The sequence below is a fragment of the Medicago truncatula genome, chromosome 2 (assembly GCF_003473485.1).
Source record: "Medicago truncatula cultivar Jemalong A17 chromosome 2, MtrunA17r5.0-ANR, whole genome shotgun sequence".
Lineage (NCBI taxonomy): Eukaryota > Viridiplantae > Streptophyta > Magnoliopsida > Fabales > Fabaceae > Medicago > Medicago truncatula.
This window is the reverse complement of record NC_053043.1, coordinates 31,858,263-31,929,785: the sequence shown is the minus strand read 5'-3', so window position 1 is coordinate 31,929,785 and position 71,523 is coordinate 31,858,263. Positions and strand designations below refer to the sequence as shown.

The following is a 71,523-nucleotide window of genomic DNA, read 5'->3' as shown; positions in this document are numbered from 1 at the left end:
CTTATTTTTTGTTCAGTCAACACATCATCGTAACTGAAGAATACAATCAATGTAGCCCAATGACTCCATTATGTAATGTCTTACACATTACATTATTATATGCTATTTTGTATTGTCCATATTAGTTCAAGCTTAATGAAAGGGACAAAAGGAGTAAACATAGAAAAATAAAATATAGAATAGGAATCTTCATTACCAAAAGTGGAAAATGAGAATTGAGGAAAAAAATAGTGACATACCTTTTCAAAGGATACTCAATTTAATAATGAGATACCGTGAGTGGATCACACAAAACCACTTATATATTTATAATAGGATAGAGCTGAGAATTGGGCAGTAACAACCATCACTTACAACTTTCTGCTTATTTTGCTAAAGTGTTAGAGCTTTCAAGTGGGGATTATAGAAATGGGCATGAATGTGGGGATTCTTTGTGTTTGTGTTGTGCTCTTCATAGCAATGGAAGCAATGGGGGTTCCTACAGCTGCACCAACTGATCAAATTTCAGGTACTTTTTTTCTATGCCATATTTTTTTAATCGACAAATATTATTTATTAAGGTTAACCTGCACAAGACGCGCAATCAGCTAACTAAAGAGACAACACAACGGCGGCGCCTAACGTGTAACACCTTATGTGCCATTGTTACCATATATTTATTTATTTGCTTAATGTTTTTCTTGGAGAAAGCCACAAAATAAATAGAAAAAATGGGTATATACCATTTGGGATGTTGGGTGAAAAAACCATACGTAACAATAGATTATAGTTGAACAAAATGGTGTATAGAACTTAATTGGTGATATGAATGATGCGTTAAGAAGTTAATTTACGTGTACTTGCACCATACATTTTGTTGCAGCTTCAATCTATTACGTGTAGATTCTCGCATGTTATTACGTACATATAGTTTTCTTTCTTTTCACAGGAACAAATTATTACATTGTTAAAACTTACACATCCAAATAATCTGGTTCCTTTCTCCTTTGTCAAGTGAAACTATGAAATTGTCATTTTTTGTTAGAAATTTAAGATTCGTTTCATGTTTAGGAATAAAAATAAAATTGACTTAATTAAAGTTTTGGTCTATAGTTTTAAAATTATGCAAATAAAAATAATATAATATATTGATATTTATAATGTACTACCTCCGTCCCTAATTATAAGACTCTTTTGAGAATTTTTTTTGTCCCTTTTTATTAAGACCCCTTTTTTATTTCTAACTTCGTTAATTATTTCTTTACATACATGTCCCTATTTATCATACATCTTTTTCTTCAATCAGCAATAAATAGAATGTTGAAAACAATAGTAATTACAAACATATTTAATACAAATATCAACTATCTTAATTCCCGTTATTTTTTCAAAAGGGCTTTATAATTAGGTACGGAGGCAGTAAAATATTTTGTATATACTAAATAAATATTCATTAATCCATTTTTTTATTTTTAATAAATATGTGTGTTGAATTAGTCAATATTTTTATTTAAATAATAAATTAAAAAATATGGTAATATACAAGTCAGAAAATGAGTTAACTAGGGGTCAAAGTCTCACAATTGAAAAACTATGGCGGTCAAAAGTGAGTTTATGTTTTTCTAATTTTAAGTTTTATATGCTACCCGTTTACTAAATTAATTCCTCATCCTTTTTTATTGGTGTGAACTTCTTTCTGCAGAAAAAGAAATGTTCGTTTTAACTAGAGATCGATTTTATGAAATATGGCGTGTTTTTTATGAAAAAATATTGTCCATACAAAATAACTTGATATTTATTTCCAAAAATAAATAAATGACTTGATATTTGTGCATGTTTTATTTTGCTACTATGTGCACTTGATAACGAGTACTTTTTTTTGCATTAGTTTTTCTCTTGTGTTGATAAAAATTTTAGCAAATCATCTCATTCTCATTGCATTAACACATTATGTAAATTGTCTTACATCATGTTTTCGTTTGCAGAGAATAAGAATGTCTTAAAGAAAAAGAGATCTGTATCCCGATCACGCTCTCGCCCCATTGACCACACATTCAAGCTTCCTATTGCACAAACTTCTTCAAGCGAAGGTATTGTTTATGTGATTTTAATTTTCTGTCCTCTTGTAGTACATGATAGTAAATGCAGGCTAACTGTAGCAAGTGTTGAATTGCAAAATACAGGTACCAGTTTCGCAAACACAGTCATTGATCTAGGTGAGCTGCATGTGATGCAAGCATCAACATTCAGCAAAGTTTGGGGCGCCTACGAAAGTGGACCGGATGATCAAGGCGCCTCGGTGTACGAACCAACAGGACTGAGGTACGGATATTCTATGTTAGGCAGCTACAGCCAACCCAACAACAAACCTCTTTTTGGATATGTTCTTGCAGCAAAGGATATTTCAGGAAGTACCACTAATGGCACTTTAAAGCCACCAGTTGATTACACATTAGTATCAAACACCGCATCCGTCATGGTTGATCAAGACTCCCCTTTGTATATTTGGTTACCGATAGCACCTGATGGCTACCATGCTGTAGGCCATGTTGTCACCACAACACAAGACAAACCTTCCCCCGACAAAGTCATGTGTGTCAGAGCAGACCTCACTGAGCAATGTGAGTCTTCTACATGGATTTGGGGATCAAACGACTTAAATTTCTACGACGTTAGACCAATTAATAGAGGAAGTAAAGCTCCCGGTGTTCGCGTTGGCACCTTCGTTGCTCAAAATGGTGGGAATACTAACCCTCCATCAATTTCGTGTTTGAAGAATCTCAATTCTATTTCACAAATCATGCCTAATCAAACACAAATTGAGACATTACTCCACTCTTACTCTCCATTCCTATACTTACATCCTGATGAAGAATACTTACCTTCCTCTGTCAATTGGTTTTTCTCCAATGGAGCGTTACTATACAAGAAAGGTGAAGAGTCAAATCCTGTTCCAATAGAACAAAATGGTACTAACCTTCCTCAGGATCCTAACAATGATGGTGCCTATTGGCTTGACCTACCTGTTGATGATGCAAACAAAGAAAGGGTCAAGCAAGGTAATCTACAAAGTGCAGAATCATATGTACATGTGAAACCAATGTATGGAGGAACATTCACTGATATTGCCATGTGGGTTTTTTACCCTTTCAATGGACCTGCAAAAGCTAAAATAAAGTTTATAAATGTTAAATTGGGAAAAGTAGGTGAACATGTTGGTGATTGGGAGCATGTGACATTAAGGGTAAGTAACTTGGATGGTCAGTTATGGCATGTCTATTTCTCTCAACATAATGGTGGTTCATGGGTTGATGCATCTCAACTTGAGTTTCAAATGGATAATAGCAGTTTTGATTTTCCGACACAAAGACCTGTGGTTTATGCTTCTCGGCATGGTCATGCATCATATCCACATGGTGGCCTTCATCTACTAGGGAAAAATGGAGTAGGTGCAAGAGATGATACTGATAAAGGTAGCAATGTTATGGATATGGGAAAATATGTATTGGTTTCTGCTGAGTATTTGGAGTCTGAAGTTAAAGAGCCAGCATGGTTGAATTTTTTTAGGGAATGGGGTCCACATGTGGACTATAGTCTAGATGATGAGTTGAAGAATGTTGAGAAGTTATTGCCTGGGAAGTTAAAAGATGTTTTTGAAAAAATTATTATGGGTTTACCAAAAGAATTGCTGGGAGAGGAAGGACCAACAGGTCCAAAGGAAAAGGGTAATTGGAATGGTGATGAAGTTTGAATTTTGTAGACTTTTTTAGTTAGATTGATTCTTACAAAGTTCAAAATTCATTAAGAATAATGTTATTGGTGCAATTGTATAAGAGGTTACATAGTTTTTAATCAATCAGTATAACATCAAAGCACTACCAAAATAAAAAAAAAAAAAAAAATCAGTATAACATCAAATCTGGAGTAAACATCAATTCACATAGCAATGCTTAGCCTCTGGCTCTCTTACAACCAAATTGGGATCTAGACCCTAACCTCCAATTCGAAGCTGTGTTTATCATATCAGTTGACTAATGGTTTTAATTTAACTTTTTAAACTTAGTTTAAAGTCCTTTGAATTTGACTTACACCACTGCATTATGCATCAAACAGAATTTCTCCATGCAGAAAATCTCATTCCTAGGCCCTATCATGCTCATGTCTTTGTGGGGCTTCATAACTTGTAATAATTACTACAATTGTATTAAGGACCAAATTCAAAATTTTATTTCCTTGTTTATCACAAGTCCAATATCACTTAAAGAAGTCAATTATGCAGAATTCAAGTCTAGATGAATTCCTTAAAATTTAAGTCCTATATTCATAGATATGGATTTAAAACTTAATGAAACTAAATTTAATAGAACAACTATACAAAAATGGGAGAACCACAAAAGGCTATATGTTTTTCAAACATCCTTCACACAAGTTAAGTGAGCTTCTAGCTGACGATATACTGCTCAAAATATGCAAATCATGTTAGATTCTGCCCAAATATTTTACCAAAGTTTATGTTTGTATGATGTACACCTTGTTGAAACTATAGTTGACACAAAAACTGTGTTAGAAATCGATCTTTTGCAGACTTCTCAATTGGCTCAGATAACGATCAAAATTTGAACTTTTGTCACTTTTCATGCTCTATATCTTTGGTCTATCAATGTCAAAACTTAAGAAACTAAATGCTACTTAAAAAGCTTTTCCTAATAGTATGTTTTACTAAAATTTATGTTCTCAATCTGAACAAAACAGATTTTTCTTTCAGCCGATACATTCAAAATACACTAGCTAACTTGTTAAGTAATCTATAAACTGTAAACTTGCACCAAATGATACGAAAGTCCCACGAATGTGATTTAGAGTCTTAAATATCAGTATTCAATTTTTAAAAACAAGTCGGTAATTATGCAGAAAATGACAGCTACCCTAGCATAACCTTGCAAATAAGATCCCAAAATAACTATATTTCAACTCTTAATTACTGTTTTCTAGTCTCAACTTTCTTCTATGATTTTGACTACCATTCCATGCTTTGAAACACACAGATCCAGTAGTAGTATAACCGATTGCCCAGAAAAATAATGGTGCAAATTTTCAGAAAAAACAGACTACGCATATTGTTAGATACATTGGGTGGATGTGTAAGTATATTAATACTTAAAACTCTAAAAATATCCATGGTTATTCAAATTTCTAAGAACTCAATTGCCATGAAAAGCTGAGATTGTGAAATGTGATTATTATTGAATGAATCAGATTCTGTTACAGGTAATGGCTTATATACAAGCTAGAAGTGACACCTAAGCATAACTAACTTGTAACAAACCTAATACAAGCTAAATGAAACACAAATGCACACTAAATTCACATTTACAAGATGTAGCTTGCACGCTAAGTAACCTCTGGCTTATTTTCTATATCAGCTTCCTTCTTGTCATTTTTGCCTTGCTCTAATAAAATTCAAAGAAAACAGATACGTCCCAAAGATTTACTTAAAAGTGACAAAATAATCAATCTGTTTACCTTAAAGGCAGATGACGACTTCAGTTTTCCTTTCCATTTGGATCTCCAATGAAAACGTGTTTGACATGAGAAAGCATGGGCCAGTACTCACCAAATTGAGGCTGACATTTTCGGCACAATTCAGGACAACCGTCTATTCCCAAGTATTTGAGGACAATGAGGTGATGCATGTCATTTGGAAGACTCAACAGTTGAGGACAGTCAACAATTTGAAGCCTCTTAAGACAAGTCAAGAATGATAGACACTCGGGGAGCGACTTAAGGTTTGGAAAATTTTTAATTACCAAGGAAAGTAATGTGTTTGAAGCACCTAAAATCCAATGAGGCAACGTCAAAAGACTTGGAAAATCCCCAAGATACAGATGTTTCATCAAGCTTAAGTTTGTGATTGGGCATTCATTACATAACCATGGATTTAACATCTCACAGTCCGAAATTAACAGAGTTTGTAATTTAGGAAAAATATAGAGGTAAGACCTCTAGGCTCCCACATGATTGAACAAACAATGTTTCAAGGGAAGCGAGTTGTTGTGCAGCGTAAAAGAAAAACTTCAAATTGTCACAATAATGAAAACCCAAAGTTTGAAGATGGTGCATGCTTGCAAATTCATCATGTGACAAAACAGATTGCTTTGTTGTTATAAACAATTGTCGAAGGTTGATTAGCTTCCCTAGTCCTTTAGGCAATGCTTCAAGCTCCATGCATCCTCTGACTGACAACTCTTGCAAATTTTGGAGTTCACATATAGAATGAGGAAGTCTTCTGATTTTGCTGTTGCGAGAAAGAATGAGAACTCGAAGAAGGTCCAATTTAGAAATCGAATTAGGCAGCTCCTCAAATGAAGAATCACTTAAATCTAAATAGCGCAAGTATTTGTATCTTGATATCCATGAATCCAAGAGAGTTTCACTATCGACACCTACTCCTTGGATGGGACACAAAATAGTTCTCACACTTTTCGACTTGGAAAACAAAGCATGACCAAGTGAGTCATTTTCAACAATTGATAAATGTCTTGCTTGCTCAGGTATATTTTGAGTATAGGAGTTTACCACCACAAATGCGTCTTTTGCTACATACATTGCAAGATCGTGCACCAAATCATGTACTTTGAAAACACATGTCTGGCCAAAGTCTTCAAAATCCTGAAGAAATGATCTTGAATGTAACTCATCTATATAATCTCTTGCAATGTTCTCTAGCTTTTGACTTCCATTTGGTGATTGAACTAATCCAAATACATCCCATAGATTACAAATTTCACCAAGAGTAAAAAGATAATCTTTGGGAAAAAGGGAAAAATAAGCAAAACAATGTCTCAAATAGGATGGCATTTGATCATAGCTTAACTTAAGCACAGGTAAAATATCATCTTTGTTTTGCCTTAAATTCCATATTTGGGAGTCCCTGACGAACTTCCACTTATCTAAATCAAATTTTGAGAAGAGTGAACTTCCTAACGTTTTCACTGCTAATGGAATCCCTCGGCATTTTTTCGCTATATCTTTTCCAATCTCCGATAGATGTGGATACTTTACTTCTTCTCCTTCCTTAAATGCCCATTTGACAAAGAGAGACAAACAATTATCCAAAGAAAGACCTTTTAAAGTATACATGGGAACCGTTCCCATCATCGAAGCAATCAAGTTACTACGTGTTGTCACTAAGATTTTGCTTTCTACTGCACCAACTTTTATCAGATCTTTCAACTCAATCCATTTTGAACGGTTATCATCCCATATATCATCTAAGACGAGTACAAACTTTTTACCTGAAAGCTTATGTCTAAGACGACTCACTAATTGCTCAATATCAAAGTGTTCAATGTTTTCTTGGTGAGAAAGAGCCAAAACTGGTCTTTGAGTTGAAGTTGAAGTTGAGTTAATCATTTTAATAATTATCTGCCTAATGTCAAAATCATATGACACACACACCCACATTTTCAATTCCCACTATAGGAATAACACAGAGACTTTTATTGCCCTCCTCACCTCGGTGAGTACAACAGGGTTGCATCAAGAGCTTGATAATTTCTTCCTTTTCACTATCCCTTCCAATAACATCTAAAGCACAACATGAGAATAAGTCATTTCTCTCTTTTCTACAACAAAATCCATTCTCTCAAGACCAAACTTATTCCCATCAGCTACTACCTTATCCAATCTATCTCTAACATCTTTAATTCGATGAGCAATCCTAAGACGAAAAAAAGGCAAAGAAAAGAAGTGTCCTACCTTCATCCTTTTGCTGCCAGAAGCTTGAACAAGTTGGTTTCGCGAGTTTTGACACTCGACATCATCGAACACATCTTCAGCATTGTAGCATATGTCTTGAATTTGCTTTAACCATTCACGCAGCCCATGGTTTCGCTCTTTCTTATCTTCAGCATCCAATAACACACATTTGACAATTGACAAAGTGTCTTTGATCCCTTGTAGATCTTCATGAGCATAAGAAGCAAGCTTTTCAAGGAGTGAATCAGCAATATCAAAGAGAAATGAATCTGCCATGTTAACAAACAAGGAAAAGTAGAGACTGAATTAGGTTGTATGATTATTTTGGGCTGTGGACTTGTGATTCTGAGTTTATGTCCACAATTGTTTGTTCCAAAGTCAACCAACAAACATAGTCAATCTATGATCTATCCATTTGAGGGTGTTTGGTGTAAAATGAATTCTCTTAAATGCTTATGAGAATTTTGTTCAATTTGGGTGTGATTTGATTTGTAGAATTATATCGAAGTAAACATTAAATTTCATAATTTTCTTTACGTTCAATTTAGTCTCAAATAAAAAGGAATGCACAAATTAATCATTGACATTTTTATACTAAAGACACATTAGTACATATCCTTGTCAGGTGCTCCGGCTCATTCTAACAAATGGAATAATTTGTCACAATATAAAAAGGTTAGAGACTAGTTTGAAAGAAATTGTCAAAAATTAAATTGGACCACGAGAAAATTGTGAATGATTAAGTTGAACTCTAACATAAGAGAGCAACTTGTTGGTGTTGACTCAACAGATAGTGATTTATCCTTGTGGGGGAAAAGAAAATAGTTTATAAGTTATTCGTAAAATACTAAAATTACATTCATCGTCTTTTAACTTAATTTTAGACAATGATTTTATCCTTTATTTTTTTTCATGTCATTTTTTAATATACAAATTGTACACAAACTTACCTTGTAACAACAACTTTATCGTTACGCCAAGGTTTTCCTTAAGCTTTTACAGTATTTTATGCTTTTACAATATACAAAATTTTATCAGAAAAAAGCCAAAATAGTCTATATATATATAATATATTATTGTGACATTATTCATTAATTTTATTAAAAACAATTATTATATAAACAAACGATTGTTATTTTATAAAGGCTAAATTAAATTTATTAATGATTTTTAAAGTTGTTTTTCCAGTTACTTGACCAACACTCTTATTAACTCTGGTGCATTTGTTCTGGTTCAAGGATATAATCTGGAGGAATTTCTATATATTCATATGCAGAAAGGTCATTTAGTTACATACATACTAGGCAACTTTATGTAATCATCAATAACTGAAGTAATGTTTATATTTGGGGTTATTACAATTTACATGTTTTATATTATATGTAGCATTTTTCAACATTCTAAATGTCTTGCACAAATGTTTTTGAACAGAATAAGTACCAACCAATTAAAGAAAAAGATGAAATATGCAATGTTGTGCAGTAAATGAATAATTACAAGCTCTCTTTTCACCAAATCAACCTTATCTTTGATTCAAAAATATACTTTCCTTTCTCAATCTATTAGTTATTTGTAATTTGATACAATTTGGTTAACGCCATCTACAGCATCTAGAATAGTCATGAAATTTCTAAAGGAAAAGAAGATTATTCTTATTGGAAGTATATCTCTAAGACCAAGCAAGGAAGGTGCTTGATTATCTATATATAAACTAGGGGATAATTAATATAGGACTTCACTTTTTCATATTTCAAGGATTATTCTTCTGTTATATTAATACTATTGTCATTTTACGAAACCTATGTTTGCAGCAAAGTTACAAGAAAAGAATATGCTTCATGCAAAGTGCACCTCTTTTAATTTTACGTAACAATAGTCATATATATATATATTGAATAACATTCAGTCTTCAGCCTTTCTAGACAATAACACTTAGCAATGTTGAGTTCTCATAGCAATTCCAAGAAAAAGAGAAGTCCACTCATTGAAACCTCATTTAAGCTTCCTTCTGATATACCAGTTTTGCCACCAGGTATGAATCACATGATTTATACATATTTAGCACCAAAACTTCAGATTGAATGTGTATTTTGTGTTTGACACCAACGCATGTGGTTATATTTAATTATTTTATTTTCTTAAACTATCACTGGTCTCGATGTGTCAGTGTCATGTCTGATATTGGTGTCAATGATTCCTAGATTTATACACCTATTCGCTTTATTCGATATATATTCTCTAATAATTGTAAGATAAGCAATGTAGTTAGCATTTTTTTTATTTTTATTTTGTGATGATTTTATTTTTGCTTATCATTTTATTTGAAGGTGATGGATTTGCAAGTGGCATCATTGACCTTGGTGGTGGTTTATTAGTGTCACAAATTTCAACATTCAACAAAGTTTGGACAACCAATGAAGGTGGACCAGATGATCTTGGAGTTACAATTTTTGAACCAACAGGTTTATCTGAAGGCTTCTTTGTTTTAGGATACTATTGCCAACCAAACAACAAACCTCTTCATGGTTGGGTTCTTGTAGGTAAAGATAACTCTTCAACCACAAATAGAGCTTTAAAAAAACCACTTAATTACAAATTGGTATGTAACATAAAGTCTCTTCAAAACAGACAAGATATACGAGGTTATATTTGGTTACCAATAGCACCTGATGGCTACAAAGTTGTTGGCCATGTTGTTACTACTTCCCAAGAGAAGCCTTCACTAGACAAAATCATGTGTGTTAGATCAGACCTCACTGATGAATGTGTCAAATACAAGTCAATAAAGCTTTGGAGAACAGAAAACAAGAGGTTCAATGTTTATGATGTTAGACCAATGAAGAGAGGTGTTGAAGCTAAAGGTGTTTATGTAGGAACCTTCCTTGCTCAATGTGGAAGGAAAAATTCTAAAACTTTGCCTATTGTTTGTTTGAAAAATACCAATGCTATTAAATTTTCTTCCATGCCTAATTTACACCAAATTGAGACATTAATCAAGGCTTACTCTCCATATATGTACTTGCATCCTATGGATAAGTACCTTCCTTCCTCCGTGGAATGGTTTTTCATAAACGGGACAATACTCTGCGAAAAAAGAGATGGTGTCATCAATGTGAGTCCAATCGAACCAACGGGATCGAACCTTCCTCAAGGATGTTCATCCATAGGTATGTCTAGCTATTGGTTGGACCTGCCTATGGATGAAGCTGCGAAAGAAAGAGTCAAAAAAGGAGATTTACAAAGTTCCAAAGCTTATGTTCATGTAAAACCAATGCTTGGAGGAACTTTCACTGATTTAGTCATGTGGGTTTTCTATCCATTTAATGGGGGTGCAAGAGCAAAAGTTGCATTCATGAACATTCCATTGAGGACTAAAGGTGAACATGTGGGAGACTGGGAGCATGTGACATTAAGGGTAAGCAACTTTAGTGGAGAATTATGGATGGTTTATTTATCACAACATAGCAAGGGTCAATGGGTTGATGCATGTGACCTTGAGTTTAAAAATGGTAATAGGCCTGTGCTTTATTCTTCATTGCATGGTCATGCATTGTTTCCTAGGCCAGGGTGTGTTATGCAAGGTGTTAGAGGGTTTGGTATAAGGAATGATGCATGTAAGAGTGATTTGGTGATGGATATGGTTAAAGGGTATGAAATAGTTGCTGCTGAATATTTGGGATCAGAAATTAGAGAGCCACCTTGGCTTAACTATGAGATGAATTGGGGTCCAAGGGAAGGGCCTAAAGGTCCAAAACAAAAGGATTTTTGGAAAGGAGACGAACGGTGAGTCGTTCTTATGATGTTTTTCACCCGTGATTGACCTTTTGTTTAATATTCAAGTCTGGCTTGGTTGTGTATTTTTTTTTCTTATTGTTTTTGTATACCCTATTATTTATACTTATGGTATTTTTTTTCTCTTTTTTCTTTTGGTAGAAATTTTATATCTCAATTAGGCTTTGTAATAATCATTTTTTGGTCAAACCTTCGAACTTAAATATTATATTAAAAATAATCATACAAACAACCTTGAGCCACCACATTCGATCATAAATCAGTCCCAGTCCCAGTCCCAGTTAACGACGGTAGCATACACTTGATTAGGAGGATTATTGACCGTGAACAAAATAACGTCACCAACTTTTAAGTCCTTTTCAAGAACAAAGTTGTACCATCCTCTCCCTATGTATTTCTGATGCATGTTTTTTGATGTAGTGTGAACATCGCAGTCATAAGATTTACCGTCTTCATCAAAAAGCAGAATTTTAGATTGATTGATATACAAACAATTCTCAGCAACACGTCGAGGAAAATGCTACAGTAGATTTGTAAAGAAAGCATACAAATTAAAATTAATCAACAACAGCTTAATAACATGAAAACAACAAAAAAAAAAACTTCGTAAATGCCACTAACCAAAACATTGTTTCCATCCAAAATAGAAGCAATAACCTTATGCTTCCAATAATGAACATCGACATTTTGAACATTCCATAATTCAGTACCATTGACTTCAACTCCAATCTCACTCATGTTTCCTTAAGTCCAAATGATATATAACATAAAAAAATAAATCATATTTTTCAGCCATTAAAAATAAAACAGAACCAAAGAAAGGTCCATCCATAAAAGGGTCAAACAAAAAAGTTATGCAAAAACTCATGGCATTTTTCCACTTATCTATACTTTTTAAGTTTTTTTTTTTTTTTTTATTCAAGGGACTATATATATTTTATGGTATAAAAAATTATACTTAATAAACATTTTTTAACTAAGTTTTATCAATATTGTAAACGGTGTTAACTACTATCTTAATTTCAGTTTATCTAACAATATAACATGTTGAATATTATGAACACAGAAAAATACGCGTATGCATGGGTATCGTTAATCTAAGGCCCCGTTTGGATTGGTTTATTTTGAGCTTATGTGGACTTATCTACTCCCATAAGTCTTTTTAAAGATGTTTGGATAAATAAATAAAAATAGCTTATCATAGTTTCATAAGCTGCTTATGCCATATTTTAATAAGCCTAAATTTTCAGCTTACCCTCCGGCTTAACAAGGAGCTTATGAATTTATGTAACCTCATTCGATTCTCTCTGGATCCACTTTTTCAAAACATATATTTTTATTTTATTTTTATTTTTTTAGAAAAAAAAAACATATATTTTAATTATAATGTTAGTTATCTTTGGTTGTGCATGAGTAACAAAATTGTTATATACTTATCTTACTAAAGTAACACACGTAACTAAGATTTTTTTTAAGGAAGATTTTTATTATTTTTTTTGTTACGTAACAAAATGAAACTGAATAAAAAAAACAAACTTAACTTATCTTTTTTTGGTAACAAACTGTACATTAATATACTTGTGTATGATGATGTTTAGACTATTTATTTACACCTCGAATGTTAATTTTGTCTTATATGAATATTGATATTTTTTTAAGGACGAATATTGATTATACTATATATGTAATTATAATTAATATATTATAATATTGTTTTTTACATCTTGATTAATTTTATCAAAAAAATCTTTATAATTGTGGTTCAATTCTTTGATTTTTTTGTTAAATTAAAAATATTTAAAATTTCGATAATTGCTTATGTAATGTCACATCCAAACACTTCAATTTATGTAAGTAGTTTTTAGTGTACATATCCAAACTTAAATAGCTTATCAAGTATAAGAGCTTATGATGTAAGCTATAATGTTATAAGCCCTAATCCTATAAGCATCTATATAAGCTGTTTATCCAAACGGGGCCTAAGACTTAAAGAAAAACTTTTAAAATTATATAGCTTTTTATTGTTCAAATTATAGAATGAAAAAAGTAATCATAAAAAAAAAAATGAAGAAAGTAAACCGAAACAATATATTGCTAGTTTGCTAAACAGACCAATTAATACATATAATTAAGTCAAACATCCCCCTTTTTTTAAAGCAAAAACATACTACCTCCGTCCCTAATTATAAGACCCTTTTGAGAATTTTTTTTGTCCCTTTTTATAAGACTCATTTTCTATTTCCAACTACATTAATTATTTCTTTACATACATGCACCTATTTATTATACATCTTTTTCTTCAATCAGCAATAAATAGAATGTTGAAAACATAAGCCAGCCCTCTTTCTTAAAGGATAAAATTGTAAAAACAATAGTAATTACAAACATATTTAATACAAATATTCACTATCTTAATTCCCGTTATTTTTTCAAAAGGGCCTTATAATTAAGGACGGAGGTAATACATAGTTCCTCTTGAAGTCTTGCACAAAGTACAACTATATATCATTAAATCAACAACCAACGCTAATAAAATTAATGTCCCACTAATTATAAAAAAAGAAATGATATTTGTACAACCATTTTGTGATAACTTTTTGACAATTTCCTCTATCATACTCACATGGTAATACATAGTTCCTGTTGAAGTCTTGCACAAAGTACAACTATATATCATTAAATCAACAACCAACGCTAATAAAATTAATGTCCCACTAATTATAAAAAAAGAAATGATATTTGTACAACCATTTTGTGATAACTTTTTGACAATTTCCTCTATCATACTCACATTATCATCTTATTCTCTCTCTTCCTTTTTCTCTCTCAATTGTTTTTAACCAATGAAAAGAGAGAAAAAAAAGTTATCACCAAAAGTTGTATGAAATGATTGTTCAAATATCACTACTCTTATAAAAACTATCTGAGGTATGAAATCTATGCATTAGAATTCTTAGAGTCGTGATTCAGTTAAATCAATATTATTTGTGACCCTTTTCCAAAATAATAAAATTAATTTGCTATCTTTGAAACTAACTTCTTCAAATGCTTGAGAAACTTATTTTAGCGACATGCATGATAGTAGAAAAACAAACCACTATCATAACATCATTCCCGTGATATAATTCCACCTTGTTTATGAATAAAAGTTGAAAATAATATCAAATAATATTTTTTGATGTGTCACATCATCACATTTCTAGTTCTTGGATAACTCAAACTTAGTTTACAAAGTTGTGGTTAGAGCACTTTCTATGGAAGAGATAAAATAAGTTACAAATATATACACATAAGCTTAGAAAAAAAAATAGCTATGCAAAATGTCAAAAATCAATATTGAGGAGTTAATATCAATAGATATAAAATTCATACAATGGAGGTTATATAACTTATTAATTTGAAAGAATTAAAATATAAAAGGTGACAGATTTTTCAAGAAGGGTGATGAGGTTTATAGAAATGTAACACAGGCATAATCCAAACTTGAGATTAACTAAAGTTAATACAAAGATAACTACCTTTTCATATAAGAAGTGCTCTTTCAACAAAAGCCTCTTCCCAAACCTGCAACTTCAAAGAAAGAATATTTATTAAAGAATAAAAAATATTAGAACAACATGAACGTGAATAGAGAAGGGAAATATGAAAACTATAAAAAAAAAAAAAATAAAAAAAAAAAAAAAAAATGAAACAGAAGGAATGGAAAAGATAATATAAGTTCCAAATATATACACATAAGCTTCGTATAAAGTTTGTCAAATAAACTTTGAATACAATAATCTATAGGTTAAAAGTGGATATAATAGGAATAGGAATAATTTTAAAGTGTAACCTATATTAATTTGACATGATAGAGTGTAACAGATGGAAAATGTAAAAAAAATGTAAAAAAATCAAGAATAGATAAAATATGGTGATTAATAATGGTTAAGCAACTAAAATGACACCAACAGAATTAGAATGAATGAGAAGTTTTTTTTTTTTTTAACTCAACTTAGGTTTTAAAAATGGTCTTTACAATGTACTACTCATCATCATATGCATGAACAATTTGTAACCGACAGAAAATGAGTGAATAAAGAATTAAGAAGTGACATTGTTTACATTTAATGAAGATAATATAGAGTAGAAAGTTATAAAAGAGTATGATAAATGTTTTTAAAGGTGCCACATAGACATAATAATAATCTTAGCTTAAGAATGAATCAAATTTAGTTGATGAGAAGTGTTTTTAGAGGTGCCACATAGGCACAATGCTTGTCTATAGATAACCCAAGTTTAGAATTGAGGGATATATATATAGAAGATAGATAGATAGATGGATGGATACATGAATAGATATAGATAGATAGATAGATTGTGATTTTATTTGACCAAAAAAAAAATAGTGTGATTTTATATAAGGGGATTCCAAATAACAAAAGCGATGATTATACTTATAAAAAACCATGTAAGTTTAAAGGACACACTTATCAGTTATATTTTTCAAAATTGTAGAATGTTACTCTATATTAGCATTACATAGATGATATATAATTCAATTTCCTAAATAATAAAATGATCTACGTCCCCTAAAAAAATGATCTACTTTTTTCCATCTCTATTAGCATCTACCACTAATTTTCAGGGAAAAATAAAAACAAATGTTCTAGTAGTTTACGTTATTTTTCATTTTCCATTGAACTTACATGCTCATGCTTGATTTCCAATTGTAACATTTTTTTCAGGAAAAAAAAGAGTAGAATTAGTATTTAGCTTTATAATGTTTGATTTTACAATTTCTAATGAAGCACTATTAATATGAGATTGCTTTTAGTACCAATAGATAAAATGGAATTAAAATGTGTTAATTTAAAGATTAGTTTTGAATGAATAATGATGTGATAGGAGGGATAATGAATACCTATGGAGTAAAATATACAGCTATATCATAGATTGTGAAAAGAAATAAAAGAAATAAGAGAATAACAAAAGAAAAAGAAAGATATAATTTCATTTGAAGTAATTCCAAATATAACAAAAAATTTGGTGATGAATATAACCTTCCCATACTACTAAATCATCAAAAATAGTTCAACATAAAAATCAAAAGATGATACAACGTCTAACAAAGATAATAATGAAAAACTTCAATTTTAATGTAAAGATAATCACCTTTTCACATAAGCAATGTTGTTTTAATAAAACTCAACTTTCTCCAAAACCCTAAAAAGAAAGGATATTTATTAGATAACCAAATATAAGAAGGAAATGCACATGAAGTTGGAAGAGAAAAATGAAAACTATAAAAAAATGAAATTGAAGTAATGGAAGAGACAAAATAACTTACAAATATATATACTTAAGCTTCATGAAGTTTTTGTCTAATAAACTATAAATATAGGCAAAAAATGGCTAGAGTAGGAATAATTTCGAAATGTAACCGATCATTTTAATTAAATGAACATATGATGCATATTGTTCTTGCAACTGATGGAAATGTCAAAAACCAAGAATAGAAAGTAGTTAAGAAAAGAAAATGTTTTTTTAATAGAATAAGAAAGGGTGGGAGTTTTAGTATATTATAGACAAACATTTGAGATGATAGGAAGTTTTTCTAAAGTGTCACATCATCATAAAGTTTGCATGAGAACAACTTAAGTTTCCTTTACAAAGATATATAGATAGATAGATTCTCAGATCCTATCAATATTCAAATAAAATAACAAGAATTTGTTTTTTCTTTTTAAAAAACCAAAATGGAATATATATTAAACAACTCTAGGCGCTAAAGTACAAGGAGTGCCAAAACGCCTAGGCACAAAAGAGCACAAAAAATTATGTACAAGCCAAGAAGGCGCACAAAAACAAAGAACTACAAGCTAGAAAATTGAGTTTAAGCAAGTTAAAGGACTCCGCTGCCATTTTTGATAGTCAAAATCAAAATTAACGTATTTCGATTTCAACCACCAAAAAGATTGAAGCTTTGCCCTTTCACCTAGCGCTAGCAAATTATCCTCCTTTCCTTTGAAGATTCTACTATTCCGATCTTTCTAAATTGTCCAAACTACCGACAACCAAATAATTTGCATGCTACTAACAAGAACTTGTTGTTAATTGTTTCAATATGTATATTATCCCATAATATTTTCGGTCAAGAGTTTCACACATCAAATGATCACCCAACCCCTTTCTTTTTGAGACATGGTTTTAAGTAGATTAAAAAAAAACCTACATGATCGCCTTATATTGGTTCTTAACATTTCACAAATCTTTCTATTTATTCGCAGGACCCCAAAGCCAAAGTAACACATGCTTGAGCTTTAGGCCTAAAAAATTGGCAAATAACTACCGCAAAAAAGTTCAATTTAGTTATAATACAATATGAAGAACTAATTATAGTTGTTTGCCCAACTTAGTTGGTTAAGATGGGGGATTATATTTTTTTTTTCATGTCTCTAAACATATTGAAACAACCCTATTTATAGCACATGTAAGTAATTCTCATTCATAAATATAACTTAGCCCATTTTATTTGTTTCACATATTCAAGTAGTTTACTTTATGATAATATAGTTCTTGAAAACTCTAGATGTGATACCCTAAATAAAGTATCAATTTTATTTTATTTTTCATTTTCAAATATTATTCCTAGGACGCAACATTCTACACTACACTTTCACATAACATTTTGGCAAAATTATTTAATTTAAAATCTCTTAGAATTAAAGTAATGAATGTTTATTAAAATAAACTTTTTTTAACAAGCAAAAATGAATTATATCAATACTGACTAGCAGTTTTCTCAGCATAAGACGTACTAAAAAGACTACTAAAATCTATAAAGTCAGAACCTGAATGCAGAAATAAATTAGCCAATGCCCAGGCAAAAAGTGGGCTCGACCACCACAAATGAATAGCAAAAACAAAATTAACTTTCTTAACTTTCACCTACTATAAAGAATATGACTTAACCTTTTCCAATAACTAAAGTATAGTGTTTTCTTTTCTGCTTAAATAACCACATAATATGATAGTCACTTAGTGAATGTTGTGATGTCGTTATACAAAATCAAACGTGCACATACAAACATTGAAGGATGAGTAGTCGAAAATCATGTAAGATAACTTATAAGTAAGAAGAGCTTCACAAATATTCTCATAGTTTGCATAATGGCATACATAGACATTCATCATGTTTCAATATATTGAGCATTACCACATTTATCATCTAGAGACATATTGACACTTAGACATTTAAGAACTATGGAAAATTAGGAACATTTAGAAATATATTATCATATAGAAACATATGAGGATTTAATCATGTGGCGACAATTATAAGCATATTAACACATAGAGGTGTGTAAATAATTAACATGTGAGATCAACTTGGAACATGTGAGAACAACCAAAGACATATCAACATGTAAGAATGAAATAACAATCAAGGACATATAAACATACGGATAGCACTTGGGTACAATAATGATATATAACCATGCTAGACATTTATCACATAATAGCATATCGGAAACATATGAATAGATAAACAATTAACACAAATTGATAATTAGAGGCACATTCATATCATCACAAGTCACGTAATAAGTCACATAGTTGATTTACCGTGAGGTTTTCAATAATGAAACTTACGATCTTTATGATGCATGATACGTTTTTTACGGTGATAAAATCACACATTTCACTTTCCCTTCACAATTCCCATAAAACGTAGACGCATTTAGGCAACTCAAAATGCAAAACACTGCATTTAATTTGAATGTATTTTTTATTTTTTTTTACTCAACTTTATTGTTTGGTTAGGTTTGTGGTTTTATTTTATCAAGCGAACTAAAACGGTACTGCACCAAACTGCAACATAAGAGAAATATTAATTAAACTTATGTCACTCAAACTAATATTCATATAAATTCAACGAGAACTTTTATAGAATGACATACTTTTTGTACTCTTGTTAAGTTTCTTGTTTGCACTTTTGCAGACTTGTTTATGTTAGATATATCTTAAATCATAGAAACTCAATGAGAACATTTAGAGAATGATAAAACCTTAGTTTTTTACATTTCTTATCGAGGTTACTTTTTTGTCTATGTTTTTAATTTGGTCTATGTTGTTACAATGTTATTGGAAGAAAATAAAATCGTAATGTTGTATGAAATTTGAAACATTTTTAGAAATAAGTTGTTTTTAACTTTGTAACATGATTTTGATTTTGAAAACAAAAAATTGTATTTTGTCATAAAAACCGCAACAACCGATCCAATCTAAACCGCATTGATTCTGTTTGATTTTTTTTATATGTTGATTAATTTAGTGTTGACTAAAATGACTTGAAAGTTGGTAATAAAAACAAATTTCTATTTTGGCAAAAATACACGTCATTCGTTACTATTCGTAGGATAATGGTTGGCACTAATAATCATTTTTCTTAATCATTTCCCTTATGTTTTAGCTAGGCTTTGTTTTTAGATTGTAATTGTGTTTTTGGTTGTGTACTAGCTGTTACTTTCTTTTGAATTGTATCCTTTCTTTACGTGCTTATATTTGCATGTCTTGTGCTACGTATTGCAGTATAATAAATTCTTGGTTTTTTTAAAAACAAACAAAATATTTCTTTGTCACCATATTATGGCTAGTATTGTAGTGGTTTTCGACTTTGACAAAACCATTATTGAATGTGACAGCGATAACTGGGTTGTTGATGAATTAGGTTTCAATGATTTGTTCAATCAACTCTTTCCCACCATGCCATTGAACTATCTCATGGTAAGCCTTTGATTTACTCGAACATTTGTGTTTTATGCTCTATTTTTTTTCAAATGATATATCTTTTTGCCCCCTCTAATCTATTCTAATATAATATAATATAATATAATCTACATTGTGTTTATATGACATAAATATTAACTAACCCTCTTTTGTTTTGTTGTTTTTGCTTTATAGGATAGGATGATGATGGAGCTTCATTCTAATGGAAAAACAATAGAAGACATTGTGCAAGTTTTGAAGATGATTCCTATACACCCTAGAACTATCCATGCTATCAAAGCAGCCAATGCTTTAGGGTATCTATAAACTCCATTTATTTTTGTTTTTGTTCTTTTCGGTTTTCTCTACAAAAATTATTATAGTATTAAAAAGAAGTGTTAAATAAGTTTTTATCCTATAAACAAACATTTGTTTGTTTAGTCTCAAAAATATTTCTTTAAAGAATAGTCCCCATTTCCGTAGTACGTTTGATCTTAGTTTTTTTTGGCAAAAGATTTATCTTAGTTGTTAAATGCTGAAAACATGTCATCGTATACAATAGATGCTAAAAATAAAATATGATATATTTATAAGGACTAAAAACTCATATTAAAATAAATTTTGTCTTATAAATATATTGTCTTTTATTTTTAGTCGCCATATATGATATTACATTTAATTTATTTTATCATGTGAAAATTTGTGCACCTAAAATGTTTGGGGACCATTGCTTTTTCAAAAAAAATTAGAGGGACAAAATTAAGAATGATCTATTTATATAAACAAAATCCGATCTTATTTAAACTTTAAAAGAATTCTATAGGGGAATTATATGGTTGCATTTTGTAAAAAAATTCAGGTGTGATTTGAGGATTGTAAGTGATGCAAACACATTTTTCATTGAGACAATTCTAAAGCACTTTGGAATTAGGGAATGTTTCTCGGAGATTAACACTAATCCAGGTTATGTTGATGAAGAAGGAAGATTGAGAATTTTGCCTTTCTATGATCTCAACAAGCCTCCTCACACATGTAATTTGTGCCCTCCAAACATGTGCAAGGTGTATATCTAATATCTATCTATATTTATACGTCCCTAAATAAAATCTATATACGTCGTAATTGTAAAAGTTTTTATTATTTTTTAGAGTCTTTTAAAAAATATTTATAATTTTTTAGTCATGTATATAATGTTTTATGCCAAGTTCTTATTCTACATCAAATCATTACAGGGACTAATCATAAAGAGAATCCAAGACTCTATATCAAGTGAGAAAAATAAAAGATTTATCTATCTTGGTGATGGTAGTGGAGATTATTGTCCAAGCTTAAGCCTTAAAGAAAAAGACTTTGTGATGCCAAGGAAGAATTTTCCTGTATGGGACTTGATATGCAAAGATCCTTCACTTGTTAAAGCTAAAATTTATGAATGGAGTGATGGAGAAGAGCAAGAAAGAGTTTTGCATCAATTAATCAACAAAATTTCAATGGAAGAAAGTGCTCAATTCATTTCAACTGAATTCAACATGCATACTCCATCGTTTTCTGCTCATGAGACTTTACCTAAAGCTTTACATGTTCTGTTATAATTAAATTATAAGCTAGCTTCACACATTTATAAATACCTCAAATTATTTATTTTATTATTTATTTATTTTTTCTTTCCTATAATTTGGAATTGGTCTGAGACAAATTTTACTTTACATTTAAATACAAATTTTAGTTGCTCTCAAAGTTCTGGAGATTAATTGATCCATTTATATATGTGTGTTGTGACTTTTGAGGCAATGGAAGATTGCTTTTATTAAAACCGAGAGCTAATCATGGTTTACGGTAGGCCGACTTATTCTGAAAACCATGATTAGCTCACTCTAAAGTCTACTAAAAACCGAGAATAACATAGCAAAAAGTCTTGATAGAAACCAAACAAACATTCATGATGGGAGTGATCATTTCACCTGACCATTTCTCATATCGCTGGACAAAATGGCTCATCTTGGACTTCGTTGCTTCTTAGCTTGTCTCTTCATTGCTTAATCTTTCAAACACTAAAAAATGTATTGAAAAAAGGTCGAAAGTACAAGAAATTCATAATTGACCTAGGTTTTTCATATGTACAAAAAGTTAAGGGTTTTCTCTAGGTTTCTTTCTAAATAAGTTGATTGATAAGTGCCCTAAAATATATATGTAAATTCACAAAATTTAGGCGCTTATCAGGTTGCAAGCTTTCTATACAGTAATTTCCACGCAAGCACCCTTAATTTAACAGTACATTGTTGCCCCAAATATTTATTACAGTTCGTGCCATCTCACTTTTGAATGATGGATTATTATTATCATGTTGCAAAACTATGTAAACGAACATGGCAGAGCATCCACTAGCTTCATCTAGATTCCACACCCATCTGTCATGCTCCCCCGACTTGGGGATATATCCTGTATCAGCAACACACTCACAATAGGATAATGATGACAAGTCATCTTACATTATTCTTAGCATGTTTTTTAATCAATTTCAGTAGGTTTTAGCAGCAAAAAGAATGAGTATTAGAACGATCGCCTATAATTTTGGAACTTTTGTAATGTTTTTTATATTTGAGTCTGTAATTCTAGTTTTCCTGAAATGTCAATCTCATGAAAATCACAAATGTAAAAAATCTAAGTAACAAAATTCAGTTTCACCAAGGTGCACTACTCGGTTTCTTAGAAAATAGTTGTTTATTTTCGATGCATACTAAGTGCAAGTATACTGCAATAAGTGATAAAGAGTAAGTAGAGTATCGATCGCATAAGGATTGAAGTTAATAAGTTCCAAGTATTTATAAATGCTAAGTTTAGTTATTTAAGATCCAAAATAACAAATAACAAAGATAAGATTTTAAGATTCTAAGACATTAAAGTAAAATGCACAAGTAAATAAAACATGTAAAAAAGATTTAGAGATTCAATTGAAAAGATGTGGTTAAAGAATTAACTTGCTAAAGATAGAGGTTTGCACGATTTAGAAAGCTATAACTTTTGAGTTATGGAAGTTATAGCTTCACACAGTTTCCTGACAATCTGGTGGCCTTAGAGTATCCACAATGGAGATACCCCTTTTTGGGTACTTAAACGGGTCACACGTGTACACATCACTCATTTATAATTTTTTAATAGTAGTACCTAATAAGCACTCAATTCCTCCAACTCAGATCTCACACAAATTTATTAAATAGAACCCACTAATCAACTACCAATAACTTTATGTCATTACATTTCTATTTTTTAATATTAGAAGAGTGTGGCCCGCTTAAGATTGGGGGTCTTAAGTAAGACTCAGGTTCTTATAAGACTCCGGAAAAGTTTCTCCCTAATGGGAGTACCTAATAGGTATCGGGTCTTAAATGTTTAAGACTCTCCCATTGGAGATGGTCTCAAGGGTCTTTCAACTCGGTCATCATGTTAAAGCATGGGAAGACACGTTGTTCGGGGTACGACCACAATACTTAACATGCAACATTATTAGGTTATAACATCCTTAGCTCTCAATCCAATGAGAGGTCGAGTCGTAGCCTATAACAAGAATCATAGATTGATCTTTATGCATATCTATGCTTTTTAAAGATCTTGTTTAAATTTAAGCAATCTTTCTTGTTATCATTTCATTTCAGTATTTAGGGACGTAACTCATACTAAACAAACAATTTCATTCTAATCCCCTTTCAATCTCAATGAATTTGGCAATAAAGATAAAAGTAGCCAAAATGTTTATCTACTGCTAGCCAAAATAACCTTCTAAACACAAACGCCTCTCTTCCAATCAGGGTCAAGCCAAAAGTAAGTATCATTTATGGTATCCATAAATTTAAATAACTTTTTGAGAAATTCAATTATTTGCAACCCCTCCAACTCTAACTTCATAAAAAATGAATATCCTTCCACCACCTCCCTTGTAGCACCTAATATATAGCAAAGGGTTGGAGCATGAGGTAGCTTTGGCTACCCCAATTTTTTGTTTTGTTTTAATAAGTATGTATTTTAAGCTATTTGAACCTCTTTTAACTTTCATGTTTTAACATATGTATTAAGCTACTCCAAATAAATTTATTTGTAATTTTTTTAATAGAAACATGAAAGTTAAAAGAGTATCACATAATTGGTAAATTTATTTCGTTTGGTAAATTTATTTCGTATTATTTTGACAATTCTAATATTTTCAATGACTATAAAGATGGTTTTATTAGTAATGAGTCTTTTTACAAATGACACTTCTAAATAAAATTGACTCTTTAAAGTATCGTTGAAATCAACATTTTCAAATAGTAACTGTAATTTTTTTTTTTTTTTGTGTTGTTTTGATTTACATTTGTATAAGTAAATTATTGTGCTGTTTTTTTCTTGAAAGTTAATTTAATATATTAATTTTTTTCAAAAAAAAATCTATATGTTTTGCCTCCGCGTGAATTAATTGTTAGCTTCGCCGCCACCTATAACCACCTCCACATCATATGTCTCATTTTGCATGAAAAAACCTTTTTTTTTAAGAAACCAAAATGTAATATAACTCAATAAGAGTGATTCATCTCGCACAAGGTGTGCAAAAGAGAATCACCTAAAAAGAATACAAAGTTATGTGTCTGTTGCCATAAAGCATAACGAAAATATGAACAAGAAGAAAACTACTCTTTAACAGCCATACATAATAAAGGGTGTCGTCATCGGTCATTACATTAAAAAAAACCTTAAACCATAGTTCATTCTTGTAAATTATGATAAACCTTAAACCCATGTCATTATCTTTTCAAATTTGTTCTATTTGTTATAATTACGTTACTCGATTACTGCACAAAACATGTGAAGATTGGAGAATGCATGTTCGTTTGATGTTTTGAAGATTTTTACCATGCGATTATTTGATTGACCTAGTGCCAAGTATTTATTTTCCATTGTGAGATGTTTATCCTCCCTCTAATTAGTGACATCGGGGAAACTTATTTGATTATGTTGTTTTCATAACTTTACTATTTTCCAAGCTTTGCTTATGTTAAACAATGCATAAGAATGTAAAAAGAAAAAAAATAAATATATTTTTTGTTTACAAAATAAAGATAATTCAAAGAAATCAAATATGTGTAATTTCACTATAAAATATGAAAATTGTCATTCAAATAATTTTGATTCATTCTCAAAAAATTTAGAATAAGATAAGAAGGCAACGCCCACAAATCTCGGCTCAACTGATAAAAATCCCAAAATTATTATACCAAACGTCGTGATCGAGGATTCCAACTCAAGTTAATGAGTTCACCAATTTACAAACTATTAGAAACATAATGCTCAAACCTTGGAACAAATTTGATTAAATTAAATTACTTTCTTTTTTCAATTTTACAAAAAAGAATGCTAAGTAGCTAGACTTATGCACCTTGTTTGTTTAAAGTTATAATTGTTGATTCCCGGGAATAAAATGATAGAAATGTATATGTCTATATGTTTGTTAGAAGTTTATTAAAATTTATTCCTTGGTATAAAATGTTCCTGGGAATAGAAAAAATTTCCCAAAGAAAAGGGTGGGAATAAAGTTCCCATGGAGATGGGAATAAATTCATAAATAGTTTACCTATTATAATCCCTATTTTTATGGTTCCTAAGAATATTATAAAGCTAACCAACCATATTTTTCCTAAATTTCTTGTAATAAAATTCCCATCTTTATATTCCAAGGAATGCTATTCCTAGGAATAAATTTGGTAAACTTGAAACAAACACATTGTAAGTGTGGAGAAATTGAGTTTATCCAAGGTTCAAACAAGATTCCTTACATTTTTTAATATTTTTTTAAAACGGAAAATAAGACCCTTACATATTAATGTCATTGCAGCTATCAAACGAGTTGTACAAGAAGGTCAACTGGACCCTTATATATTGAGTCAAAAGTAAGTAAATAATATTCCATAATTATTTGATTTCCATTAGCAATTAAGAAAGTATCTGCCATTTAAAACGTAATCATGTAGAGTTAAACGCTGGTACACTAAAATGTTACTATATGTATGTTGATCATATAGTAAAATCGTTCTTTTTTATTGATGGTATCAATCAATCTCATTGATTTGTTTTTGGAGAATTATTACCTTCCTTGTATATACTTCAACTACTAGTTTATAACTCCCTCTTTTTCTGATGAATATTGCACTATGATGTTGGGTGAGAAGGACAAAAGGGATAAGACAAAACTTGTTTGTTAGAGATCCAATTGCAATAGAATTACCTCAAAGCCATCCACACGATACAAAGGAGGATCTCGACATCATGAACAGGTCAATTTAATTATCAACCCTATGTTTTTTCTTTTTTGGACCATTATGTTTGCAATTTTTCTTTCAAGAATTATTTTTTTTTCCATTGGTTTGCATGATTATCCTTAAAAATGTACTTGCTGGCCAAGATGAGGCAATTTGAAAATTTTAAATGAGTTTGTTACATACTCATAGTTTATGTCTTGTCATCTTCATCATTTTTAAACTAGAAAAAATAAAGTCAAATTTGTTTTTTACTCGATAGTTTTCTCTTCATTTGGTTTGCATGTTTGGTGCATCTTTGTGTTAGCAGAATATAAGAATTTTGTGGGTTTTATATCTATTTCATTTCGTTTTATATCTCTAAATAATAGTTTCACCTATAACTTGGACAGTATCTATCTTGATTTTCATTTTTTAGATCTAAAGGTGGTGTTTTTTTATCAATATGCATTCTCAAATAAATTATATGTAAGTGCCAAGAGAACAAAATAGTTATAACTAATTAATCATTTATAATTTGAAACATACATCCATTTCCTTCAACATTTTTGTTTATACTTTTCGTTTACATATTATTTAATTATTTGACCTAGGAAAAATATATAGTAGTACTTTTTATTATCAAGTGGGACAAGAAAAAAAATACTAGTAGTATGTAAGATAATAATCGAGTAAAAAATGGTATGATTGCTGGAAAATCCGGCAAGCATTTAAGTATCTTAATCATTAATTATAATTGATTAAGACATTTAAGTGAGAAAATTAATATTGATATACCCGGATTTGGAAATACAAAATGAATGAAGGAAAAAATTTTGCTCTGATTGCATCTCTGATGTGAGAAGGAAGAGTTGGATGATTAAATCATGTAGTTGAACGCAAAAGCTTGTAAGGATGAAAATAGGTTATACCGACCTGACATTTTTTTAAGATAAAAGGTTGTTTATAGACCTTTTAAGCCTGTTAATGTGATCTATTTAAGAAAATATGAATACAAAATTGTACCGTTGTTATTATAGTTAATCTACTAGTTCGTCAATCTATTTACACATATATCAAATTATTCAGTTAAATATGTTGATGTGAAACATGTTTCTAAACATACTAATAGTTCATATTAGGTTATTTTTGAAGGCCGTATTCAGTTTTAAATAACAAGTCTATGACAAGTTACACGTCAGACTTATGCCTTAATTTCTTTGACGGACCAAACTTGGTTTTTTTAAAACATAGTTCGACCTAACTTATTTCTACTCTTAATGGTTAGGTTAATAAGGATAAGTTTGATGTTTGATTATTACAATTGATGAGGTTTTATTTACTGATATGTAATAGTTATGTCGCATGGGTATGGGTACGATACTATATATGATTCATGTACCGGTACAAGAGTACGCCAATTTAAAAAACAAATCAAGTTATTGGTACATCAATGAAATCATGAGTTGTTGTATATAACATGAGGATCTATATTCATTAATTTACATAAAAAACATCACGTTAAAAGTTTAAAACTAGAGTTGGTTACAACAATAAAAAAAAAAAAACTCGTATACACATATAATACTATATTATTATTTTTAGTATTAAGAGAACATCATAATTTTCACACCACAGTGGAATAATGAGCAAAAATGGAGTATCACGAGTATCGTACGTGTACTCATTACCCATAAGTACTTTGTGCTGGTACTTCACTTTTTTATAAGTTTTTTTTTCTTCAAGTAGTCTAGTGGCTAGATCTTACACATTTTAAACGTGAAGAAGTGAGATGTCCATGATTCGAATCCCCGTCCCTGCATATAATATGCAATATTCCTATCAACTAAGCTCATGGGAATTCACTTTTTTACAAGTACACATGCTTCATAGTGTAATAGAAAGAAAAAAAATCTGTGAACCAAAAAAATAGAATTTTAAGATTACCTAAGATCATTTAGATGCATGAGATGCTCAATGATATTTTTATCCCTCTTAACCAGAAATCCTGATTCAAATTCAGTTTTGTCATTTGTGAATGTGAGAGTGTCTTTGCAATGGCAAAAGATGCCTAGTTTTTTTTTTAAAGAATTTTAAGATTGTCTGGCCCTTTGTATGCATTATTTAACATTTTTTATAATATTGTGTGCCTTTTTTCGTTAATATTTTTTTTTTTTTGAGGGATTTTCGTTAATATTTATGTATAGCGACACTACTTTTTTTTTATAAGTGATAACTTTTTTTTTTGTGATGGGCAGTGATATTACTTCTTAGTATTTTAAGATTTTAAGAAATCCTATATATATTTGGGAAAGAGAAAAACAATATGCAATATTATTATTATTATTAGTTTCCCCTTAAAAAATATTATTATTATTAGTATTAGTATTATTACTTTGACTCAATATAAAATATTATTTGTTAGTTTGACTCAATATACAATATATTTGTCAAGGTCAACTTAAATAAAATGGAAAAATATAATTCTCAAACAAAACAATATTGTAGAAAAATATGAAAATACCAGTACTAAACATGTGTGACTATTATCATTATATGGTAAAAATATATATTATAAACTTAAAAAATAACACAAAGGGAATCTTCTAAAAGAAAAAACACAAAAAGAAGAAAACATAAATGAACTTTTTGGGAATAATAATATTGAGTCAAAAGCTGACCATTATACATTTAATTATACATTTGTTAAATCGCGAGAAATCAGATAATCCCTGAAATTTGTTCTACTCCTTAACCAAGTCTTTTATATTTATATATATAGCTGCAAACCAGGTCAATTTTTCAATCACATTTTTCTTTCTCTCTCTGCATTCTTTGCTAGAAAATAGGTAACTGTATTCTATTCTACTTACCAATCACTTTCTTACATTTCTCTTATCTCGATGATTCTCACTCTTTAATTTTATCTATGTAAAGTTCTTGTTATCTTGTGTTATGTAGCATTAGGCCTGCATTATATTTACCTTATATTATAATACTATATGATAAAGATATCAGTATTATACGTTGATATGTTTTGGTAACAGTTCTTTTACCAGCATGCCGGCAGAGAGACAAAGATCTCTTTTGGGTTTTTCCATGTTAGTTGTTTTTCTTAGTATTATTATATAATAATAATTTGAATCATAGTAGTAGATAGAATATATATAATTAACAAAAGTGCTTGTTTAAATTTTATCCTTGTGTTTCAAAAGAAGTGTCATTGTTTGGTTTTGGTGTCATTGTTGAGTTTGTGTTGGTGTTTATTACAGCAAAGATAACAACAAAACAAGTTCATCAAAAACAAGCATGGAAACAAAAGGTGGAGAAGTTAGAAGGCTTCACATAATCTACTTCCTTAGTCACATGGGTGGTCATGCAGAACATCCTCATCTCATTCGTGTTCTTCATCTTGCTCGAAACGGTGTTTATCTCAGAGGTAAAACTCGTTTATGTTCCATATTTTCATTCAATTTGTTCTGTACTGGCTCTGATTTTTAGTACATCTGTTTTTTTTTTTCTGCTGATCGTAATGTTTGTTCTTAAATGTGTATTCTGTCACACATAGTTCAAAACTGCGGTACACAATCATATTTGTAGCTGCATTTGTCAGCATTTTAGAACTATGCTGTCACAATTGCTTCTTTTGTCTGTTCTGGCTCTGACATTAGTACATCTTGTTTTTTCTGCTTCTCACAATGTTATCGAATAGAAGAGATAGTGTCGTAGAATTTTAACAAATTGTTATCGTTCGGCGATACACAATTTAGTACACAGTGTTGTCAAATAGCTGGCTATTAGCAGAAGTTGAACAAACTCCTACTGTCTATGATCTGCAATTGACAACATTGTTATTCATAAATGTTTCATCATTATTAATTATTAATTATTAATTTGTGACAATGATTTGTGACTCTAAAATGACACTTTCTTTTTTATTTCTTGAAAAGATATTAAAAGATGGCTTGGTGAAGTGAGAGGAAGAGACCTACCTGAATCCTTTGCTTGGTCCTACAAGAGGTTGTTGAATCATACCTTATTAATCATTATTTCCTTGCTTTAGTCCATTTTCTCAACCTCATTTTTTTTAACCTTTAACTATATATGTATATCCATAATCAATTTTTGTAACTAACAATTATTGAACTATAGGAGGTACAAGAGTGGATATGTCTGGCAGGATTTAATGGATGACGACCTAATAACCCCCATTTCTGATAATGAATACGTCCTCAAAGGATCACAAATCCACACTACCCCTTTTGGTATGTACTTTATCATAATCACTACTATCCCATTTTTATTTATTCATATTAATGTTGAGTATGGTTATCACTAATTGCTATCTATCTACACTATTACCTTATTATGTAACTTTTACTAAGAATGTTAAACAAGAATAATTAAGTTGTACATTTTTTTTCCTTTGTACTAATGCAGAAACTCAATCAATTAATTCAACAATCAATGAAAAGAAAACTGATACTGATGAAGCTGTACAAGTTGAAGAGGACAAACAAAAGCAGGAAAGAAAACCATCTTTATCAGAAGAAGAATCTGAAATTCAGAAAGAAACTGATTCAAAAAAGAATGATCTAAATCATGTGTCATCAGAAATAAGTCAGGATTCATTGGTTTTCAGCTCGGATAGGTCATCGGTGACTGACGATGATTCTTCTTTTAAAGTTGAAGAAGAGAAGCTTTTAGGGAATGGAAAAGAAGGTTGCTTGAGTGAGAAGAATCATGACAAGCTTGATAGTTTCTCATTTCCTTCTTTGTATCATAATTTGATGAGTAAGAAGGGTAAAAAAGATGGTCAAAATAACAAAACTGATACTACTACGCCTCCTGATTCAACTTTTTCTACTCCAACATCATCAACATCGGCTCAATCTCAATCCTCATTTACTAAGATTAGAAGCAATTCTGTTAGAGTGACTAGTGTGTTCAGAAATTGGATTGGTTGTGGAACTGTTGCAACAAATGATGCTGCTTTTGTCTCTATGAACCCTGCTAAGAAAATTGCCCCGAAGGAGCTTACTAATATGCCAGAAAAAAGGGCTGAGATTTGTAAAGGAGACAAACTAGGAGGATCAGCTAGGTGTTTTGGGACTCCTTGGAATTATCATGATCAAAATGAACATAATGGAGCCAGGTGAGAAATTTTATCGTAAATGAGCTTAGAATTATGGCTTTAAATTGCGTATGCAGCTGTGGTTACAGCGCAAACCAAAATGCAAGAAATGCAGTTGTATTCTATTGCAGAGAACTCAAAATGGTTTGTATTGCGCCCACAATCGCAGTTGCGCAACTTAAAACCATGCTTAGAATAGTCATAATCATGACCCTCTTAGACAATGTTTTGAATCCTGTTAAAAACCATTCTGAAAAAGGTGTTTGTGAATCCAATGCTACTATGATTGGGTTACATTTACATTAACCATACGTCACTATGATTATTTGCGAAATTAAATGTCATGACACATGACCAATTTAATTAAAACATTATTTGGTTGGTTCTTTAAATTATTATTTTTTAATGACATGTTTCTTTTTACAGAAAAAGCTGTGATGGAGATGAAATAATCAAGAGCAGGAAAAAGCTAAGCGAGTTAATGAGTCAAACTTCTTATAAACCATTTGGTGGACCAATTTGCTCGTAAGTAACTGAATATGTCACTTGAGTAAACTTCAATTGTTTGGTCTTATAGGTGGAAGATATTTTATGTAACACACAAGTTGAGTATCAATAGTGTTGACCTACCAAACATTGATAGACACGACACCGATACTTACACGTAGGCACCGTTATTAATTTGAAAAATGGAAGTGATCGAATGTAAACACAAGTGTCTGAGTTGCCAATATCAGACATCGGCACATATCGAACACCGACACAAACACTCTTTTAAACTAAAGTGTCAAAGCTACTTGGGTGTTAACTAGTTTGTAAGTTGGTCAATTAAAAACAAAACAAGAAATATACTGAAAAGCCAATAAGGTCAAGATTCTGCTGGTGTAATTATTATATTGTCAAAAATCAAAATAATGTTTTTTTCTTGTAAAAGAAATACGAAATATAAGTTGACATTGATTGCTAGATTATGATGTTTACCAACTCTTGTCTGCATGGGCTAGTTATACTTAATAGCTGAATTTCTTGCAACTTAATTTAATGCATCAAAGTTAGAATAGTATGAGCTACATACTTTATATGCCCATAATTCTAAATATCACATTGAATTTTGTGTATTTAATTGTGATTATGAAAGATGAGACCCTAAATAGTAGTTGATGATGCAGGCAATGTGGGAAGTCATTCAAGCCTGAGAAAATGCACAAACACATGAAGTCTTGTAAAGGAATGAAAGGAATGGGAACTTCAGCTACAACAATTGCTGAGGAAACACAGCTTCATAGATCAACTTCATCATCTAAAGATTACCTTTTGCAAAATTAAATGTGGATGAGTCCTTTGACTTGACACCAGAAGAAACATATGGTTTTTAACTTTTGATGTAGCTTCTCACTTTGTTTCCTGACCTTATAAATACAGTCACTTTATCACAGTTTTTTGCTTTCTTTACTCTATCATAGCTTTTGGCATGATTCCTCATTCTTTGTTATTAAGCCATGAACTTTGGGAGCTTAGATGGGTACTACAAATATCATTCACAGTAGCTAGGATACATTATCCACTTAATATATAAGAATAACTAATTATTCACAAAATTTTATGGGTGTTGATGGGGATAAGTAACTTAATGCTCAACCCACCTCATAGTCACAATAATATAATAGACTAAAGATCTATTTTAATCCTACAAAAAAAAATGCAAAATTTATAGCATCTCCAATGGTGCAACCTATCATGAACGGCTTAAGTGGCCTCGACAGTGACATATCATTTCGAAACAACTTATTCATTTCTCAACAGTCGTTTTTTACTCTAGAACATGGAACCGTCTGGTGAGAAGGACTGTTTGGGAAGCATTTTTGCTAAGGACTAACATGTTCCAAATTGAATAATTTTGAAGTATTATTTCTTACCTTTTTTATTTCTTAGGGGCTTAATTGGATTCTGCATTTTTCTTGTAGACTAAAGTAAGTTTTTACTCTTTGTATGAATAAAATTGTAATTACAATATTAATAAATAAATAAATAATCCAATTGTAATATTTTTTAAACTGGCCCCTAATGTAACATTAATCATAAAAAATAGTGAATTTGTTGCCAAAAAATTTGTTAATCAAATATAATGTTAGATTTTTTTTTTTTTTTTGAATAATGTTAGATGTTGATAACCTTGTCATATTTGTAATGTGTTATGAATAAATAAAAAAACGTTTATATAATTTAGTTACTATGGCTTTTGATCTAATAAATCTTTATAATTAATTGAAATGCAGCAAGTAGTAACGGATACAACTTCTTAGTACCCAATAGCTAAGGGTAAATGTATTAAATTTGCCACAAAAATATAGATCAGGCCTCTAATTGAGAACTGATTTGGTAGTTAACATACTATTCAACATTGAGAAGACCTGCTAAGGGTCACCAACATTTTTTACAGCCAGTGAAATGCAAAGAAAAGGAATTTGCTCTAATGGATGCCAGACATTGTTTACAAGCAAATGATCAGTGTTTGGAGTAAATAACAACATATACTAGTTGACAGAATACAGCTTAAAATTGCATAATCCGGTCAGAAATTCTTTCATTGACAGAATTAGATTAGAGTAAACAAAAGTTGAGATCATTACTCATAAGTGGTTATACCAAAAACCATTGCGGTCTATCGCTTGTGGTTCATGCGCAGTGTGTGTCAATGTTGTAAAGTCTGGAATACAGAGCTTGATTCCTACTCAGAAAAGAAAGTGGTTACGCCAAAACCAACGCTAGCGGTCTAAATATTGACTGTAATACTAATAATCTTATACCACTGTTAGCTATCCAAGGCAGAGTCGGTTAAAATAGTGTGCTCCATTTTGTCAATTCTGTTAGTTCTTGTAGGACTATGTATTTACTAACTAGAAGCAACTGCAGAATTAACATGCTCAAGTAGAAACCGGTATAAATTTTTCCTCAACTTCTCTACCCTATCATCAACTTTACCTCCATCAACCAAATTATCTAACCAATGATTCACCTCTCTTAGCTGTCCAAGAAGACATGCAGCTTCACTGCTCCCTTCATTTTTCAACCCAAATTCATTACCTATAGATTCCTCCAAGTACTTCAGAAACCACTCACGAGAAGCAGCTAGCAGTTTTTCAGACAAACTCACAGCCACTTTAAGCTCACTCTCTTTTGATTGATCACGCTTCTCTGTATCCTTATTCTTGGCTACCAAGAGATTCCGCTTTGAAGAGGAAATTCTTTTACCAGTTGAGTTTTGTAATGGATTTGCTTGAGCCACACGACTTTGCTTGTTTTGAAGCGTGGATTCCTCGGCATTCCTTTCCTCGTGAGAATTCCCGTTCTCAATGACAACAAAATGACTTTTCTCACCATTCAAAACCTTGCTTTTTTCTTGTGTTTTGTATAGGTTTAATTTAGAAAGATTGGTATATAAGGCAGCTTGTACCCAAAATGTAGCATTTTTGCGAGTCGGAACATTACATGCATCTTCCACAAGAGACTGTAGGGTAGTGTGGCCAGTTGGCTTTGTTTCAGGAGGTGTGGAAAGTAAGGAATCAAATACCACTGTTACTCTCTGCAGGCTCAGATGAAGCTCCAGAAACTGTTTCACAAGCAATCCAGCAGAAAGTGTCTGACGGGACTCACAGAGTTCGGCAAACATGCTGAAAGGAATGGAGGATATGTGTAAGTTATCTTGGTCGATGCAATTATAAACCACAGAAACAACTTCACATTGGCATGCAAGAAAATAAATGACAACATTAGTAGCAAACTGAGAATTTTCCTTCAAATTCTAGTTCCAATATCTACAAGTGACAATGGTGTGATGTGATTGAATAGCCCTTAGGTTTCCTCTTGACTTGATACACTACATCTATTATATTTGATGATGAGAATAAGATTGGTGACTTTGACTAGCTCGAAAGAAAACTCAAGGTGAACTCAGAGTTTTCAATTGTGGAAAATAGTGGTTTGTTCAAATTTTGCTATGCTACAAGGCTATTGCAGTTATTTGACAAAACATATTACAAATGACATATAATGGAACTATAGCAGTTTGTTAAAATTCCATTATCAAATAGCGCCACTATATCTGCTATTTGACAACACTGGTTGAAATAACACTCATAAGGGGCAACAGATGTAAAAACATATAATCCACAAGGCAAATATCCACCCCTCTAACTAAGAGAGGTGAATAGGTTACCAGATGAACAAGTCAAGTATGCAACACAATTGAACAGCACTGTATAGCAAAGAGGTTATCTAGGTTCATCTCCATAGATGGAACTTTCTAGTTACTTATAGCACACTTCGTACTTACCTAAAGCACACTAACAAACTAACCAAATATTTTGCAAAAGCAGTGAATGAGGGTAAGAGACCACAAGATAATGACTGAATCACAAAGAGCCAACTAGGACAAGATAATTGCATCATTGTTTAGGGAGAAATATGCTATAATCTAACCAAGCACGCATTAAATAAAAAAGCAACAAATTTAAGTACTCCAAAATAGGAATTAAAGGCAGAAATTAGATAAATAGCACAAAGTATTTGTGCAACAACATTCCAAAAGTATTTTATCCGTGCATCTCAGCTATCACTGGAAAACATGTCTGTCCTTTAGGAGAATAGAAATAAGAAGATAAATCACAATGGCGTTGTCAATCTCAAATATTGTAAATATTGTCAATCACAATGACTTTGTTCAAATTATGTTATGCTACATGGGCGGAGCCAAAGGGGGAAACTTGGGTGCCATGGTCTCCCTAAAATTTCAAGTATTATGTAAGGTAGTATGCAACATAAGGCGAACTCTAGCTCCAATTAAAATTGTAGTTTATGAAAATAATTAATCATAAGTCTTTGACTGAGGAGGTTCCCCCAATGTTGTAACTTTGGCTCCGCCATTTACTACAATGCTATAATGCACTGATATTGCTTCTTTTTGACAGCACTTTATTCAAATTTTGCTACCCTATAGCCGCTATTTGGCAACACTGATCATCAACACTACAACCAAGATTATCTATTGGTTCCACAATTTAGAGGTTATCATTGAGAAGCTAAGTGAAGTATAAGATATTCTTTTGGAGCGAAAAGCGAGTGTTTTCTAGTGAGAGACATGAAGCACTCCATAAGAAATCCTAATACAGTATTGGTGTATATAAGAAAGGAAGGCCAGAACATAAAAATTGAAGCAAAATGATTTAAATAAATACCACATGCATTGAAGCACAGTATCTGCAGCAGATGCTTCTTCAAGAGATCTCACAGCAGCCAAAAAAGCAACATTCCTATGAGTCACAACTTGCTGGAAAAAAGGAAAGAAAAAAAGTTTAAAAATTTAGAATAAGATAAATTAATCAAATTTCCAAAGCTAAAATGGAAAAGATGTACAGTTAGTAACATACACACACCTTTCCAAGATTACAAATGGGTGGTGGAAGATTATCCCAAGATCCAGACTTGTCATACCAAGTTTTGAATTTCAAGGGCACCTTCACAAGTTTGCTTGGAACAGAACCATTGCCAGCACACGGTGACTTAGGAATGGGAATAGTAGTAGCACTTTTCCTAGGAGGTGTGCCTGTTGTTTTGGGACACAAGTTCTCATTTTTGTTCTTCAATGGTGAAACAATTGAAGTTGATGGAGACTTCAATGGAGAATGAGAATCAATTTTCATAGAAACCTTTTTATCTATCACCTACACAAAGAAGTCTCATCATCAATGAACCACATTAAAGAATTACAACCAAAAAAAAAACCACTTTAAAGAAATCCATAAAGTTAACATTTTTACTGGCAAAAATATCATAAAGTTGTAATTTTTCCAAGTATTGCAGATTGTAAATTATGCAGAAGTACCCAATACTAACCAACCAAAGTCCCAAACCAAAATATTTACCATTTCAAAGGGTTTTATAAGCTTGAAAGAAAATAAAAGCACTGGTGAATGGGTCCAATTGAACAGAACAGATATAAAAGCATTATAAAAAGTGATAGGGCCCTCATTCAACATCATAAGCATATCATATATATCATTATCCAAAACAAGCTTTCATTTTTCATTTTATCAAATTAAAAAAAAAAAAAAAAAAAAAAAAAAAAAAACTTTCATTTTTAAACTACCCAAATGAAAGAACCCTCTTCCCTGATGAAAACCTCAACATAAAAAAAAAATGTAAAAGAGAGAGGAAAATACATTAGGTGAAGTAGAAGCAGATTTACTAAAGGTGAATCTAGAACTTGAATTTGAACTTGGAGAAGAAGAAGATTTAGTTTTAGAAACAAGAGAAGCATGATCCCAAACCCTTCTTGTAGAAGAATCCAAACTCAACCTCCTCATTTCAACATTAACAACCACATTGTTATCCTTATTCCCATTAATTTTTTTCTTCTTCTTAACATTACCATTCAGTTTCGCAGTTGCAAGTCTTAAAGAATCAGTAGAAACCAAATCAACAGGATTACCAACACAAGCTCTTCTTTTAGAAATAGTTTTCAAACCAGAAACTCTTGGAACGGAAGAGGAAGCATCGTTATCAAAGCGAGTGACGTAAACGAACTGACCGAGCTGGAGTTTATCAGAACGGATTAACTCGGCGTCGGAGTCGGAGACGGAGACATAAGCGGAGTGAAGAGAGTCGGAGAGTTTGAGAAAGTAGCCGGTGGCGGGTTGAAATGTGTCTTCTGAAAGACGAGGGATGATTTCAGTTACTTGAAGGAGTGGTTGACGGTGGGTGTTTGTTGAAGTGGAGTTTTGGAGAAGTTTTGAGAGGACTCCAGGGGTTAGAGACGCCATTGTTGTAAGGAATAGCTCTTTTTGAAATGGCTGCTTCCCCTGTTTTTTTTTTTTTTTGTTGATGTACTGTATGACAATGGAATGGAGACAGAAGATTGCTTGTTTGTATTCCTTAGTTTACACATCAATCGTTTCTATCTAAGGTTGTGTTTGGAATTTGGTTTACATTATTAATTTTAAAATTTATTTCAAATCTTGAAAGTTGTGTCTATTTAGTTTTTCCATTAATTAAGTAAATCCACAATGAAAACACTCATTTTTGGATTCTTAAATGGATCTTATACATACCAATCATAACAGTCGTACATAATAAGTATTCAATTCCTTCAACCCACATTTCACATAAAGTTCTTAAATGGGATCCGATAATCAACTATCAATAACTTTATATCACCACATTTCAATTTTTTAATATTAAATGTGTGTGGGCCCCGCTTAAAGTTGGAGGTGTTAAATAAGACTATGGATCTTACAATACCTTGAAAAAAAATTCACTCTAATGGGAGTACCTAATAGGTATCGGGTCTTAAATGTTTAAGATCCTTCCATTAAAGATGGTCTAAGGAAAATGATAATTAGTCATTGCGACACTAGTTAAGAAGATTAACAGTGATGAAAAAGTGAAATGTTCTATTTTCTTTAAGTCAAAAAGTTATTGTATTTAATTGAAAATTTTTATTTTTAACTTTCTTAATTAATGTTCCGGAGCACCAGTTAACATGACTCATTAAGCAAATGTTCTCTATAAATATCTATATTTTTCAATCTCTATAAAAGTAATAGTTTTTTTTGGGTAAATTTTTTAGTCAATATTTTTATTTTGGAAAAATTTCCATCAATATTTTTTGTCTATAAAAATGTTACATAAATAAATGTGTGAATTTTTTAGTGCTTAAAATATATTCTGGATATTTATAAAGATCATTTATTTAATTAACCATTTAGCCTTTTTAAAATTTAAAAGGTGAAATTTTATACATACACTTTTATTTTATTTTTGGCAAAATATTAGTAATTTTTTATCTTTCGCGTGCAACTGTGGAGACTAATCTCTCGAGCCTTGTGGGATTCAATTGGGCGGCAAACTCTCCTTAGGGGTTCATTGCATGGTCATATCCTATTCATATCATATGTTATATCTATACAGCTTCATATCCTTTCATGTCTTTATCATATATTGACCATCAAACAATTTCTAAGAGTTTACGTTGTAGCATGTCCAATATTGAATTCGAAGGTTAATCTATAAGAGACTCATGTCGTCTCATATAAACGATATTGGATAGTTGCTACCTTAATTTCACATTACTTTTGTTTAGTTTTATATATACTATTTATTTAATGGTGTGCCGATTAAGTAAATTGTACATATATGTATCTAAACTTTCGTTTTTAATCTCTACAATTCACACTTTTTAATCCCTTTAACATTCTCCTTTAATATTTTTAAGTATAAAAAATGCGGACGATAAATTTTATAAGGATTAAAAATGTTGATGAAAAATTTAAAAGATTAAATATGCAAAGAGAAAATTTTACAAAGACTAAAAAGTATATATTTTTCAAGTAGAGATCAAAATGGAAATTTCAAATATTTATATTGATCATTATTTAATTAACCCTTTAATGATTAAAAAAAAAAAAAAACTTTTGTTTAAAGACTTTTTTATTCTTTCTTGTATAACTAATTTTAAAGTGAGAATAAGGAAATGATATTATTATGATAAATAAAAGTACTAAAACTATTTCCTCAAAGAAAAAGGTGTATAAAAAATTTGGAATCTGAAAGTGGGAGAAAAAGGTGTAGTCGAATCTCAAAGTGACATGGGAGAAGCTGCAGCAGGTATGGCAGGAAGAACACAGATGGCAAACGGAGATGTCATTTTCATTTTTCAAAGATTGTTGAAGTACATACATATAAAATGTTAGTAGTTAGGTTAGGAATAGACTAATACTATAGTCTACTAGTACTATTGAGTGGTGTGTGGACCACCAGGAGCAGTGTCTTGAGAGAGGAGGGTTCAGGTTCCTAGGTTAATCCTCACAAAGCTAATAACGACAAGATCTACCCATGCAATGAAAAGGGTACAAAATTCATTAAAAAAGAGGGCCATTTTGAGTGAATTTGGAAAAATATTTAATGTTTTGTTATTTGTTGTGTGAACAAGAGAATTGAATGTGCACAAGGTTTTTGTTTTCTCTAATATTTACGGGTCCCCACAACTCAGCTTAACTTAACTCAACCACTGCTGTGATGTGTGGAATCACACGAGGAAACCACATTTTTTGTTTTGGTATTCACGTTTGGCGGGAGCCGGGGAGGGTTGTCCTAAAGCAGCCAAACGCTCCTAAAGTGATGTTTGCTTTTGCGGTTTGATTTAGATTTAAGGATAAAAGTCATTTAAATTGTGTGAGTTAAAATTATGTAATTTGGTTTGATTCCATACGATTTGCTTTTAAAAAATCATTTAAATCAAATTAATGCGGTTTGAATTGGTTTAGTTGATATAATTTATTGCGAAATAAAAATATTACAGTACTAATAACTTTAATATTATCAACTTGTTCGGTTGTTCCTTGTAGATCAATTTTTATTTTTATGTGACCAAATATGATGAAAAATATTACAATACATTTACCAATCTTAGCAAGTTAGCATTACATTTGATTCTAATACCAAGTACTTTTTAGCATGATATTACATAATGAAATCATTTTACATATCCAAAAGGCCAAATTCATCTTTTGATCTTTTAAGTTTGACAAAAGAGAAAGTCTAACATTGTCACAAACATAAATAAAAGTGACTTAGGCACACATATATAGAAAAGAAAAATTTAAAGATAAAAGTAAAAAATGATGTGTCTAATTTATTTTTCTTTTAATTCTCTCATTTTATGTATGTGTGTCCAAATATTTTTTTATTTGGGTTTCTGTCTAGGTAAGAATTGCTCTCGATAAAAATACTTGTTTTTACCATAACATTACATAACGTAGCCATTTTACATATCCAAAAGGCCAAGTTCATATTTTGGACTTTTAAGTTTGACAAAAATATTGTGATAATCCTGTAAGTTTTTTAAGTTTTAAATAGGTCTTTTGAGTTGTTAATTTAATATATTGTCACCCTTTTAAGCACCTATTTAAAACTATTAAACTTTAAAAAAAAAATTAAATAGATGATTGAATTAACAATTAAATGGCCTATTTGAAATTTAAAAAAATTTAAAGGATCTATTTGAAACTTAAAAAACATAAAGGATTAATTCAATATTTTTATCAAATTTAAAGGACAAAAAAATAGTGTTTGGCCTATCCAAAAAAGAACTTGAAGTTCCAAAATAGCATTACATTACGGCGCCAATAAAAGTTGTTTATCCAAAGTATCTATCAAAAAAAAAAATTGTTTATCCAAAATGACAGAACAAAAAAAACAACTTAAAGTTCCAAAGTAACACAATTCAACAAAAAAGAACACAACAATTTCAATAAAAACATGTCGTCTCCATCTCCATGTCTTCATCTACATATCATAATTGAACAGTTTGTTGATGGGATCAATTGATTTAAAAACATATTTAAAAAAATGAACAATTGAACATACAATTTCATTTTCAAGCACATCTACCACTAATCAAATTCAACATCAGAAAGCCACTCATTCAATTATGGGATCATATCAATTTCTAAGAATTAATGTATCAAATATAACAAAGGTCTATCAAACAATTGAAATTGAATAAAATAGAATCATGAACAAAAACAGAGTTTACAACATACATATACACCTTCTTCGAGTTTCTATAAATCTTCCAAGTGCTCATCAAAGCTTCAACAATGTGTGGTGTAAGAGAGCTCCTATAACAACTAAGAACTCTACTTCTGATGCTAAAAACAGACTCCGAAGCAATAGTAGATATTGGCATAGCCAAAATATCTCCGGCTGTTAGACAAAGAGTATGGTATTTGGTGAAATTTACCTTCCACCTAGTGGCGGAGCCAGAAAAAAATGTCTGGGTGGGCCACTAAAATTAACTATTGAAAAATTGTTTAAAGTCTCGCAAATTAGATCTATAATTGAATTATTTAAATTTTTCGGGTGGGCCACTACACCAATTTGCGGGAATTTGGATCAACCGAAACCTAAAACCGACATAAAATCGTATAAAATCTCGCAAAATAGACCTATAATTGAATTATTTAAATTTTCGGGTGGGCCACTACACCACTTTGCAGGAATTTGGATCAACCAAAACATAAAACCGACACAAAATTGCATAAAATCTCGCAAAATAGACCTATAATCGTTAATTTTTTAATTTTTCCGGGTGGGCCACGCCATGAAGGGCTCCGCCACTGCTTCCACCAGTTCAAGATGTCAAAATCATGATTTTTCTTCTACTTAGGCTCCATGATATACAAATCCACTTCATTTTTACTCATATTCGGATCTTGATCCATGCCCTTCTCAAATTTATCATCCATAAGATGTGTCCATAAGAATGTGCTTCCATCAAATTATTCTTTCCATCAGAATTTACTTTTCATCAACATCTGCAAGGCTTGATGCGATTTCTGATAAGAGTTTACTCAGTTGAAAAATATAAAACTAAAACTATGAGATTACATCTCAATAAGTTCTTTATCTAAACCATAAAATGTCACTAGCTTGGAGCTGGTAGGATTTTGATGACTATATTTAGCAAGTGCATCGAACTGTTTCAAGCAATAAAATGATAAGTAAAATCATCTCCACATGAATTGTCGTTTCAACTATGCAATTAGATAAACCTAGTTTATTAAACAATAAAATCAAAAGCAATTAAATGGGGGGAGTTTGCAAGTTTGTTTTGATTGTGCAAATCAATTGAGTTTGATTACAAAAAAGTAAACGAGTTTGATTGCAGAATTAGCGGTGCTTAGGATTCTTCGAATCCCCTATATTTCTTTGTTAGATTAAAGACAAACAATTATCACTTATGAGACAAAGGTTTTATTTACGTGATGAATTCATGGGAGTTTTACGTCCCTCCACCTGTCAAGTTGCACCTGCTGATCACAATAAGGTTATATGCACGATGATGCTATATAGGGTCGTCAATCCTACGCAGTTCATATGCTTTCGTAAGGTTATTAAAGTGGCGCCTTACTCTCTTCGAGGTAATTGAAAGGCTCCACATATGTCTGTGAATCTTGGAAGTACACCACATACCCTATATGGTTTTTGGGCCCAACTTCAGGTGGAAACTCTCCATATAAATACCGCATTTCTCATTCACAATTTCTCATTCAGAACGAAGTGGTTTTAGAGGAAGGTAAGCACTAAAAGCTTCCAGGGAGAAGTTTCTCTCTCCTATTTCCAAGTTTCTCTAGGGTATGTTTTATTTCTTTTGTAATTTGTCTTTAGTTACCATGAGTAACTAAATATTTTTAGGCCAGAGTTCTAAGATGAACCTTTATTTTGTTTGTTAGATAATTATTTAATTCAAATTCGTTTATTTAGTTATTTTATGTTCGTCATTTAGTTTTACTGTAGTGAGTAAGATTTGCCTCTTCTGAAGCATAACCCTGATTTAGGCATTTAGGTAGTGACATTACCTAATATTGATATTCTTATCTTGATATTTATATATGTCCAAGAAGTAATTAGTTAGTAACTAGCAAAACAAACCAAAAGCAAGCGTACCCTGATAGTAAGTACTTAGGGAGGTGACATACCTAATATTGATAAACATTTGCTGACATCATGTAGTAATTAGTTAGTAATTAAGGAAACAAGTGACTTCACGACTTAAATCAGCCCAATAACTCCATTCTCCTCACACTTTGGTAAGGTAGACGCTCATAGGGCTGTCAGTTTGTAAAACTACCGAGAAGGAGAGTGTGTTATGTACTTCTAAGATTCATAGATGAGAGAACCTTTAGGAACACTGACCACCATACCTTTGGAAATTTAGGAACTCTAATTTAAGTTTATGTTTTAATTACCCCTAAGGTAGTAAGACCCCACACGTAAGGATCACTATGTGACCAACATGTGCAACTCAACAGGCGGAGGGATAGACCAAAATCGATCGAGAGAGTAAGACCCTGCATGTAAGGATCACCGTGCAGCCAACAAGTGCGACTTGACAAACTGACTAAGTTATCGCGTCCCGACGAACTCATCACTTAGATAGTCTACTTAAAAAAATTGAACGTGACTTGACTGTTAATTAATTTCAATAAATTAATAGAGGGGATTCAAAAAATCTTAACCACCACTATCATTCTACAATTAGTGGGGGTTCAGCAACAAATAGTGGGTGTGTTGTTGGACATATTGTTCATTCTCATGTCTTTTCGTGATACATCCATGTCTTGTTCCAATCTTATCTTATTTAAAGTTCCACTACATGTTTTGCTGACGTTCCAAATTCAAATTCCGGCATAGTTCCTGCAAACATAATTAGTCAAAACCAAATTGAATTAACCCAACAAAAAAAATCAAGTTTCGTTAATTTCCCACGTAAAAGATTCACATACGTATCTTCTTAGGGACTTCAATATATTTGTAGAAGACATGAAGTGCTTTCAATGTGTTAGCGTTGTATCTCTAAAAAATTTAGAGAAATTATATTTGTACAACCATTTTTTAATAATTTTTGTGATAACCTTCTCTCTTATACTCACATTATATTTTCACCTTCTCTTTCTGTTACTTTGGTTTTTGTAACAACACATATTTTTCTTTGTAAAAATATGATTGTCAATGTAGTTATCAACCAAATTGATGTTCAAATAACATTGCTCTAAAATTTATATTATCATTAAACAAAAATAAAGGAAGATTACCCATAAATAAAATGACAAAGTATCATCGTAGTAAAATTTGTAACAAAATTGAAATCATAATTTTTTTTCTTTCAATAATGGTAAAAACCATGGTCGTTCCTATAAAATTGGAGGCTTGATACTCGTAGTAAAAATAGGTCCCTAATATAAAAAAACGCACAATTTTTACGCACAATTTTTTTAAAAGATTAATCTTCTATTTAAATTGAAAATAACACTCGTATAATGGTTATTAGCCATCGAAATTAAAATTAGCAATTATTTTTACTAAAGATGTTCTTGTTAATGGAAATAGATGATAAAAAATTCAAGAAATATAGTAGGTTTCTACATTCATAGATAACTCTGAAATGCATTTTAAATTGTAATGGCCTAGTAGTTGTGTATGTAACTGAGACTTTTATATTTGATTCAAATTCACACAAATGCTCGGGTTGAACCTCAAGACCGATGACTCAAGTGCATTCTATTTTATTACTAAACTATTCCAAGATATCTATTGATTTTTTATATTTTATTTTATATACCTAACACTTTTGAGTGCTATATTAATTTTCTTTTTTGAGGCTCCTAAGATTGCGAGGTCTAGCACCGTAGCTCACCTTGCACATGCCAAGGGCCGGGCCTGGTAAAAACATAGACGCACAATTTTTAATTTTAAAGATAAATTCAAAAGATAACATAGATTGTAGCTTTAAATCACCACTATTGAGAAGCAAAATATTTCACATTAAATAGTGGGGGTGTTGTATGAAATATTGTCATTCTTATGTCTCTTAACATTTTTTTTTTTTGTTGTGTTTATCGTTGTTTTTGGTAAACAAAAGTGATAATTTTAAGATGTTATTTGTTCAAACTAAAAATCTTATGACATGTTGTGCATTGTTTTTTTCAGAAACTGTGTGAGTGTTCATGAGTTTTATGGCAAAAAATGAAGATAATTGTCTGATTCGACAGAGATCAACAAGATTTATGAATTTAAGAGAAAAGTAAAAATATTTAAAGATAAAAAACAGAGAAATTTAAAACAAAGTAATTTGCATTGCATTGATAAAAGCGTGGTTCTTCAAATCAGTTAGATACATTCTTTTGACTCTTTTCTCTCTATGTTTGGATAATTCGAGTGTGAAAATTTTTGCATGTGATTTGTGACCCTTTTTTCCTATGAAAAACCCCTATATATACATGAGTAAAATAACTTAATAAACCAACACTCTTAAACTATATGTCTTCGACAGACTTAACTTGCTTTCCATGTGTCTTGCACATTTGATCTTGCCTCTTCAGAGAAAATTTGAATTCCTTATAGTGGAATTCAAAAGACTTGAAATGGTTTACAAACACTGAATCTTGTCGAACACAATTGCTCCTATATTTGCACTTGAAGAAAAAAATACTTGAAAACAAACACTGAATCTTCGACTATAGCTTTACCTGTCGAAAACAAACACTTGAAAATCCAGGCTAACACATGGTGATATATCCATATCTAGTTCCAATCTTCTATCATGCAAAGTTTCACTACATGTTTTGTTGATGTTCTAAATTCATATTCTAGAAGAGTTTCTATCTGCAAATATAATTAGCCAAAACCAAATTGAATTAACTCAAATAAGGCAGTTCTTGTGCTTTTCCTTATCCATAGTCTCATTTCTCCTCGTCAAAGCGTCCGCAGTCACTATACCCCCAAGTGATCACTCGACACATCTTGTAAAATGTATAGCACGTCCACGGAATTGTATGTTTTTAGTGAATTGACATGGTTTAAAGGTCTTGTGTGCACTTTACTCCTTCGATGATCATTTATTCGATCACATATTCATATGAGCGTTGAAGTGTCTTTTGCCGGAACATTACCATGCCTTTCTTATAGTACCTTTTCTTTCATGACTTGTTAGGAATTACCCTTTCCCTTAGCCAAATAAGAGTACCCTTTCTTTCAATGTCTCATTTGGAATGAAAGAAACATAACTATTTCCTTTATACACAAACAGAGGTGTGTTCTCTATCTAGTTAAAAGAAAACAAACTTACCCCCCAAAGCCACCAAAATGTTGACTTCTTACTGACCTACCACAAGAAATCAAACCCCCAAAACCAAAATCATAACCATAGACATATATTGAGAAAAGTTCATTTAATACATTTTGCATTATTGTTAGACCATATTCCAATTCTAGTTTTTGTACTCCTTATCTGCCTTACCATATACTTGGGGCAATAGAAAAACATCGGGTGAAAAAATGATAAATAGATGCAGATTGAATGGTCCTTAGCTCCTACAGCTTTTGAAAGCAATATAACCACCTACTCAGGCATGGTTTTAGATCTTACTCCTCTCTAGTTTTTCAACAAAGAGATGTCATCATTGGATTAGAAAATAACATTTTTTTTTACCCATTATGCTAAAAACAATTATATCAAATGTGAGACTCATAATATACCTCTTAGAGTTAGGACTGGCGATTTGAAGCGTGATTTGAGTCATTTAGTATCCCCGTGGCTCAATTTTTTTTAATATGATATCATATTAGAATTTGAATCGGATCTAATTTAACTTTACAAAGTGATAGAACTTTTAAACTTATTTTCATGTTAAATCTCATTAAATGTGAGACATTTAGCAACTACCTTCGGCGATCTCAACGGTTGATTATGATCAAACGATTGAAATTTAAAATTATTGATTGGACAACTTTACATTTTGAGCAGTTTGATCTCTATCAAACGGTTGTAAATAGACCAACTGCACTGGACAAAAGAAAATTCTTAGAGCAAGGAATCAAATCAAAATCTAGAAACAAGGCAAATAAATCAACCATCAAGGATAGGTAAAAAAGGCTAATCAAGCATAGAGGTTGAACTTGAGCCCAAAATGGACCATACATAGTCTACTTCTGCATGAGTATACCACAAGCCCATTATTGTGAATTGTCTAGAGTTTGGTACCACCTCCCTCCAATTCATTTCCTTCAACTTCATTGGCATTAGAAAGAGTTAATCTTTCAATTATCACAGATGGACAATCAGAAAACAGACATTTCACCTTTTTGAAAGGCCTCTAAACTAACTTCCTTTGGTTTGCTCTTTAAGAAAGTGAACATTTTCATGCTATCTAATAGGTACAACCATGACTTCTCTTTGAAAGGTTTACACAAAAACAAAGCAAATTTCATACACACACACACATAGCAAATGGAGTTTCAATCCTCGGCGAAACGCCACTATGACATAACCATGTCAAGAAGAACAAGGAAACAACAATCATTAGCTAATGAAAAACCAATCTCAAAGGTTGAAACACCTAAGGATGTTTCACTTGAAACTACCATTCCTGAGGTGAAAGAAGGTAATGAGAATAATATTGATCACAAAAGCTTGAAACAATTGATTGTAGGAGAAGAGAAAGAGTCAACAAAGAAGTGTAGTAGTAGTGATGAAGGTGAAAGCAAAGGAAGAAACTCTCTCGGAGAACATTTTACGGAGGAAGAGAAACAACTTCAACTTGTTAGGATGCAACAAAAGGACAATCTTCAAGGTTTGAAGTTTAAGAAGTTGGTTCGTCGTTATGCTAAAGTTTTGGGGCATATGATGAAGTCTAAGCGTGATCCTCATTTAGGTGATGCTGGGAAAAAACCTGTTTTCAAGTTATCAGCTTAGGGGAAATATTTTAATTTTGGTTTGTTTTTTTTTCCAGCTTATGATTTGGTTGATCTATAACTTTCTATGTTTATGTATGTGTCAAGGTAAGATTATATTTTGGTGATCAAAAATACCTTAACACTCTTCCATCTTCTTTATATCATTTGTGTATAATACTTATTCATGCATTATATATGCATGTGACATTATGTTATGTATTTGTAATTGTATCACTCAAATGTGTTCTTAATGTGAAAGCTTCTTCTAATACAATACCTTCATATTCAGAATTTTATTCCTCTTCCTAGCATATATAATCTTGTCTCTTTTTTTTTTATGCATTTATGTTATGGTTTTATCTTACCCCATCTATATGACAATACAAAATGAATCGAAGATTTACATCAAAATAAGTTTAGATAAGTTGTACAAAGAAAAAATTTAGAGATGTGTTTTTCCTAGAGCTTTCTTTACAAGTTCTGGAAATGCCAATTTTCCTATAGAGCTTTTTGTTTATCTAGTTGGATTAATTTTTTTGTTTTAATTTCAAGATGTGTAAGCTTAATAGTTATTGGGATGATATGTTGACGAGAATACAAAGCCACAAATGTTAGAGAAATAATCTTTTAAAAACAATTATATGAAGTTAAAAGTATTATTAAATAAGAAATTTTGATTAATAGTTTCAACCACCACTAAAGACCTAAATGGCCATTTGAGCTACCATGTACTTATAGCCTAGAGAAAGTTTAATAATGCATGAATGCGAAAATGACGTTAGTTTTCCCACAAACACACGATTAAATACAGTAGGTAGTTTGTTATTTTTATTTATTTTTGACATCACTGTAAGTAGTTTCAGCAAAACCCACATTTAAAAAAAAAATAATAATAATTAAGCAAAACGGTAAACAATGTCAAAATAGAAAAGAGGCTCTGTCTAGGGTGCACAAGCCTATTAGATCTTGCTCTGTGAGACTATTTTCGTAGTCCTTCCTGGTCAGAGTGTGGAGACGAAGGTTGATGCCATCATGCCAGAGATGGACCGTGGATGGGAGAGTACAACGAGGGGAGGATCGAGAGTGAAAGAGCCGTAGAGAAGAAACATCCAGTGTTGGTAGTGCATCCCTACATATCAGACTTTGCTCAACAGAATAATTTCTAGAAACTTCAACTTTGTAAATTGTTGCGCCAACAAACACTTATAAATTGGAAGAAATTTCTCTTCTTTTTTCTTTTGTATCTGATCAGTGACTCAGAACTTCAATGAAGAATTGAATAGATACATAATTCAGTATCATTGTATCTTTCTTTTGATTTTTGATATTAATATATCTTTATTTCTTGGTGATGCTATCTATATACTTGATTTAAATCAAATAAATCAAATATAAAGTTACTTTATATACATTTGCCTACGGATTAGCAATAATCAACGACAATTGAATAATAACTATACACATATTGGCAATAAAACGTGGAATACTATTACTTTTAAGGATTGAATTTTGGATGGATCAAAACAGCTGAAAATATTCCAGTGTGACCCACACAATCTATATGTTGGAGAAGACTAATAATTATCTTCATCATCTACGGAACTATACCAATAGTGGTGCTGTCAAAGAGTTGGAAGGATGATGGAAATCCATTGTGCAAGCTACTACCACTCCAAGTAATGCACAAACTGCAGGAACAAGACCCAAGCCCAATCTTGTAATTGATGGGGGGAACTGATTAATAGCTTGGAGCTGTGGGGAGATATCTGCATTCAAAATTTGAATTGTATGAGATGATTAAAGATGTTATGATTAACAATGCCATGTCTTTACATTACGTAACCATAAACAATGCAAGTAGGGGTGGGCATGGTTCGGGACTAATAATGTCATGTCATTAATTTGCATTATGCTATCCGCATTATGCAAGTTAAGCATCATAATATTTATCTATGAAGTCAAAGGCGGATAGCATAGTGTACATCCGAATCCCAAAAAGTGGTATAACAGTAGCGGTATGGCCACTACGTCAAAGATTAGGAAAACAATACAAGAATTTTATGTCATAATATATACATAAAAGCTAAAATATAGAACAAAATTGCAGATATAGACATCACTAGAAAAGGGAAAGTGACAAAGGCGAACACTGGAGAAGTTAAAACATGTGTCTGAAGGAAAACGTTGAAACTTCTCAAACACCTAATTGAAACATTATACTACCTGTAGTTGTGTGTCTGAGGAGTGTCCAGAAAGTGTAGGAGGTGTGTAAAATGGAATAACAAAAAAAGAAAATTAAAGACACTTATTTGAGGTGTCTGACACATGTCATCCAGGTGTTGGTGTTTAATACATGGACACGCCTAAACACAGGATTGATGATGCTTCATATGGAGCTTCACTGAAAAAGCTGCTACTCAAAAACGTAATGCATGGGATTTCGTGCAGCACCTAATGGCCAGCACGCAACACCGCTGTAGCGACCTCTATGACCGCTATCGACTACACAGATATACACATTGCACTGTCCATAAGCTCATTGGATCTTATTTTGGTTTAGAACTAATCCCAAAATCAAATTCTCATGTGAATATAAGGTCTTTTCTCAGGACCTTATCATGACTTCTACCCCATACATGTGTCACACCACCAAAATTTGAAGATTGAAACCCAATCGATTGTAAGCAAAAGGATTGAAACAAAAGTGTGTCGAACATTTTCATGTACTTCTGTTATGATGAGAGTTCGGACAACAAAAAGTATCAAATTATTCCATATTTCTTTGAGTAGTCACAAACTAATTCATGAAAGCCTTTCTGAACATAGCTTATAGATAATAAGCCATTGCACAAAAAGCTAAATTCATGAAATGAGATCTGGCTCCTCTAAAGTGAATAAACAGTAAAATAACTATAAAACTGTTTACTATGTGGAAACTTTCTGTTTTCATTTTCTAAACTTTGTGTTATTTTTACTAGCTAGCAAAGTGATACTAAACTTTGAAGTGCACAAGTGTGTGCATTTTTTGGACACAATGAAAATGTCAAAAAGTTTTTTCATTATTTCCAAAATGGATCCTCCTTAACTAGCATTTCATCTTCTCTCGATCACAACGGTTCATTTCAAGAGTCTCGCATCTTCTTATTAACAAATTAAAATGAATACATTTCTGAACATGAAAATAGAAAATGTTTTCATCATGTATACGGGAAGGGTTGATATTTCAACACATAGTTGTTATGCATATGAATGTCATATCAACCATTGATGCTTCATCAATGGTTGATATTACTTTATATCCAAAGTAAGTTTCTCGCTTAGAGGAACTAGATCCAAATTCAAAATAGGACATTAGGACATTAGAACATCGTTTTGATCCATATAACAGAAATAGTCAAAACAAAGTATCCATGGTCAAAATAAACAAAACAAAATATGCCCAAAACACGAGTGAACTTCTAGGTGAGAATAAGAAAAGTAAGGGCAGAGAAAATTCTGAAACCATAAATATTCATTCCTGCTAAACAGATAGAAGCAGGTTGTCCCTCGAACTTAATTACCCGTGCCTATTGTGTGCTTGAAAACTCTAAGCAATTCAGCATTAGCATCAAATAAAAAGAATTTAAGAAACTTACTTTGATACGACTGAAGAATATATAAAGCAATCCCGCATGACATTTTGTCCAGAAAGCTCAATGATCCAACAACAAAAGCACATCCATTAAGATTCTCTCCAATGAGAAAATTTTGCATGCTAATTCCAGTTACCTGTTATAGAAATCAATTACAATACAAAAACTGTGTACTTTAAAACTTAAAAGACAAATTCAGCATCAAGTTTGAGCACTGGATGCATCCTCTTTTAAAGAAATTGTCTTCAAAACAACCCGAAAAATAAAAGGTTTTTTTTCTTACAGACAATTAATCAAGTAAAAATCATATCATACCATCATGAGAGCATTTGCTATCCCAATAAATACTGAAACTATGTACATGGCATAACTCATGTGGTCAGTTAAAAGCATGATAACTGCACCACAAAAAATCCAAAGAATGGATCCAGCAGAGAAGTAAGCCTTGAGAAGTTTTCCGGTCCATGCTATCTCCTACAAAGATTAAACAAAATTAAAAGTCGAGATTGACAAAATGAAAATGCAATGAAGAAAAATAACACACACACACACATATATATATATAGACACAATATAAGTGAACCTGTAATGCAATCGATACAATGAAACTGCTGATGTATATGATAGCAGGAACCTATCCAGTCATTATCAAATAGTTTTATCAGCATCATCATAGTCAAACTTCAGAATGTATAATGATAAAACAGTAAAATGGACAAAATTTGTTGCATACCAAAGCTTTGGCTGATTGAGCCATTTGTAGGTCATTAATCACATAGAAAGCAAGGTACGCCTGAAAAATATTCAATTTTGGTATCAGATGTCTATATACCATAAAATATATAATCGTTATCTTTGGTAATTGGTAAGAAATTCAATGCATTCATGAAGTTTCAGTTTCCTTTTATTAATGTTCCTAAAGGTGTCTTCCTCAAACAGCATATCCAACTTGTGAAACATATTAAGCCTCTCATCTTTCAAGATATTGAATGCATATAAGAAAGAAATGAAAAATATGCTAACCTGTGAAATGTTGACAATTAATCTTGTCAGGACATAAATAAGAGCAACCTGGTAATATAAAACTCTCTTGAACCAGTAAGCCCATGAAATCCTCCCACGAGCCTTTCCGTGTACGTCCATCTGCAATCTAATAATAAAACAAAAAATTCAGTTTCCACATCAATAACTAAACTTTCTGAAGCAATCCATCTTATATGATAGCCTTAACGGAGGTACAGACCATGTTTGGATAAACATCTTAATTAAGCGCTTATCTATAAGTTATATATATAACCAAAAAAAAAAACTGTTATCATATAAACTATAAGCTGTTGTCATAGGCTATCATGGAAAGCTTATGGAAATACGCTAGAAAATACTCTTTTTTTAATGGCAAATGTTAGTGGTTAGTTGTTAGATTAATTTTTTCTCCTCCGTTCGGGTCTGGACCCAAGACCTCTAACTCCTTATCCCTTATAGCTCAAACCAATTGAACTACCTAACACCCCCCCTAAGCTAAAAACAACTAATGGACATGTCATAAGCTGTTTCCATAAACTCAATTGCACATGTAATTATGTCAGTTGATAAACTCAAATAAGCCAATCAAAACAGAACCATAATGGACTTTGTGGACAATGATTTTTACAGTTCTATTTGAAATAACAAAAAGCATTAATTCTTGGAAAAATATAACAGTAAGCCTACAAGCACACCTGGGCTCTTTAGTTGCAAGAAGAAATATGCCGACAAAGCAACATCCTATAAAAATTGAAACGTATGCAATCCAGCGGTACTGCTCATTTGAAAGAAAGAGCAAAGTGAGTATTCTCGACTGCCTCTCATCATTTGATAGATCCAAACAATTACCACTATATACATACCTGATTCTCAACATTAGCATATGTTTTTCCATTGACGACACTGAATACTATCAAAGCAATTGCATATAAACTCAGGTTTGCAACCTTTAAAAATATAAATTATATGCATCAGTAAATTAGTAATTTATTATATGAACATGCTATCTTTTCGTTTTCTGCAAAGAAGTTTAACTAGAAAGAAGCTTACCATGGTAAAAGCATTGCGACAGCTAGCTAATGCAACTCTGCTTGTTGAGTTCAGCGTGATGCAGCTCACCATGGACCTTCATGAAATAATTCAAATAAGACACTAATGAACATGATTTTAAATTCAAGGGCAACGAAACTATGCCTTTCATTGCAAGAATTTTTAGATACTGAAGCAATATTTACCACCAACAGTTAGAGATGAACAACCAAATCGGACTACCCTAAGGATGGGTATCATCTTTTTATTTGAATGACAGTTCTTATTAAAACAATTTCTTTAGTTCATCCCAAAATTTTGAGACAAAAATCACTTACAAATCAGGTTGGTTTGGGACTATTTACTTTGAGAAAATATTTTCCATTTTCCGTTTTCATTTCCCTTGTTTTTACTTTGTTTCCTGTTACCAAATATTTGAAAGGGAATCGGTGAAAACAATCTTTTCAATTATATTCTGTTTGGTTTGAGAAAACCTTTTTTATTGTTTTCATTTTCTATTTCATTTTTAATTGAAAAATGGTCCCTTATTTTCACTCTTTCATTTACAAATCAATGAAAACAGAAGCAGAGTGATAACCGACAACAAAAGAGCAATTTTGTAATTGAAAATAAAAACAGAAAACTTTCTAAAGTTAACGAACCCTCAACATAAGACAGTACCAGCCAAACCACTTTTTTTATAACAAAGCTATATGTACAAAGTATCCACCGCAGTTTAGTACTAATCTACGTCAGAGAACGTGTTGGGCACACAAGGTGGATCCTCCCCTCCCAACTTGGTATTCTTCATAAGCAAGTGTCAGGGACGGAACCCTTGATAACCACTTGCTTGCCAACCAACCACTTTTAATTTCAGATTTCAAACTGAAAGTATAAATTTTAACTTATAAAAGAAAAGATGATTTTGATAAAGTTAATTACATGTGCGAGACCTGAGTAGCAGCCCATCCCACGTTGAAAATTGCTGCAAACACGCTGTAACTCACGGTTTCAAAAGTAATTGAATCTGAAGTAAAAATTGTGCATGGTAAACAACCACCAAAAACAGAAGAAAATGAAATAGCCACCAATAAAGATCCGGCCCCATGCCATATCTTGAAATGTCCAAATCTGTCTATCTATCAAGTAAGATAACGGGATTAAGCATTTCTATCAAAATAAGGTCTGAAAACACAAAATAAGATAAGGGAAAAAAGAAGCACCAAAAGTAGACAAGGCAGCAAAATTTTAAGTTTCTTAAAATCATAAGAAACGAATACTAGATTACCATGATACCACAGGAATGACTTTGACTTCAAGTTATATTTAAACTAAATGTGAAAACTCGCGAAAATTTAATATAAGGGTATTTCAATGATAAAATTTAGGAATTTAAGTGACAACTATTTTATGGGATAGTTAAGTTTATGCAATAGTTATTGTTTTATAAGATTACATCGGGTACTTGGAAGACTCGGCAGACTCAGCTTAATTTTCAACGGTATTAGGGATGATTATACAATATCTTTTATTTTGGAGTTTAAGCTGAGTTTACCTGATGATTTCTAACTACATAGTATCACCTTACCTAATTATTGCATTAAGGTTTTATAAGATGATACCATGTAGTTATAAATCATCAGGTAAACTCGGCTTGATCTCCAAATTAAAAGATCTGTTACCAATGTTATAAAAGATGACAAGATTAAGTAAAGGTTAATGTTTTTAGTGACAGAAACATATAAGTATTTCCCCGGTGTGAAAAGAAAAGAAAAATGAATTAAATACCAGTTCACCAACAAATACTGTGGCAAATGCATCAGCTACTTGACCTGAAAGCATCACAATAGCTGCATTCCTGCGAAATGGGGAAAATGAAGAAATAAATGTAAAACTATATGCCGAAGCCACAAACAGCAGGAAATTTTTTCTCAAAACTTCAATTTCAATATTCAGTTACATTAGTTAACAAGCTATTGCACAAAAGTTAAAAACACTAGTTGACAACAAGAGCAAAAAATTAGATAGAAACAAATTGATCATAAAATGCACCTTGGTGAGAAACCGATATCTGTCAAGAACAATAATAGATAGGTGAACCAACAAGCAGAAGTTATGTCATTGAGCATGTGTCCCATGCCGTAATAAAAGATAGGTCCTCTTCCAAGGGCTTTGGTGAATGTGTCATCTTCTTCAATGACAGTACCCATCATTGCCCCTTAGATGAAAGCAAAAACAAACCTACAAGGTATCAATTGAAGAGTGAGTTATCTTTTCGCATTTCTTTGTGCGCTTTCTCTAGTAGGAGTGTAGGACATACAATTGAATAGAAGTATAAATAAAAAGAAATTTGGAAGCGGAGAAGGGGAAATAACACATTATGATTCTGCCTTTAGTATGCACATTTAAAAATCATTCCGTTGATGACACTAAGCCAAAATAACCTACTTTTCAGGTATAACACAAAACTTTCCTACGTTTTACATTAACAGGAAATGATGGTGGATGACACTGGTTACATAAGGGATATTTCCTAAACAAATGAATGGTCAAATGATATTTAAAGTGAGTTTTGTATGATGTATAGAATATAGGCAGTTCAAAGAGTTTCACATATCCAAGACTTCGCTTATATCATCATTCCTAGTAAAGACTAGTCTTCTTTTCCAAATGTAGTTGACTTAAAATAACTGCCATCATCTTATATATCATTGTACACCCATCAAACATACATAGAAAAGTTAAAAACAGATCAATAATGTGCACTTGTTTTGTGGCAGGCAATACAAAATAAACTTCAACAAGATATAACAAATTCAGCAGGGCTCTCTGACTCACACGAAGAAAGAAAGAAAAAAATGGAGCAAGTGTGAAGGGTACTAACAGCAACAATAGAGCCAAATTGTATCAATTAACTTTGTACTTTGCAATTAAGTTATTCATTGGAACTAAAATTCTTGATGCTATATTGGTCAAACAAATAGAATCACATAGGATCAGAGTCAAATCATATAGCTTTCATGTGAGCCATAATTTACCCTAAATTCACTCTATCAATATAATGTCAACATACATATTAAGAAAAGTATCACAAATTATAGCAGTGGTAGAAACAAAATCATATCACATATTTCTAAATTGAGGTCTGTAGTAGAAATTGGTAGGTTTAAGGGCTCTGCAATTGCATAGTGATTTGTGACTGGAATGCAATATCAAGAATAGCTATGCAAATATTAGAGATCAGAATAAAATAGCTAGTGCAATCACAATTTAGAACCTTGCACTGAGAAGAAAATAATTTCCCAATAAAAAGGAGACAAAAAAGTGGCACTACCAAACACATTACACAACAAATTAAGAAACCAATAACAGCACCGTGATTCCAGCATAAAAAACTGAACTTGTAATCTTTACAAACAAAACAGCAGTAAAAGAAACATAAAAATCCAACCTTTTTCAATACCCAGAATCACAATCACCATCAAACACTCATAATTCAACACATGCAAAGAAGAAAGGAAAAAAAAAAACTCCAAAAATGAAAAGTTAGTTAGAAGGGTTTTCTGATGACATACAAAAAGACAGGAATTGAAAGCGTTAAAGGTACTCAAAGCAAGAATCTCATCAAAGAGGCTATTCAATGTTGAAATTGAAACGCATCAAAGAGGGTCCATCCAGAAAGGAACACAAAATAAGACTTTTGAAAATGGACACAATAAATAAATAATAAAATACATATATATTTACATATCCAATCTAAAATCACCCATATTCTATCCTTACCGTATATAGATAGATGCAAGAGTTTGTCTTCTTCACATGATCACAATTTTGATAGGCTATTGCAAGCGGATGTGTTCAGTTGAAGACTGTATTTATATATTTTTGTGTGGACTGCGACCAATTTGGTGGGATTTCTAAATTTGTGGGATGACAATAATGTCCCATTATATTTTTAGTCAAAAAAAATGTCCCACTTGATTTCTTGATTCATTCATTCCATGAGTTGGTGCTCCTTGATTCCGTGATCTACTTGTCAAACCATTCCATCAATTTTAGTTTTCTTTTCCATATGTAAAAAGAATTGAGAAATGATATATGTAAGAGAAGTGTTATTTGAACAACCAATGTGGTTGACAACCATAATTTATAAATAAAAAGTAGATATTTGTACGGAAACTAAAGCAATAGAGAGATAAAGTAAAAAATAATGTGAGTATAAGAGAGAAAGTTGTCACTAAATGGATGTTCAAATATCATTTCTCTATTTATAATTCATTACAAGTTTTTGAACAAATCTTTCGCTCATACTCACGTTAAATTCTTACTCTTTTCTCTTCGTTTTTTTATTTCTATATTGATTTTAACTGATAAAAGGATTATATAAATATCATTACTCATATTTTTTTGTCCTATAAAATACTTCTACAAAAACAAAATTTTAGTTGTTTTTTTTTTTTGTTCAGAAGGGGTATATCTTTTAGGATATGGGTTACAATAGATAAGGGGAAATTTTGGGTCCATTCTCTATTCAACTCGATCTTAACCCGTCTGGCAATTTGGTGAGCTAACATATTCCCGGTTCTTCAAACTCAGACCATAGAAACATTATCTAATATTTTCACCATATGCGAGCAATTCTAAATCATCTTTTCCCAGTAGGCCCGATTTGACTTGTGATTGTTTATCATATCAACTACATACTTCGTGTTTCATTCCACAACAACACTCCTAAGTTGGTGCTCTTCAACCCACCTCATTGTCGCTTGAATCACGATTGCTTCTATCGTATTTGCATTGTTGGAGACTGCAATAAATTCAGTGACCACCACGGGCCTTCCATCACTCCAGCGGAGGATACAACCTAATATATGGGTGATTGTAGAAATTTATCATTTTTTTAAGAAGCTAAATCAGTCCACCTAAATTGACACCGACGAGAAACGAACCTGAGACCTTGAGGAGGAGCACACTACAAGGCCCCAAGCCAACACCGGCAAGCCACCTCAAGTGGGTTGTAGAAATTTATCGTTAAAGGTGAAGCAAACCAGATTCGCCTCACCCAATCACACCCAAAAACGCATGCTTAGGATCTCTCACTTGGTGCTGGAATTTGGGGCATAACTGGTCAAAAACACTACCTTTTGTGAAAAAGGTTATTTTTAATCGGGACCCCGTTGTGAAGAATGTGCCAATATCATATTAGTGTGCTTAGGTCGGGCTTATGGTTACTACTTTTAGAGGTATTACCATCCCCGACTTTCCTCTCTTGGATTACATGATACACTATTTTAACAAGGTAAGTCCCATCATGGGAATGATTCCAAACCAACTCTCATCATTGTTAGGGTTAGTGATAGGAATTCTAGCTATTTGATCAGCTTTAAAAGGCTAAAAGATATCTTTAAGCGCACTTAGGTTCCATCTAGTTGGATTATTATCCATAAGATCTTTTACTAGATTGTTGTTGGAATTTCCACTATGTTTACTCCAAACCCTCGGGCCATTATGCTCAAGTAACCAGTTATTAGCTCAGTGAAGGTGAAAAAAACACAAGAAGGGGGTTGAGTTGTGCTAGATTTTTCTGAAAATCTTTTTCTAAGTTATAAAGCAAAACAGAGCAGGAAAAGAAAAACAGAGAAGAGATAAGAGAGAGAAACACAAACAATTATCTTGGTTCACCCCACAATTCGAGGTTAGTCCAGTCTACTTGCACTTCTAAGAGATTTTTCACTATAATCACACAATTACTTAGACACATGAGTCTAAGATTTCCTTGCCTTACCTTAGGGTCTGTTTGGTTCGAGAGTTTTGGAGGGGAGGGGAGGGGAGAGAATATTTTTAATTTGAAGTGTTTGGTTCAATTTTTAGAAGGGGAAGGCAGGGGAGCAAATTTTATTGCACTACCAAAATTATCCTTAAATTAATTTAAAATCTCAATATTATCCTTACAACAACATTTATTATTATTAAGTTATATTATCCTTGAAACAAATTTTATTATTATTATTATTATTATTATTATTATTATTATTGAAGTATAGGTTATATTATCTTGTAACAACTTTTATTATTATTAGATTATATTAAAATAAAAGGGGGAGGAGGAAGAGGAGAGGATTGAAATCAATTAATCTTTTTCATTCTTTTCACAAAATCCCAATTTAAATTAAACCATCCTTTTTAACCTCATTCCACAATTTTTTCATCATAGCCAAAATCTCAAACACTTTTCACAAAAAACCTCTAATTTAACCAATTACACCACAAACAAAATTAACTATTCATCATGAATATGAACCTCGGTTGACCTTTTGCATCCTATTATCAGTTTTTAACTTGAAAAAAATTTCATAAAAAGTCAACACAATACAACCATCTTCTTATGTTTTTCTCACATTCACTTTTTAATATTTTTTTTTATAGTTTATGAACTAAATGGTGAGTGTAAAAGTTCAAGCACTAAATTTTAGATTTATTCTAAATTGCACCATGCTATATCCGGCGACAATTTACTTCCCAAAATTTTTAAGAGTGGCGTGGATCACAGATTGACCAATTAAAATACTTGGTTTTGCATAATACATGGAAGAGAGATAAATGTCAACAGGAGAGAGAAAATGTAAATACATTTTTGTTCTAAATTATTCTGTAAACTTGTCTTAATTGCATTTTTTTTGATGTCCAGGTTCGAACACCGGACCTTGCATTTTTCTTGTCTTAATTGCTTTATTTTTCTCAAGAACTAAATTAGGTTTTGAAAATTTTTCTAGTTGACTAAATTGAATCTTGCAGATTATCTTTTGGAAAAAAATTATGTACAATTATTTAAGGTTTTTTTTAGTAAATTATTTAGGTGTTTTTTTATGGTTCTTAACTAAATTCATCATGATTTTCTCATATATATATTGAAAATCCCGGCCAACACCAAAAAAGGATCATAGATAGTAAATATTTATAAAGAAAAACATATAATCACAATGTATTGGAAATCAAAACATTTAATTTTTTTTTTAAATAATTGCTTCTTTTAAAATGTTTAAAGAGTATCTCAGAAACACTCGTTAACAAGACTATTTTTTAAAGTTGGTTGTTATATAAAAAAAACATAGTTTTAGTTAAGAACTACAAAATGAGAACTGTTGTAGACTATCAATTACTCAAGGGTTAAAAGCATATTTTTTTAGTTAAAAGCATATTTTTTTAAGGATTAAAAGCATATCTTTTATACCTTATATAACTTATCTTATATACATACATTTCTTAATCAACCAAATGAGAACTGCAGTAGACTATCAATTACTCAAGGGAAAAATTCCATCTGGCATCACATGGAAAATTCTAAAATTGAGGGGTTGCAGCTGCTTCTCCTGATAGCAATGTGGCTCCCCACTGAGCACGTTGAAATATCATAGTACTCCATTCGTTTCAATTTAAATAAGTTTTTTTTTTCTTTCTCATTTCATACTTATTAAGAAAAGTGTATCAATGAAGAAGAGATAAAAATAATTTTAATTGCTCTTTTTAAATATTGATACATTTATCATTATCATAAATGCAAAGTAGAATATATTGAATTGGGAGTGATGAAAGTAGTATTAATTAAATTTATAATTGAAAAAATAATTAATATTGTTGTATCGAAAAGTTAAATGACTCAGTTATTTTAAAACAATATTTTTTTTTATAAAAGGCTCACTTATTATGGGACAGAGGGAGTAACAATTTCCATTCAATTCATGTTCAAAAAACAATTTCCATTCCATTGGTAAAAAAGAATACTACATCCGTCCCTATATATAAGACCCTTTTGAGAAAAAAATTGTCTTTATTTATAAGACCCCTTTGATATTTTCAAGTACATTAATTAATTCTTTACTAACACATCTCTATTTATTTTATATTTTTTTCTTCAATCAACATTAAATATGATGTTAGAAACATACACTAATCATCTCTCTTAAAGGATAAAATTGTAATAACAATAGCAATTACAAACAACTTTAGAACCACTTTCAATTTTTTTAAGAGTTGTGATATTTGAACAACTTTTGGGACAACCATATTGTGTTCTCTTCTTATTGGTCAAAAACAATAGAGAGAGAGAAAAAAAAATGGGTCTTATAAGTTACCTTCGTCAGTCAAATAAATCCATTCTGTTAAATTTTTTGAGAAAAACGTTAACATTCATCCCCTTCATCATCAAACCCAGGAAAATTCATCTTCTTCAACACTAAACCCAGAAAAATTCATCATCTTCATCATAAAAATCCAGAAAAATGAAAAATTCATCATAAACCCAGAAAAATTCACTTTTCCTAGAAAAATTCACCATCTTCAACACTAAACCCATAAAATATTATCACCTTCATCACTAAACTCATCAAAATTCATCACTTTAACCACCACACCTAAAATAAAATAAAAAAAATAAACTCAAATATTGAACCAAACAAATGTAGAAGAAAAAAAACTCAAACAAATTCAAAACAGAGATAATAGACAGAGGGGGGTCAACGAAAAAGGAAGAACAGAGGGTCAATGAGAAGCTATGGAAATAATGGTCTCGTATCCGACGACCCAACAACAGAAACACACAAACACCACTGAAACCCAACAAACATAAACCACCAATCCGACTCCGATGAAATAGCAGTGACTGCGCTGCCACCAAACAACGGCAGCACTACCACCAACGAACTCCCCGCCGCCGTAGGAACAAGAAAAACAACCCAAAATGGGATCTGAAGGAAAAGCCCAGGGAAAAAAATAAACGACGTAAACAACAGGACATAAACAACAAGAACACCATCAAGAAAATCAGTATAAAAAAGCTCCTTCATGGTCAACCACTTCTCACCAATCATTTCGTTTTTCTCAATCTTAACACTCTCAGCAGCGAGTTTAGCAGCAGCAGAAACATCTTCATCCGAATCAACTTTCACCTTAAACAAAGGATGCCGTTGTCGTTTCGAAGTCCACATCCGCTAGAGTTTAACGACGTCGTTCTTATGTTCTTCGTTCTCGAAATCGCGATGATGATTATGCTTTCGGCGTGTGTAAACGAAGTAACCATTTATCTGAATCTTATTCTTGAATGTGTCAGTTTACATGGAGGAGGTTAATCTGAAGAAGAGGGGGTGAATTATTGAGGAATTGGTGGAAGGTGCATTGAAGGTTTGGATTAGGGAGGAAAGAAAATGATGGTAGCGAGGCTTTTTTAGTGAGAATGCAGGGAGATTTTTTTAAAAGGGAACCCAAAAAAAAAAATTGAAAGCAAATAGTTTGAAAGAGATTGAATGTGAGAAGAAGAAAAGTTTCAGGGTCAAGTTTGGATTTTGGATCTCAAAAGAAACAAGAAATTGAAGGTGTAGAGTTGAGAGGGGTTACCGAAAGTTATTGAGAGATTTGGGAGAATTTTTTTTATTGGAATTAATAATTGAGAAAATAATTTTGATGTGTAGAATTTTTTTTTATATTTAATCTTTTTATTTTGGAATTTGTTAAGAGTTTTTTTTTCTTTAGAATTTTCTTGATTTTTTTTCTTCTGGATTTGGTGTGAAGGTGATAAAATTCTGGGCTTAATGATGATTTTTTTGAGTTTAGTGATGAATGTTAACGTTTTTATCATACAGTTTAACGAAATGGATTTATTTGGTTAACGGAGGTAACTTAAATGACCAAAATGGGATGAAAATTATTAAAGGGACCAAATTGAAATTTCATAATTATTTAAGGGACCAATCATGTAATTAAGCCTTTTATTTATTGGATCTTGCTAACAAGTTTTAAGGGCACTCTTTAAAAATTTTCAATTAAAAAATTATTTATTGAGAAGGTTTAATACTTCAATTTTTGATGCATAATTTTTTATAAAAATTTACTATTTAAAGTTCTAAAACAGTGCTTTTAAGACACTCGTTATCATTTCCCTTATTTAAAATAAGAATCTTTCTCTTGCATGTTCGTTATAATTTTGAACAATTGACATCCCTCCATTTAAAAATAATAGTAATGTGGAATCCTTTTTTGGACAAACTAAGCGTTTCAAATCCGTCATTGGCACATTCAATGACCCATTTATAAAGGTCCAACGATATATACCTCGCCTCAATGATGTTTAGAAAAAGTCACGTGTGCGCCTAACCGCATAAAAGCAACGCACAAAAATGATTGTTGTCGTTCAACCGATCTTTAACTGTCTTTCATAACCCGCACCCGTTTTTACGAAAATGGTTGCAACTAGCTTGTCTATATAAGTGTGGCACCACTACCACACCCATGTACGATCTCATTATTCATACTTTTGCACGTTTTCCCTACGATCTCATCATTATTCATACTTTTACACGCTTTCCCTACGATCTCATTATTCATACTTTTACACGCTTTCTCTCAAGCATATACTGACTTAAGCATCGAAGCAAGTGTCTGTTTTGTAGGTCCCGACGCCCATCGTCGAAGAACAAGTTTCCACCGAATCTGAGTTCCTCCTGCTCCGTACTAGTCCACTGCATCATGAGCACCACAACCATGTCATCTTTATTTAACTTTGTTCCCAGACAGATCACCGAACATCTACGAAAAAAATATAATATTAATATGGGTTAATAGATATTTACTCCCCCTGTAATATATGTCATTTTCAATTTTTCCCTGTAAAATTTTCTTTTTGATTCATCCCCTGTAAAAAAAATTATTTACCCCCTTAATAGGCCAAATAAAAACGAAAATATCTTGAAAAAAAATAATAAAACTGGTTTTCGTTTGGCCTATTAGGACGGTAAATAAAAAAGAAATTTATAGGGGGTGAATAAAAAAAAATCTACAGGAGGAAAATCGAAAATAACCTATATTACAGAGGTAAAGATCTATTAACCCTATTAATATTTAATCGTGTTTAACATGTCAAGTAGCAAAATTCATGCGTGTTATTCACAATTTCCATTGAAAATTTGATCTATTGGCATTGCTTTAATTGCATTTAACAACAGCTAGCCAATTAGCAGAATTCATGTGTGTTTATCGTTATTTTATTTTAAAATGAACATCCTTCTTTTAAATGTTCCTTATAGATAGGAATCTTGAACAATTAGTAATAAAACTCACGTGGCATGCTTCCTTAAACAAATTTAGCCTCTTTTTTTTTTTGTTACAAACAAATTGAGCATTTATGAACAAATCTATTATATTAAAAATATGGGTCATGCTAACCGGTGCCTCCGGGGCACCTGTTAAGCATATAAAAAAAAGAAATTTTTACCATAAAAGGAAGTTTTGTTGACTTATTTATAGATTAATTAAACAATTTTCAATGCAATAATTAACATATAATTTCTCTTTTTATTATCCTAACCAGTGCCCGGGGGCACCGGTTAGCATTTCTCTAAAAATATTTAATTGTGTTTATAAACATGTTTAAATAATATTAGAGATAGACAGATTCAAGAGTTTGTCTTCTTCACGTGATCACAATTTTGATAGGCTGTTACAAGCGGTTCTACATACAACATCACAATTAGACTGGAGGGGTACTAAAAACCAATTTTATATGGTACTAATTGTGTTCTTGTTTGTAGTGCTATATAAATATGAGTTCAGATTATATAATTTAAAAGAGCGTATTTTTGAAATATAGTATGACGTGTAAGAAGAGAATAGAATGAAAAAAGAGATAATCTAATAAGGGGTTATCTATTATTTTTTTCACCTTATGTGTTCTCACGCGCATTATTTTTTTCTTCTCAAAATACCCTTCGGATTTTATAATCCGAAACTGAGTTTGGATTATTCAATCTGAAAACATTCAGCTTACACAACAGAACCTGGAGAGAACTGCATGTCTTTGTGGATTCATCATTTTTTTCAAAATATAAAATTATGTAAAAGACAATTAATTAGGTTAAAATTATATAAAAAAAATCATAAACATATACTCCCTCCATTTCTAAATATAAGCAAATTTTATATTTTAGATTCATTTAATTAATAATGTATGTGGTTTATAATATGGATCACATACATTATTTATTGAATGAACCTAGAAAGCAAAATTTGCTTATATTTAAAAACAGAGGGAGTATATATATATATATATATAATTTATATCATTACACATTTTACCTAATGATATACATTTCAACTAATTATATACATTCAATCTAACCCGTCCCAAGATCTATGATAACATCATCAAGATTAAAGCTATCATCTTTTTCAATCTTCACACCATCATCAACATTCTTCTCAGCAACTACCTCCTCTTTAGGATCTAGATTTTCAATAATGTACAGATCTTCGTCATCTACTACCACCTCATAATCTGCCGCCCGATAGGGGGTGTGCAAATGGATTATCCAAACTGAACCATACTATTATGATAAATAGTGAATGTTGTGAATACTTGAAAAGGTGAATTGTATGCATTTCTTGTATATAATTGTACACTTGATTGATTTCTAATGATGTAGAGTTTTATCAATCTTTAAAATAAAATATGATGTTTTATTTCACTTAATTATTTTGTATTGTGGAATTGTATCTAACCCCCAATAGTCATGCGATTGACCACCGCGTCATTGTTTAAATGGCGTAGGTGATTTACAGGATTAGTTGTTTTGCTTGCTTGGTGAGTATGTTGGAGGCTAGCTTTGAAGCTACCTCGTTTTTTGCATTGGAGTCTTAGTTGTAGGGCTCAGATTAGGTGTCAGTCTTGAGTCGTTTATTTTTCATGTCTTGGAGACTCATTCACTCAATGTGTTGAGATTGAGATTTAATCTTGGTGATGTATTGTGATCATATTACATGGCTATTTGGAGATGTTTCATTTGGTTGATGATGAGATGTTATAACTAGTATTTCGCTGGGATGTTTTGGAAAATTATTTATGCATAATTTAAACTTGTAGAAGAAGTAGCCTCTAAATTATTTATATGATTTGTTATACCCTGATTTTGGACCTAAAAATACCCATTTAAATTTCTTTTTTTTAACACTGATATTTGTCAATTCGCTGTTATTTTACTCTGAACCTTTACTCTATTTTCAAGCGTATTTTACTGCCTCTGTCTGTCTTTTCTTGCATTACAAGTCATTTAAGAACTCTCAGAAACATCGCATTACTTTTCTTGCGCTTTATTTCAAAAAATCATACAAAAGGGTATTTTGGTCATTTCCTGCAGTGGAACCCATTTTAGTCCCTGTGTTTGCCTCTGAGTCTTTTCAACCTGTCTGTACGAATCATTGTTGAGTCTTTGTTTAAAAATCATTTCAAAAATCGCATCCGAGTCAGTTTGAGTCAGTTTAGTCCCTAGGGGCATTTTGGTCTTTTCCTGTCAAAATTTCGACAGGGAGGTATTTTAAAATACCTCATGTTAGTAATTGGTTCGTTTTAGTCCTTTTGTTGATTTTATTTTTTGTTTCACTTTACGTTTTTTCAAATTACCAATTTTAATCCAATTTTATTTTAATTTGCATTTTAGTCCAAAACTTTTTTAAATTGCATTTAGGTCCTTTTTTTTTAATTGCGGTCCAGTCCTCCAATTTTCTCATTTTGTAGAGAGGTCCTTAAAGTCAAACATCCAAGGCAGAGCCAAACAAAGTCCAAAAACATATGGCATTTCCCCATTGGTCCAGGAATACACATGGCAGTCTATAAATAGCATTATTCTGCACAGATCCACACATTCATTGACACATCACCAAAAACAGATTTCAATTTTCTCTCTCTTTTCTGTTAGATCAAAACAGAAAAATCACCAAGAACAAACCAAAAACCCTAGAAATTTCCAGAACCAGAATCCATTGAAATGGCTTTGATTCTCAGAGATTCATCAAGGAATCGTCATCATTGAATCGTTGCTCTGCAATTCGAGTGCGAATTCACCACTGAAAGCAGCAAACTCAAGCACGATCACAGAGACTTTCTCGGAGACGAAGAAGAGGGACGAAAATGAAGATGTCGAACCTGTGAGAAAGAAGAGAGGATCGGAACAGCAAGAACTCAAGCCAGAATCAACAGAACGAGAATTAATTCAAATTTTCCTGAAGATTCGGTTCGAAATCACCAAGAAAATCACAGGTAAAACTCAAACTTCATCTTTCTTTCTCAAGAACATAAAAAAAAGGCGAATCAAGTGTAGATCTGTAGGATTTTAGAAGTTTATAACCGAAAAAGCAAAAAGAACTTGAAAAAGCTTCATTCAAAACCGCAACTTCAAACTCAGATCTACTCCGATTGAAATTCTTTTTCAAAAAACTAAGCTCAGATTCATGCATAGGAGAAAAAAGGATATTTGAAAATGTAAAAAAATTTTGAATCGGAGCATTTTTTTTTCCGGCGGCGGCGCCGCCACCTTGAGGTGGCCGGCCACCACGTCGGAAAAATGTGCCTCGGCGGAGAAGACAACCGGATTCTAGAGAGAGGTCAGACTCTCTCTCTCTAGAATCCAAAGAGGAGAGAAGTTTTTGTGGATTTTGTGTTTTTTTTGTTGAATTCCCTTTTATACTACCTTGCTTTCCTACGCGCGCGCGTGCATGCTATTGGATGCTCCCTCACGTTGTGAGCCCTCAGATCCGGATCGTTCCAAGATCTGAGGGCTGCTGTGCATTTCTTTTCCTGATTGTATGTATGAGTGACCTTTGACGTTCATGTGACCTCAAGGCTAGACCGTTGGATCTCAGATCCAACGATCCAGGATGCTCTTGGGTGGATTCATGTGTGTGTAGTCATTTAAGGTCTTTTGTGTTCCTGTTTCTTTAAAACTCTTTGATTTGGATCATTTTGATCTAAAGGTTGTGATGAGATCTTGAGGTTTAAATCTGGACCTCTGGATTCATCCAACGGTCCAGATTAAACCCTGCTGAGTCTTTTTTTATTTCTTTTTTTAACTGTTTTTTTTTCTTTTTTTTTATTTTTAAAATACTGTTTTTACACCTTTTTTGACATTTTTGTGTTTAGAAAAATTCCTAAAAATTCTTACATATTTCTTGATGTATTTTATTTTATTTTTTTTTTCTCTCTTTTCTTTTTCTTTTTGATTGTTTCTTTTTCTTTTTCATGATTAAAATTGATAAAAATATATGTGCTTTTTTTTGTGTCAAGAAATAAAGTGTAAAATATTCCTATAATTGTGTTATAATGCTTGGCTTGTATGTGTCCTTATTATCCTCACATTATAGCTCAAAATCAAACCTCTTTAACATTGCTATGATGAGGGAATTATAGGTCATGTGCATGTCTAAGTGTTATAACCAATTCTAGGTATATTTTGCCATTTTATTTCATTTCATTGCTCTTTTCTTTTTTGCTATTCTATTCAATTTTGTTTACCTTTTTTTTTTACCATTTTCATGCCTTATATCACTAACCATTTCATTTCATGTTTCATTCATCCCATGAGCATCTCACCTCTTTCATTTCAATTTCTCATAGTTTAGGCATTATCTCTTTTTTTTTCTTTTCTTCTTAATTTCTATGTTAAGATGGTTATGTAATATTTTAGGCTAGTTTAAATTCATCTTTTAAATTCTTGCAAGACCATAACATGTATTTAGGACTCGATGTAAAGGACTATGGACACTATAAGTGATGTACACCGACACAAGCACCGACACATGCACACACCCCACATGGATATTCTAGATGTATGATTAGGGAATGTATGTTTAGGTTTTACAACGCTTAGACAAAAATCATTTTCCCAAAAAAAATGTGTGAATAACCTCACTTGAAAACCTTTTTTCCAAAATAGGAGTCAAAACTCCTCATTTTCCTTTTATTTTCTTAAGTAAAAATCTTAATGAATTTTAATCATACTTAGACTTTATTTTGCAAAATAACTAATTCCACCTCATATTTTCCAAATCTCACGCCCTTGAGGCCTCTCATCTCCATTCTTCAAAATTCCTTTTTCAAACTTAAAATCAACCAACAAAAAACAAAAACAATTTTCGAGAATGAACTACGTTTGGTTTTGATCCCTTAAAAGGGTACGTAGGCAATGAGTTAAAACTCCTCCAAGCCAAGTAAAATAAAATCTCAATCATCTTCTCTCCCCCATTCTTCACTCAAATAAAACTTCTTTTTTATAAGTAGGCAATAAAAATAAAGTGTAGAAAGAAACTTAGGAGAACGGTTCTTATGGAATACCATAATCGTTCCGGGTGCCTAACACCTTCCCGTAGCGAAAACGACCCCCGAACTTAGACTCTAAGGGTTTTTTCTCAATTTTGCCCTTCCCAAGAAAAAATAGAGAATATCAAAGATTGAAAGGTTCAAGCCTAATTAATGACTTGACACCCGAAAATCGCGACAACATGATTGTATAATTTTGCGTAATTTATTACTTTAAGGGTTTAGGGTGTTACACATTTCGATACACCCCAAGATCATGCTACTAAAGTACGTTTCATGGGGATTAAATGATACCTTTTCTGATTATATAATCCGAAACCCATTTAATAGAGGTTCAGATTACATAATCCGAATTCACTCAGTACAGAAACATAATGCAATTTCCTTGGCAAAATCAAACACATTTTTTTTAGAAAAATACATGAAACAAATCCCATTATGGTAAATAGAGAGATGTATGCCTTCCTATCCTTAGGATCACCCTCATACTATAACCGCAACTTCTTCCAGTGAGTGTGGATTTCATCCACCCAGATGGGGGTGTTGTTCTTGATCTTCAATGCAATCGTACACTTGGATTTATCCGTACCACAACCAATTGCTCGACCAACCTCGTTTGCGAGATAATGCAAAGTGTTCCTTGATATGTTTCGAATCAATCTAGACCACGACAACTTTCTTTGAGCCTATGTTCAAACATGATCATGCTCGTCTAGAAGGAAGCGTGTATCTTAGTAT

General features: G+C 31.7%; 9 protein-coding genes across 11 annotated transcripts; 5 read left to right on the top strand and 4 right to left on the bottom strand.

Moving 5' to 3' along the window:
- Positions 1-1,849: 1,849 nt before the first annotated feature.
- Positions 1,850-3,839, top strand: LOC11418595 (uncharacterized). Its single transcript, XM_024775976.2, has 2 exons — positions 1,850-2,069; positions 2,163-3,839. The coding sequence occupies exons 1-2, from the start codon at positions 1,949-1,951 to the stop codon at positions 3,728-3,730; spliced, it is 1,689 nt and encodes a 562-aa protein (XP_024631744.1). The 5' UTR covers positions 1,850-1,948; the 3' UTR covers positions 3,731-3,839.
- On the bottom strand, positions 2,870-7,401 carry LOC11440723 (putative disease resistance protein RGA3). The gene is made up of 2 exons (XM_024775977.2): positions 5,503-7,401; positions 2,870-3,002 (listed from the first exon to the last, which is right to left on the bottom strand). Exon 1 carries the CDS (start codon positions 7,390-7,392, stop codon positions 5,956-5,958), a length of 1,437 nt encoding a protein of 478 aa, XP_024631745.1. The 5' UTR covers positions 7,393-7,401; the 3' UTR covers positions 2,870-3,002; positions 5,503-5,955.
- A 17-nt stretch (positions 7,402-7,418) lies between these two features.
- LOC11444494 (putative disease resistance RPP13-like protein 1) lies at positions 7,419-8,274 on the bottom strand. The gene has a single exon (XM_003595786.4). The coding sequence runs from the start codon at positions 8,011-8,013 to the stop codon at positions 7,567-7,569; it is 447 nt and encodes a 148-aa protein (XP_003595834.1). The 5' UTR covers positions 8,014-8,274; the 3' UTR covers positions 7,419-7,566.
- A 1,394-nt stretch (positions 8,275-9,668) lies between these two features.
- LOC11445525 (uncharacterized) lies at positions 9,669-11,686 on the top strand. The gene is made up of 2 exons (XM_003595785.4): positions 9,669-9,769; positions 10,065-11,686. The coding sequence occupies exons 1-2, from the start codon at positions 9,676-9,678 to the stop codon at positions 11,522-11,524; spliced, it is 1,554 nt and encodes a 517-aa protein (XP_003595833.1). The 5' UTR covers positions 9,669-9,675; the 3' UTR covers positions 11,525-11,686.
- Positions 11,687-20,160: 8,474 nt separating this feature from the next.
- LOC11441709 (inorganic pyrophosphatase 2) lies at positions 20,161-21,869 on the top strand. Its single transcript, XM_003595783.1, has 4 exons — positions 20,161-20,298; positions 20,476-20,597; positions 21,140-21,341; positions 21,513-21,869. Exons 1-4 carry the CDS (start codon positions 20,161-20,163, stop codon positions 21,867-21,869), a joined length of 819 nt encoding a protein of 272 aa, XP_003595831.1.
- A 7,465-nt stretch (positions 21,870-29,334) lies between these two features.
- Positions 29,335-33,126, top strand: LOC11443739 (uncharacterized). Its single transcript, XM_003595782.4, has 7 exons — positions 29,335-29,389; positions 29,813-29,979; positions 30,491-30,560; positions 30,693-30,805; positions 30,981-31,695; positions 32,101-32,199; positions 32,844-33,126. Exons 2-7 carry the CDS (start codon positions 29,850-29,852, stop codon positions 32,998-33,000), a joined length of 1,284 nt encoding a protein of 427 aa, XP_003595830.2. The 5' UTR covers positions 29,335-29,389; positions 29,813-29,849; the 3' UTR covers positions 33,001-33,126.
- An 896-nt stretch (positions 33,127-34,022) lies between these two features.
- LOC11428317 (uncharacterized) lies at positions 34,023-38,629 on the bottom strand. The gene is made up of 4 exons (XM_003595781.4): positions 37,893-38,629; positions 37,107-37,394; positions 36,909-37,000; positions 34,023-35,345 (listed from the first exon to the last, which is right to left on the bottom strand). The coding sequence occupies exons 1-4, from the start codon at positions 38,490-38,492 to the stop codon at positions 34,568-34,570; spliced, it is 1,758 nt and encodes a 585-aa protein (XP_003595829.1). The 5' UTR covers positions 38,493-38,629; the 3' UTR covers positions 34,023-34,567.
- Positions 38,630-48,138: 9,509 nt separating this feature from the next.
- LOC11443738 (uncharacterized) lies at positions 48,139-49,257 on the top strand. Its single transcript, XM_003595780.4, has one exon. It carries the CDS (start codon positions 48,521-48,523, stop codon positions 48,983-48,985), a length of 465 nt encoding a protein of 154 aa, XP_003595828.2. The 5' UTR covers positions 48,139-48,520; the 3' UTR covers positions 48,986-49,257.
- Positions 49,258-50,115: 858 nt separating this feature from the next.
- Positions 50,116-58,593, bottom strand: LOC11446729 (major facilitator superfamily domain-containing protein 12). Of its 3 annotated transcripts, none has more exons than XM_024776673.2 (13): positions 58,434-58,593; positions 56,703-56,891; positions 56,439-56,508; positions 55,593-55,789; positions 54,672-54,747; positions 54,485-54,568; positions 54,317-54,396; positions 53,622-53,748; positions 53,332-53,391; positions 53,182-53,232; positions 52,914-53,072; positions 52,602-52,734; positions 50,116-50,732 (listed from the first exon to the last, which is right to left on the bottom strand). In XM_024776673.2, exons 2-13 carry the CDS (start codon positions 56,861-56,863, stop codon positions 50,569-50,571), a joined length of 1,362 nt encoding a protein of 453 aa, XP_024632441.1. In that variant the 5' UTR covers positions 56,864-56,891; positions 58,434-58,593; the 3' UTR covers positions 50,116-50,568. The 3 variants fall into 3 exon arrangements, with proteins under 3 accessions (XP_024632441.1, XP_003595827.1, XP_024632442.1); XM_003595779.4 differs by lacking the exon at positions 58,434-58,593 and adding an exon at positions 58,226-58,375; XM_024776674.2 differs by lacking the exon at positions 58,434-58,593 and adding an exon at positions 58,102-58,235.
- Positions 58,594-71,523: the final 12,930 nt, after the last annotated feature.

Excerpts from the sequence above, each read along its gene's own strand:
- LOC11418595 (XM_024775976.2), top strand. The coding sequence starts at position 1,949 with ATGTTTTCGTTTGCAGAGAATAAGAATGTCTTAAAGAAAAAGAGATCT. Across the intron at positions 2,070-2,162 it reads ACAAACTTCTTCAAGCGAAG|GTACCAGTTTCGCAAACACA; the intron begins GTATTGTTTATG and ends TGCAAAATACAG.
- LOC11440723 (XM_024775977.2), bottom strand. The coding sequence starts at position 7,392 with ATGATTAACTCAACTTCAACTTCAACTCAAAGACCAGTTTTGGCTCTT.
- LOC11444494 (XM_003595786.4), bottom strand. The coding sequence starts at position 8,013 with ATGGCAGATTCATTTCTCTTTGATATTGCTGATTCACTCCTTGAAAAG.
- LOC11445525 (XM_003595785.4), top strand. The coding sequence starts at position 9,676 with ATGTTGAGTTCTCATAGCAATTCCAAGAAAAAGAGAAGTCCACTCATT. Across the intron at positions 9,770-10,064 it reads TATACCAGTTTTGCCACCAG|GTGATGGATTTGCAAGTGGC; the intron begins GTATGAATCACA and ends TTTTATTTGAAG.
- LOC11441709 (XM_003595783.1), top strand. The coding sequence starts at position 20,161 with ATGGCTAGTATTGTAGTGGTTTTCGACTTTGACAAAACCATTATTGAA. Across the intron at positions 20,299-20,475 it reads TGCCATTGAACTATCTCATG|GATAGGATGATGATGGAGCT; the intron begins GTAAGCCTTTGA and ends TTTGCTTTATAG. Across the intron at positions 20,598-21,139 it reads AAAGCAGCCAATGCTTTAGG|GTGTGATTTGAGGATTGTAA; the intron begins GTATCTATAAAC and ends AAAAAAATTCAG.
- LOC11443739 (XM_003595782.4), top strand. The coding sequence starts at position 29,850 with ATGGAAACAAAAGGTGGAGAAGTTAGAAGGCTTCACATAATCTACTTC. Across the intron at positions 31,696-32,100 it reads AATGAACATAATGGAGCCAG|AAAAAGCTGTGATGGAGATG; the intron begins GTGAGAAATTTT and ends TTCTTTTTACAG. Across the intron at positions 32,200-32,843 it reads TTTGGTGGACCAATTTGCTC|GCAATGTGGGAAGTCATTCA; the intron begins GTAAGTAACTGA and ends TTGATGATGCAG.
- LOC11428317 (XM_003595781.4), bottom strand. The coding sequence starts at position 38,492 with ATGGCGTCTCTAACCCCTGGAGTCCTCTCAAAACTTCTCCAAAACTCC. Across the intron at positions 37,001-37,106 it reads CCATTTGTAATCTTGGAAAG|CAAGTTGTGACTCATAGGAA; the intron begins GTGTGTGTATGT and ends CCTTTTTTCCAG. Across the intron at positions 35,346-36,908 it reads ACTGTGCTTCAATGCATGTG|CATGTTTGCCGAACTCTGTG; the intron begins GTATTTATTTAA and ends CATTCCTTTCAG.
- LOC11443738 (XM_003595780.4), top strand. The coding sequence starts at position 48,521 with ATGGAGTTTCAATCCTCGGCGAAACGCCACTATGACATAACCATGTCA.
- LOC11446729 (XM_024776673.2), bottom strand. The coding sequence starts at position 56,863 with ATGATGGGTACTGTCATTGAAGAAGATGACACATTCACCAAAGCCCTT. Across the intron at positions 54,748-55,592 it reads GCTACTCAGGTCTCGCACAT|GTCCATGGTGAGCTGCATCA; the intron begins GTAATTAACTTT and ends TATTTCATGAAG. Across the intron at positions 54,397-54,484 it reads ATGCTAATGTTGAGAATCAG|TACCGCTGGATTGCATACGT; the intron begins GTATGTATATAG and ends TCAAATGAGCAG.